The sequence below is a fragment of the Diadema antillarum genome, unplaced genomic scaffold (assembly GCF_040938485.1).
Source record: "Diadema antillarum isolate AM-2024a unplaced genomic scaffold, OU_Dant_1.0 scf00000232, whole genome shotgun sequence".
Taxonomy (NCBI): domain Eukaryota; kingdom Metazoa; phylum Echinodermata; class Echinoidea; order Diadematoida; family Diadematidae; genus Diadema; species Diadema antillarum.
In genome coordinates this window covers 304,497-376,585 of record NW_027271121.1, presented here as the reverse complement: position 1 = coordinate 376,585, position 72,089 = coordinate 304,497, and the positions used below count along the sequence as shown (strand labels likewise).

General features: G+C 38.4%; 2 protein-coding genes across 2 annotated transcripts; both read left to right on the top strand.

Annotated features, from left to right (window-relative positions):
* The first annotated feature begins 23,562 nt into the window (after positions 1 to 23,562).
* On the top strand, positions 23,563 to 45,361 carry LOC139724839 (uncharacterized). Its single transcript, XM_071635963.1, has 7 exons — positions 23,563 to 23,852; positions 24,656 to 24,703; positions 38,889 to 38,997; positions 40,288 to 40,352; positions 40,844 to 40,952; positions 41,516 to 41,586; positions 42,546 to 45,361. Exons 1-7 carry the CDS (start codon positions 23,579 to 23,581, stop codon positions 42,650 to 42,652), a joined length of 783 nt encoding a protein of 260 aa, XP_071492064.1. The 5' UTR covers positions 23,563 to 23,578; the 3' UTR covers positions 42,653 to 45,361.
* A 3,767-nt stretch (positions 45,362 to 49,128) lies between these two features.
* LOC139724844 (uncharacterized) lies at positions 49,129 to 71,793 on the top strand. Its single transcript, XM_071635969.1, has 17 exons — positions 49,129 to 49,588; positions 50,520 to 50,628; positions 51,356 to 51,499; positions 52,357 to 52,377; positions 54,209 to 54,321; positions 55,064 to 55,168; positions 57,239 to 57,337; positions 57,591 to 57,609; positions 59,608 to 59,826; positions 60,250 to 60,439; positions 60,709 to 60,962; positions 62,377 to 62,820; positions 65,619 to 66,062; positions 66,445 to 66,870; positions 67,135 to 67,554; positions 68,028 to 68,140; positions 71,602 to 71,793. Exons 1-17 carry the CDS (start codon positions 49,499 to 49,501, stop codon positions 71,791 to 71,793), a joined length of 3,402 nt encoding a protein of 1,133 aa, XP_071492070.1. The 5' UTR covers positions 49,129 to 49,498.
* Positions 71,794 to 72,089: the final 296 nt, after the last annotated feature.

Below are 72,089 nucleotides of genomic sequence, written 5' to 3'. Positions count from 1 at the left end.
TTCCATTTTCAGTTGAAAATAGGATATTGAGATTTTATTCATTTTGCCGTTAGAATAGCGGACGGGCGACGGGATTTCCACGCAATATTCGATTTTCCGTCACCAGTTGTCGACCGGTCACTAAATGGTACTTTAATACCCTGATTCTCGCCGACCACGTCTCGACGGTCGGCCCAGACATGCTAATCCATGTAGTAGTCTTGTCCCGGGAATAAATTGTTTTAACTTTCCCCATTTTCAATGTACGTTAAAACCTGATATATATATATATATATATATATATATATATATATATATATATATATATACATGTGTTTTTCGTAAATTATTAAAAGATTATATCTAATAACTGAATTACAAACGTATTGCCAGGTCGGTTTAATGTCCCTCTCTGTAACCTAGCTTATTTGTTATGAGGATATCATTCGTCTGAAGAAAATGAAGAAGTTTATAAATATTTTCCCCAAATTTTATATAGGGAGTATATTGGTAGGTAATTACTGAATACAAGAGGGTCTTTTTTTCAAATATTGGAAAAAAAAACTTTCGCTATTCAATAAGTGATTAGGACTCCTATATTGTGGTATACTTCGTTGTCATAACATTTGATACTGGTACAATACTTAAAATACTTATTTCATCCTGAACTGCACACTATATATAATTGAAAACCAACTTTGTTTCTTGGTTTTTGATGCAATATGCAATGTCATAATGTGTAACCTGAAATGCTTATCAAAACCGTTTCCGTACACTATTGTTAATGATAAACAGGTAAGTAGAAAGCAAGGGTAATATGAATGAAATTGAAATTACCTTTAAGCAATGTAAGCTGTGTATGAAGAGAAAGGGAAACCCCATTTCTCTATCTTTGTTTCTCTGTGTCAATTCATATTATTTACATGTGAATGGATCATTTTTCTTTTTGTTAATTATCTCTGTTATCAATCTTGCTGTTCTAATTTTTGTTGAGACTACATTTTATTGAAAATGTTTTTAATTTTTGTTCACTCCTTCCAATAGGTCGTAAACAGAAAACGCGGAAAAGCTGTAGAACAACGTAGAGAGATTTTCACTAAAGTGCCTTGATTGCCTTTACAGCTTACTGTACATAATTATTTCTGTTTGAACTCACAGGGTATTACGTTTGTACGAACTAAGATACTATAAATATTACGTAGATTAATACAATACTTTTTATGTTTGAAAGTATACTGTAGTCATGTAAATAGGCATTCAGGTGGAAGGTGTTTCATTTTCTTTATGTATGCACGGTAGATATATGTCTAAGGTTATTCAAATCGAACAGAAATCTGCATTTTTCAAATCTTCGGATGAAAGAGGTATCAGGTATATCAACGATTTGGTTGATAACAAGGGAAATTTATTGACCCGTGAAGAATGTGAACCGGAAATTTTGTTTTAAACTTAATTATCTGTCATATCATTCGGTAAGTCAAGTTATTAAATGTCGGTATGATGGTTATTTCTAAAGATGTGAACACAATATTGTAGATCCCTTATTGCCGTCACATAAGAATAAAAAGGATGTAGGTGTATTCATAAAGCTCTTTCTTGGAAAAACAACATGTTTGCCTTTGATATTTTCTAAATGGGAACGACATTTGGATAGTCCCCCTGAAACTGTAAATAAGTATAGCATTATGATATTTCCTTTCGCTTTGGACATTTGGTTGAGATAGTTTTAGTATAAAATAATGGATTTCGTTTTTGAATAAGCAACTGTAAAAGATGAAAAAGTCACTAGTTCAAGTTCAAGTTCAAGTTTCTTTATTTCACCAAAGCAAAGAACATGTTAAAAACGATGACATATATCAATATTCGGATATGATTACAAACATTTCAGTAAGACAGTGAAAAGGAACAAAAATACATAAATAGATTGACAATTACACGTACATAGGTTAACAAATATGCTATGGTAGGTAGCAGCCAGAAAGGAGATGTCCCTTATTTATAGCTGACCTAGAATAATTCATTCAATTTCAATTATATATAATGTGTTCCAATGAAAGTAAAAACGTTAGAACAGGACAAGACAAGACAAAGCAAAACATAAAATGACAGTAATACAGGATGTCTCGAAACATAGGGGATAAAAAACATACCCCTTACCTTAATAAATTTGGCTGTAATTATTGAGAAGAGCTTTTTTGTAACCAGATTTAAACGTATTCAAAGAGTTAGCATTACGAATTGCACAGGGGAGAGAATTCCACAGGGTAGGACCAATGTAAATGATAGATCTTTGATAAAAAGAAGTACGAGATAGAGGTAGGTGAAAATCATTGGCGGATCGCGTGCTATAATTATGAATTTGATTATTAAAAGTGAACAAATCTAAGAGAGTCTTTGGTAACAAACGATTTTTACACAAATACATAAAAATTCCAGCTTGATATTTGTACATATCATTCAACCGCAATATCTTCAGGGATAGGAACAGTGGTTGGGTGTGGGCAAGAAAAGAGGCATGGGAAATGATTCGTATTGCACGTTTTTGAAGCACTGAAAGTCTTTGAATATAACATTCGTGAGCATTGCCCCAGACAGTTATTCCATAGTACAAATGAGGTAGAATTATGGCATTATAAATTGATTTTAAAACAGACTTTGGAAGAAAACTTAGTTTATTCATTACACCAATATTTTTTGATAATTTATTACAAACAAAATTAATATGATTCGACCAATTCAATTTATTATCTACATGCACTCCAAGGAATTTCAGTGAAGGTGTCTGCAAAATTTGAGAACCACACATGTTAATGAATACAGTGTCGGTGTTACATTTTTTCTTTGTAAATATCATAAAATTAGTTTTTGATATGTTTATTGATAATTTGTTAGCTCGCAGCCAATTAGTAACATTTTGCAATTCCTTATTAAAAACCTGTTGCAGAGAATCAATATTATCATGAGACAAGAATATACTTGTATCGTCTGCAAATAAAATACATTGTAAAATACTAGAAACATTGGGTAAATCATTTATATACAAAAGAAATAAAATAGGCCCGAGGATCGATCCCTGGGGCACTCCACATCTTATGTTTTTGTAATCTGATATATTCTTATCAATGGATACGAACTGCTTACGATTGCTCAAATAACTTTTTAAAAGTTTGAAAGTGACACCACGAAATCCATATAGACTTAATTTAGCTAAAAGAATATTATGATCAAGTGTGTCAAATGCTTTGCTGAGGTCTAAAAATAAGCCAAGTAAAATTTTTCCGCTATCTATTGCACAGATCACCTTATGAATAAAATCAATCAAAGCAGAAGATGTGGAGTGCCCCGGTCTAAATCCATACTGATTTTTCTTAATGATATTGCCCTTCGTAAGAAATTCAACAAGCCTAGTAGAAATACATTTTTCAAAAACTTTGGAAAAAACAGATAAAACTGATATTGGACGATAATTAGTCATTACATCAGAGGAACCATTCTTCAAAACTGGTACAACTCTGGCTATCTTCAATTTATCTGGAAATATACCAGATTCCATACACTGATTAAATATTGCACATAGGGGATTACATAACAAATGAATAGCTCTTCTAACAATTCGAACATCAATATTATCATATCCAGCACTTACATCATTCTTAAAATTGTTTACAATATCAATTATTTCTTTACAAGTAATTGGTTTGAAAAATGCTGTTGACTCAACTTTTGTAACATATTGAAGATAATCATACTCATGTGAATCATCAAAAGAAGAATTGATATCATTACCGATATTGACAAAAATGTATTCAACAAATTGCAAATTTCTTTACTATTTACTACTGTTTCATTATTACACTTAATAGATTTGATAATTGTTTTCGTATTGCACTTTTTCCCCAAGGCAGTATTTATCACATCCCATGTCTTTTTAGCTCACCTGAGCCAAAGGCTCAAGTGAGCTATTGCGATCGCCCTTCGTCCGGCGTCCGTCGTGCGTCGTCCGTCGTCCGTCGTCCGTCGTCCGTTGTGCGTCGTGCATAAACTTTTTACATTTTCATCTTCTTCTTGAAAACCCCAAGACCGATTTTCATCAAACTTGGCAGGTAGCATCCCTAGGGGGTTAGGAACTCAATTTGTTAAAATGGGCACCATGACCCACCCAGGGGGCCCCCAGGGGGGCCCAAACCCCCCAAACTTAAGGAATCTTTAAAAATCTTCTTCTCTAGAACCAGAAGTGATAGAGCTAAGTTAATACTATGAGTTAGTTCATTGATGACTGTAGTTTCAAGTTTGTTCATGGCAGAATCAGGGATGCCCCCCTTGGGACCCAGGGGAGGGGGTGGGGAGGGGTTCTAATGGGGCCTAAATTGTACATTTTCATCTTCTTCTTGAGAACCCCATGACCCATTTTCACCAAACTTGGCAGGTAGCATCCCTAGGGGGTTAGGAACTCAATTTGTTAAAATGGGCACCATGCCCCACCCAGGGGGCCCCCAGGGGACCCCCAGGGGGCCCAAATCCCCCAAAATTAAGGAATCTTTAAAAATCTTCTTCTCTAGAACCAGAAGTGATGGAGCTAAGTTAATACTATGAGTTAGTACATTGATGACTGCAGTTTCAAGTTTGTTCATGGCAGAATCAGGGGTGCCCCCCTTGGGACCCAGGGGAGGGAGGTGAGGAGGGGTCCTAATGGGGCCTAAATTGTACATTTTTATCTTCTTTTTTAGAACCCCATGACCCATTTTCACCAAACTTGGCAGGTAGCATCCCTAAGGGGTTAGGATCTCAATTTGTTAAAATGGGCACCATGTCCCACCCAGGGGGCCCCCAGGGGGGCCCAAACCCCCCCCCCAATGAAGGAATCGTTAAAAATTTTCTCTAGAATCAGAAGTTATACAGCTAAGATAATACTATGAGTGAGTACATTAATGACTGTAGTTTCGAGTTTGTTCATAGGAGATCCAGGGGTGCCCCTCTTGGGGGCAGGGGTGGGGGAGGGGGGGGGGGTTGGTTAGGAAGGTCCAAATGGGGGCCTGAATCGTACATTGTCATCTTCTTCCTGAAAACCTCATGATAGATTTTCGTCAAACTTGGCAGGTAGCATCCTTAGGGGGTCAGGATCTCAATTTATCAAAATGGGCACCATGCCCCACCCAGAGGGCCCCAGGGGGCCCCCAATTCCCCAAATTAAGGAATCTTTAAAAAATTGGGCCCTTATTGTACATTTTCATCTTCTACTTCAGAATGCCTGGTCAAATTTTGGTAGAGCTGTGAATAATTTAGATTAGTGACTGCGTGAAAGGTGAACTTGCGATACTCAGGTGAGCGCTAGACCCGCGGGTCTCTTGTTACTATTTCCACTACTGTCAGCTAGCTTTTTCCCATAATATTTCTTTTTAGCTAATTTTACCATATTAGTCACTTTATTTCGATATGTCTTATAAACAGCTTTACGATAATCATTCGGATTCTTTTTATACAATTTATACATTTTACATTTCTTCCTTATCAGTTTACGAATATCTTTTGTACACCATACATTATCATTTTTCCTGTGTTTAATACAAGTTGAAATTAATGGAAAGGATTCATTGTATTTGTCAGTGACTAAATCAAAAAATTTGTTATAACTAATGTTACCATCATCTCTATCACATACCCATGGTATACATATAGATTCCAGTGATCTTAAAAAAACATATAATATTATTTTCATTTAAGTCCCTCTTTACTTGTCTTTGCTCACTTTTTGAAAATGAAATTACACTTTTACAAATGCAATAAACAGGAAAATGATCTGATATATCAGTAAGAATAACTCCAGACTGGATTTGGCAAGAATCATTGGTAAAAATATTATCAAGTAATGAAGCGGATGAGTCAGATACACGTGTAGGATGACGAATCAAAGGTAACATAGAATTCAGTAACAACAAATCCACAAATTCATTTACATATTGCACATGTCCTACTTTAAGCAAATCGATATTAAAATCTCCCATTAGATAAAATATTTTCTTTTCTTTTTTTACAATATCCAAAATATCAATCATAAACTCACAAAATTCATTAACTGACTTATTGGGTGGTCTATATACAACACATATCAAAATAGAGAAATTGCAATTTGTTACTTCTATAAAAATACTCTCTAAAAAATCAGTATTGGTATCAAGATCACAACGGCGATTAAAAGATATGTCTTTGTGTACATATAATCCAACACCTCCTCCGCGTTTTGTTTTGCGATTGTTACCAACAAACTCATAATCATTCATATTGCACAGTGATAAAGGGGAATTATCATTTATCCATGTCTCGCTGATGCCAACAATTTTTGTTTGCATACACAAGGAAGATAGAAAAAGTGACAAATCATCAAAATTATGACACAAGCTTCTCACATTAATATGAATACATGACAAATATTTACTGAGATCATCATTAGAATATCTATTTTCAATAAAGTCATTAAACTCCTCCGGTGTACAATTTGTTTGAAGTGAATCATTATTTATTTCAGATTCAGGTGGTGATAGAAATTCATTAAGAGTATCAAAGTCAATATCATCGAGACATCCTAGAAATCTACGCTTACACGACGTTACACACGATTGCACACAAAATACAAACATACATATACATATAAAGTGAATAGATCAACCTGAAGCACACAAGAAAAAGGAGTAATATACCAATCGAAGATAAAATGATGCTTGGAGGGTTGTCATATTTCAAAAATGATTAGTTAAAAGTTAGGATGAGAACTAGTGTTATTATTTTCATTGCACAAAACCAATATTGAAATGAAAATGCTATGTTTATGAATACAAAGATTACACGTAGCTTACAACCTGGTCAGATCGGCTTTGTTGTGAATTTGTCTGCGCATTGTTTTTCCGTCTGATGTCCTCACTGCTACAATGATTCTGCCATCTTGTGACCAAACGGAGACAACTTTGCTGTTCTGTGTTCTACTGGCAAGAAAGGCATCATGGAGGAGAGATCGATTGGGGTCGGTCAAGTCTTCACAGATGCTCAGGCCGGTGCCTTTGAGTTTCTTTCTGTTCGTGAGCAGGCGTTGGCGAAGTCGGTATGATGTCATCTTCACAATAATCGCTCTCGGCTTGGATGATCCGACTGGCGGTGGAGATCGTCGTTGAACGCGGTGACTGCGATCAATGTCGTCTCGTCGTAGCTCCACTCCGAGCTTCTGATTGGCGATCCGACAGACAACGTCATCTGTGTTTTCCTTGTCAGCTTCCGGGACACCAAAAATGCGCAAACAGTTTCTGCGGGAGTACTGCTCCTGATTGTTCAGGTCAGATTGCAGTTTTGCAATCAGGTGGCGATCCTTTTCAGCATTGACCTTGAGTGCAGCAAGATCTCGCTCTCAAGAGTCTACTTTATGCTGAAGATCAAGAATCTGCCCAGCCTGTTCCTCGAGTCTAGTGAAGAGCTCCTGGAATTTGGAGTCAAGTGCTTGCATCACAGCTTCTTTCATGACCTTCAGTACCTCATCATCCTGGAGGATCTCCTTAGTGAGGTTCTTTGTTGTCCGGGTACCAGCCATTGTGTCGTGAAGAAGTAAACCCAGGTGGCAAGAACAATATATAATACTACACAGTCCAGTGAGGCAACTTCAATAGATTCAGCGGAGCAAGTAGAGGCAATTTCAATGGGATAAGAGGGGCAAGATAAGGCAACACTGGTCTTATAGTTGAACGATCCAGTTAGACCACATGAAGATGAGTGTATGGGACTGCAGCTTGTCCACAATCCAAAATGGGCTGTCAGACTACCAAGAAAAAGTTGGCAAGAGTGTGCAAAAATCTCAATAAAAATATAAAGTTCTCACCACATAAGATTCTCCAAGCATCCAAAAGGCAAGAGTGTCACATCATTGCATATCTGTGATTCCAGAAGTGTGAATTTTAAGCAAATATGAGGAGCTAGTTAAGGAGCTTGCCTTCAGCTTGTCTTCAATAACGAATGAAAAGTGATTAATGTTCGTTTCGTAAATAAGAGTTGGAAGATATTGTACATTTCTTTCATGAATGTGAAAGTACTAAGTCACTCTGGAAACTAAAAAAATGATAAATGAAGGTTCTAGAGCACAAATAAAGTTTAGTCTGGGAACTATTAATTTTTTGTCTTAATGGAAAAGAGGAATTACGCTCTAAATTGTGTTGTGATTTTGATTAAGCAACAACTGTTTGTACAAATGTTAAAAAACAAAGTCCCTAGGTTTAACTCTATGAAGAAAAAATGTATTTTATATTCTTTATCGGGTACTCTCAACGAGTTCAGTTTAAGGTGGCTGTCACTCCAACATTTGTTTGTGTAAATGTTTACGAGAGAATATTAATGTTAAGGAAATAAGAATATTATGGTTGAATATGTTGAGTTGTACTATATTGACATGGAGATGATTAAAAAAAAATCCACGAAGGCCTAAAAGTTTGGAAAATGTTTAGCCCTATAACGTTAAATGCTCTAGTGATTCTGAAATGCAAGACGCCACGAACTGCAAGCAAATTACCTCATTGACAGGAAAAACACACACACATAAAATCCACATTTTAAACAAAAACCAACCACTGTGCCCAGCTATAGCTAACCTATAGAAGAGGCACAAGGTGGCGGGAACTGAAATATTCTGATACTGCCGAGTGCTTTCATCTTTTTAATTAATTTTTTACTCGTTGAAAGATTGCATAGTCATTGAACGTGTAATAAAAAAAAATTACCTTTGTCCCACACACTTCACATTTATCGGATTATTAGCATTGACCGTTTTTTCTTTCTTTTTTTAACAGGAACAATATTTTCAAAATCTATATTTTCCTTTCCAGTCCCTAAATTTTCGATTCCTTTTGATAGCAGCGGAAAAGAAATTTTAACTTTCATACGTTTGCATTTGATTATGGATTTTTTTTTCTGGTAGATGCCAATATTACAGGACATTTCTGTTTCGTGTACATTTGCGGTTATGCGTTAGTGTTTGGTTCGTTTTCTCTGTTTTCTCAGTTTTCTCTGTTGTTTTTTTCCAGGCGATCTGATCCAGGTCGTTATACATTGTGTATAAAAAAAGTATCGTATTTCATAATTGTCAGCTATGGGAAGCTCAATTAAGGAAAGTCGAATTCATTCTCTTTCCATCCATACCTATAACAAAATCCTAATATCACGCATAACTGAGCACATGAACTTTAATGACAACGATGACAAATTGCACTTTTTCCAAGTTTGAGTGTCACATGAAGTAACAATGAAGAATGACTGGGTGAGGTCTATCAATGAAAGTGACCAATGAACTAAGCTAGCTCACACGACTGCACGTTTGTGTTTTTAGGGTTTGCATAGACGGTTTTGTCTAACATTTTATGATCCATAAACCTTTAAAGGGGATGGCTAGTAACTGATCACTAGGAATCAGTGGGAATGGTGGGGGATGATTGTTCCAATCCTTGTGGGATTCATTTAAGAGTACATTATACATCTATTGTTGTGTGAAAATTATTTACTTCAGAATGGTCTCATTATTCAAGTAATGTGTAGTTCAAAGTTTCCAGGTTATTATGCCTGTACATTGTCGGGGCGATAGATCGCCCCGACACTGCGACACTTGTGAGAGTGAACAAGCTATCGACAACGTCTCCATGTTGAAGGTTATGGACTTTAAGAGGTTCCCTTACGAAAAAGTCGTGTGGTACTCCTGTGGTAATTACCACAGGACGGTACCACAGGACAGTACCACAGGAAAGTACCACAGGACAGTACCACAGGACAGTACCACAGGAATTGTCCTGTGGTATTTTGGGACATACCACAGGACAGTACCACAGGAATTCCTGTGGTATTTTGGGACGTACCACAGGGCAGTACCACAGGAAAGTACCACAGAACAGTACCACAGGACAGTACCACAGGAATTCCTGTGGTATTTTGTGACGTACCACAGGGCAGTACCACAGGACTAGTACCACAAAACAGTACCACAGGAACTGTCCTGTGGTATTTTGGGACAGTACCACAGGACAGTACCACAGGTCGATCATTACCACACAGCATTACCACAGGGCAGTACCACACAGCATTTCCATGGTACCACAGGAGAGTACCACACAGGATAGATCGAAAAAAAAATCTGGGAGACATTTAGCCACATTTCAAGGTATATTCCTGATAGGTGAGTGATGGATTTTAGGACAAACATGGCCCTACTTAATAACCTGTCCTACTCCTAACATATAACATCAAACGAGAGTCTAATGGCCAAGTGCCAATCTAGTCCTATAGTAGATCTATATAGTCATATTCTATTCCTAGGTAGCCATCGACCCTATCAGTACATATATATATATATGGCCGTCTATCCGTAAAGCATTAAGGCATGGTTACTAACTCGATTATACTTTATTATCAAGATATGAAATTACACTTTCATAACAATATCTATGATATTGGGAATAACATAACATAATTAGACAATCTTTCATAAAGTTCAAAGTAAGTTCCATCATTAATACTTTGACTTTTTAAGTCATATATGTATTTTCTAAAATCTAGAGTGCTTTTTATGAATATTCATGAGCTATGTAAAAATTTGTACCACAGGAGTACCACAGGAGTACCACAGGAGTACCACAGAAGTCCTTATGAAATTTCTCATGCTTTACATCAGCACTTTCACTAAATAGGTAATACTGTAGGAGTATAGGACAGGATAAGTAATGGCAAATCAATCGTTATAATTCACAGCATAACTCATCTATCAATTAATTGAGGAATATTAATATGTGCTTTTTTGTTTGTATTTTTGTTATAAATTTCAGTTGATTCTGCCTTACAATTTTCCTGTGTGGTACTCCTGTGTGGTACTGCTGTTTGATATTCTCCTGATGTGATAGTCCTCTGGTATAAAATGTAAAGAAAAAAAAAGAATATCCTGTAGCATTTTTCTGTGGTACTTACGAATTTAATTTGCTGTGTGGTACTTCTGTGTGGAATAGCACCATATTATGATTTTCATGTGGGATTTTGGACAGTTCCTGTGGTACTCTCCTGTGGTATACATCGAAAATTACCACAGGAATTCCTGTCGTACTGTCCTGTGGTACGTCCCAAAATTCCACAGGACAATTCGTGTGGTACTGTCCTGTGGTACGTCCCAAAATACCACAGGACAAGTCATGTGGTACTGTCCTGTGGTACTATCCTGTGGTACTTTCCTGTGGTATTGTCCTGTGGTACTGCCCTGTGGTACTGCCCTATGGTACTGTCCTGTGGTACGTCCCAAAATACCACAGGACAAGTCGTGTGGTACTGTCCTGTGGTACTATCCTGTGGTACCGTCCTGTGGTACGTCCCAAAATACCACAGGAGAAGTCGTGTGGTACTGTCCTGTGGTACTGTCCTGTGGTACTGTCCTGTGGTACTGCCCTGTGGTACGTCCCAAAATACCACAGGACAAGTCGTGTGGTACTGTCCTGTGGTACTATCCTGTGGTACTTTCCTGTGGTACTGTCCTGTGGTACTGCCCTGTGGTATTGTCCTGTGGTACTGCCCTGTGGTACTGTCCTGTGGTACGTCCCAAAATACCACAGGACAAGTCGTGAGGTACTGTCCTGTGGTAATATCCTGTGGTACTATCCTGTGGTACTGTCCTGTGGTATGTCCCAAAATACCACAGGACAAGTCGTGTGGTACTGTCCTGTGGTACTTTCCTGTGGTACTGCCCTGTGGTACTTTCCTGTGGTACTGCCCTGTGGTACTGTCCTGTGGTACGTCCCAAAATACCACAGGACGAGTCGTGTGGTACTGTCCTGTGGTACTATCCTGCGGTACTTTCCTGTGGTACTGTCCTGTGGTACTACCCTGTGGTACGTCCCAAAATACCACAGGACAAGTCGTGTGGTACTGTCCTGTGGTACTATCCTGTGGTACTTTCCTGTGGTACTGTCCTGTGGTACTGTCCTGTGGTACTGCCCTCGTGGTACTGCCCTGTGGTACGTCCCAAAATACCACAGGAGAAGTCGTGAGGTACTGTCCTGTGGTACTATCCTGTGGTACTGTCCTGTGGTACGTCCCAAAATACCACAGGACAATTCCTGTGGTACTGTCCTGTGGTACTATCCTGTGGTACTTTCCTGTGGTACTGTCCTGTGGAACTGCCCTGTGGTACTGTCCTGTGGTACGTCCTAAAATACCACAGAACAATTCGTGGGGTACTGTCCTGTGGTACTATCCTGTGGTACTTTCCTGTTGTACTCTCCTGTGGTACGTCCCAAAATACCACAGGACAATTCATGTGGTACTGTCCTGTGGTACTGCTGTGTGGTATACGTCTTAATAGAAGAAACCCTAAATCACGAATTTGCAGTAAGCAGGCTGGCCTGTTAATTTCACTATTTTCATTGACAGCTCACATCCGTCCATTCATTGAACCATTAATTGTTCCTTCACGATAACAGGCAAACTTAAAGAAACCGCCGGTGCGATTTGTATTTGTTATTACAGTAAATGTGGTCAGTCATGCATGACATTTGTTTACATAATAAGGTATCACTGAAAAGAAGAAGAGTTCCTCTTTCCTCATAACCAACATTGCACTCTCCATTGATTGACAATTGGGAAATAGTAGCTCTCCAAATTTGGATTACCTTTTCTTTTGATACGCACTAGTGTCGTGACTGTATAGTGCATACGGTAAAAAGTTGTCGTTCATAAGGAGACTGTAATTTACAAGCCTAGCTTTTCAGCAGTCCCCTTTGATGCCAACAAATTTTCTTTCATAAAGTAAAGTCAAATTATATTTTTGTATCTAATTACGCTATTTTCCCTTACAAGAAATAAACCTAACTGATTTTGTAAAATTCTATGTTGTTACTTTTTCGAATTAGATCAATTATTAATTGTTCAAAACAAAAATATTCTTGAAATATAAACGAACATAGTAATCTTCGACTATTTCACAGGGAACTAAAATGACAAATTACATCAAAGTGGATACTATAACGTTGACTGTAGTCGGTTTCTAGGAAAAGCCGTATACTGCGTGACCGTTACACTCAATACTATAATATGCGCTAGAACAGTGTCCATCTGGTGATATCACATTGTTACAACATCCTTTGAGTTTCAGGGGTAAATTAGATCATTCCAACAGCCAGAGTCATAAACTTTAAAGTGTTAATGTATTGCCTACACTTTCATCGTATGGTTCCTTGTTCAGACGCTGTATTACTGCGTATAGTGGTATCGTGTTACCGAAAGTGATAAAGTGGAAAAAAAAAAGAGACAATTCTATTTTTAAAAAGTGTAGGCCTATAGAATGGTTTGACTTTGCTTCCTGTACACGACAAGGTAGTTAAAAACCATTGGGAACATTTTCCCAATTTTATCAAATGATTTTTTTTTCATGAATATCGATTATGAAACTGACCACAAAAAAATACATGAAATGTATGGAGAAAATTCAGCCTTAAATTCAGTTCAAATTCAGTTCAAATTTATTTCATATTTCCATTTTCTCAATGATGACATTACAGAATTATTGACAACAAAACAAGAGTACAAAATACATACAATCATGTCTTTTGATTGTAGAAGAAAAAAAAAGAAAATATACTTGACACAAATGTACATGGTCTTATCGTATGAAAATGTCACTAGTAAGTATAAGAAATATGATGGGGCCTACATAAAAGCTTTAAAGCTTGTAAAACTGTAGGTTCCAGAGTTCATAGGCATATAATTTTACACGGAGAACGGATATGTTTGTCTTGACCAACTAAAATTACACCAGTACAAAAAATCGATGAGTAATAAACTAATGAACCACATAGATATCGCACAAACCAGACTGCATACAAATCTCGCAGTGTTTGAGTAACAAAAATGCATATTATTAAAAGATGTATCGGTACCATGAAATAACTTGAATAACCTGGTGCTGCGGACAAGGACAAAAGACTGGGAGCATAAAAAGGTTGCTAAAAGCTTGGTAGTGTGTATCCACTAAGTAATAACTGTTTTAATTTGCGTTTGAAGGTTAATAAAGATAAGGAAGAAGTGATATCTAGAGGGAGATCATTCCAATATCTGGGTCCAGTAAATATAATTGTCTTCTTTGCAAAAATAGTGCGAGTACGGGGAAGGTGATAGGCGTCACTCTGGCGAGTGGGATAACAGTGGATAGAACAATTCCTTTTGAACACGTGGATAAAAACAGATGGTAATTCATTAGTTGTTAATTTATACATAAAAATTCCGAGATTATAATAAAATAAGTCTGAAATTTTCAGAATTCTGTTTCGATGGAAAAAACAATTGGTATGGGCAAAATATCCGGCGAGGTATTATTATATTATGTGGCATGCCATGTAACTTTTTTTTTTTATACTGAGGTGATTTTTATTTACATCTTTTGTATTACGGTACTGCTTGACAAACTATGAATATTTCTGCCAAAGTGAATGGCATTTTATGTGAGTGTGTATCGTTTGTTTGTGTGTGTGTGTGTTTGTGTGTGTACGTGTACGTGTATGCATGTGTGTGGGGGTAGCGTGTGGCTACTAGGCGAAGAATCTATACAGTTCTCTTGCAATTTGTTGGATTGCAAAACAGCAACAACAAACAAACAACAACAACAACAAACAAACGCAAACATTAGTGAATATGGCTTTCACGGACGAATACCGTATACAGTAGTAGGGCTTTCCAGAGCAACATATTATAGAAATTCGCTGAAATCAGGTGTATTCTAATACTTGTATTTCTGGTCAGTTTGACTCTGTTTACATTTGTTGCATTTTAAAAAATCCATCATCACTTCGATGGCCCCTCGCATAATATCCCTAAAAGGGATTTCTATATCCTTAGGGATCATGTCAGGTTTAGCGTCAGCCCACACAAACAATTGGAAAGGGAGGGAAGAACATGCCACTAGTCCTTTCCATTGGAAAGAATACCTGTCTAGCAACTTGTAAGCCTCGGTTCGAATCTTTTCTAATTTTCCATGCATTTTGTTAGAATATATGATAATGATATATTACATCGTTTAACATCTTCATATTATAATTATACACCGAGAAGAAAGAGAAAGTAAGAACACTGATCGACTGTAAGAGGGGTAAATAAAGAGCAGCGGCTTCATAATATTTATCTCGCATTTGATATTCAGATTTTTTAAAGCAGTCATATAGACGAGATTTAATTCATTCCTCCTCTATTAATGTGTAGAACCTCGAGACCGAAATGGAAACCATCAATTTCAATCAATTCAATTCAAACTTTATTTCATTTTTGAAAAGAACATAAACATTTTACTTTCTTTGGTAACAGAGAATAATATATAATATTTCGGAGCTTGGGTATTTGTTCCATTTTCGTCGTGTCACTGCAGGGAACCAGGGACAGCCTGGCGGTAGTGTCGCTGCCCTGAAAGCAGTAGATGACAGGTTCAAGTCCCACTGGTTCCTTTTTCCGACATGTTTGTTGATTTACAGATCAGCAGTTGCGAGTTTAACAAATTTAATTAGTAAAGGGAGACAAAGTGAAGAAACTAGCACCTGAACCTTCACCCCTCTGAATAATATCTTTCTTTCTTTCTTTCAACAGAGAATAAGTTTGTATAATCAAAACAAAGTAAATTCAGAAAAACATAATTGTGGAACCTTGGAGTTGTCATGAAAATTGACTGAAGTGATATAGACGATATAACAATACGCAAAACCTCGAAAAATTGAGGGACCCTCTAAAGGGCTTTTTGCACTTGTAAAATTTTGCTTATATAGCCCCGGACCAACGGTGGGGCTAAGGGGGGGGGGGGGGGGCCTTAGCCCCACCGATGGTACGGGACTATCCTTAGCCCACTTTCTGTTTACACTCGTTTTTGCCAAAGTGGGCTAGCCCCACCGATAGTACGGTACTATCTGGCCCTGCAAAATAGCAGGGGTTAGCACCGCAATTGCGGTGCCAAGCAAGTGAGTGTAAACAGAACGAAAAAATAATCCTGGGCTAAGCGACGGAGACGAAGTCCGACCCTCACTGACCAATCAGAAACGAGGTAATCAAGTGCTGCCGGTGCGTGCGTGTACGTGTACAGTACACAGCGTAATTATGAATATTCATGTGGTTTGGAAAGTCCGGGGCTAAGAAATACGAGTGTAAAAAGGTCAGTTTTCTCCTTAGCCCCGGACAAGAGATAGTACGGGACTAATTGGCGAGTGTAAAAAGCTGAAAAAATTGGTACGGGACTAACGATAGTCCTGGGTCAGAAAAAGTCCGGGGTTAAGAAACACAAGTGTAAAAAGCCCTTTAAAAAGACAAGACTTGAAGAATGTGGGCCCCTCAGGTAAAGAATGTCAAAAAGAAAAAATAATCTGATGCAAAAAGAGGGAAAAAGGCTTGGAAAAAAATCAGAAAAAAGTCTGGAAGCCCACTGAGTTGCAAACATATACACATACACGCGAATAAACATTACACGAGACTGGGACGACGAAACTAATAAAGGGAGACTAAAAGACAAGACAGAATGAGACAAGACTAAACATAACAGGAAGAAAATACAACGGACGGAAAGGCATAACAGATCCAGCGATCCTCGACAGAAATCATATAAAAAAATGGGATGCGTATAAAAGATACAAAATCATAGAGAAATAGATGCAGGAGTAATGAAATCAAATCTACTCTGTAAGTGTCTCAGGACAACAAGGAAAAAATACATGACAGGATCTTATTTGTAATCCAAGTTCTTTGACAAGGAATTACAATAAGCCAACTGGCTAATTCAATTCTGTGGGATTAAAATATTGCAATCGAAAAGACTTTAATCTCCTTTTATATGAATATATAGATTGGGCATTTTTTATATCATTATTCAGAAAATTCCAGTAAGTTTGGGCGGTATAAATAAGTGTGTTCTTAGAAAAAAATCGTTCGTAAAAGAGGTAAATGAAATTCATTGGAAAGTCGTGTGGGACGTCAGCCCAGGTCAATAAGTGACCAGGTCAAAACGTCTCTATTTGGTGCCCTACAATGTAGATCTAGCTGTATCAATACACGTTTCTCCTGCCATAGTTTGAAGAAAAAAAAAACAACAACAAACAAACGTGCAGGTTCGTTTGTTTTTCTTCAAAAGCTGAGAAGAACCGTTTGTATATATATATATATATATATATATATGAAGAGTTTGTTTGCGAAAACCGATAAGTCCATTTTTGAAGATTTTGAAGTATGGTCTCTGTCATAAAGTACAAAATAATACCTTTTAAATGATATATTGGTCACTACATATACACGTACATTTTTGAAGTTATGGTCAAAAGAAGCAAAAAATTTCTTATTATTCTTTTTATTTTTCTTGACCTTTAATCGCAAATATCTCCATTTGGCAAATATGGACTTATCGGTTTTTGCAAACAAACTCTTCATATATATATATATATATATATATAATATGTAATATATAGAATTATGTACATGTACATACATACATACAGACCTTCTAAAATAATTACAAGAATTCAAATTTCATACAATAAAGATAGGAAATAAACATGGAATTATAGCAATATCGAATATGCCTAAAGGAAAGAAATCCTAAATTTCAATTACACAACAGTATTAATATGTCACACTACTTATAAACAAGCGAAAGTAAGATAAACATGACAGAATCTACATTAAATTCACATAATGTTTGCACTTTATTACACTATATTTTCCCTTCTTAGAAATGAGCCTCTTTGATATCGAATAACTATGTACATTTGTATTTGCGAATGTTGTCCTGAATTTATACCTTGTTGGAAATGAAATCATTTATCGAATGATATGAAAACAAACTTATACCCCTGAAGGATCTCGGGTTTATGAATAAAAGATATACAGAACATAATTAAAGACGCATATGAATAAATGACTGTAATTGCATAGGTTCACAGGTTTATTTATTTTGTCTTCGCGAAGGTGACTATAATCTATTAAAGGGAAGCAGTCCTGAGATTTTCACTGTACTGATAATTAAGAAGAGTAAAAAATATAAACTTTCACCAATTTATACGCTTGGACATCAAAAATTGTCTCCGTACGCGATTTTTGAAAGATAATTCCTGCAAGCGATCGTGTAAGAGCCGGCAAAAAGATGCTACGTAGTGCATGCCCTACTCACCAAGTTGACAGCCGTGCCTCTAAAAACCAATTTAAGTGTTCAAATGATTAGTTGCAATTTTATCATATAATGTGAAAGTTTGTGGTTTTACAATTTCAAACAAAATATTTCAAGCTTAGATATATATAATTCACGAAAAATTAATATTGTTAACATAAATTTATATGTATTTTTAAACCAAATATACCATGAACTTGACATCAAATAGGCACGGTCCTTTTCTAGCTTCCGTCCGTGTTGCATACTTCTTAGCGTAGAAACCACTCTCGCGCGCAAATCCTTACCATCGAGCATCCATACCAATGTGTACACAGTACACTCGACTCCGTCCAGTCGATTTTAGCATTCAAACCGAAGATAACCTGTGCATGAGAGAGTCGAATTCTTCAAAGAAAATATTGTTTGTATCTCAACATTTCTGTAAGTAGTCAGATAATCGCCTTTCCTCGAAAAAAAAATATGACGTGAGCCGGGAAGGGTAAACACAGGGGGTCGTAGGGATATGATTTCGCTCTACTTTGCCGTGCATGTCCAGTCGGCACTGGCAGCAGCAAGCTCAGTGGCACTGTACTGCAGTCCAACCCCGGCTGCAGGCCCACGGTAAATTAAACATAGCTAGCCACTTTCCTTACCTCTCTACGCTTTTTTCCCTCGGTTCTCTTAGAAGTCGATGCTCGAGGTGTTTCTGTTTTATAACTCATGTGAGCAAATGGTCGGGATTGCATCTGGTTTCAGGAGTTTTCTCGGTTTATAACCGAGGGCCACAGCCTGCCGGTCCACGTAAAAACATCGCTTTACAAATTGTCCACGCACAGGTAGGTCACAACACGATTTCGAGATTTTGTAGGCCCTAAGTTTCTTATGTTCGGCATCGTTGTACCGATATTTCCCAGCCACACAGCTCACCTTTCACGATACTTTTGTTGGTCTGGGACGGAAAAAAGGATTTTCCTGGGAAATTTTCTGCACGATTCGAGCAAAACTACTGATGTAAGATAGCCTGACCAGACGACGCTGAATGCGGTCGCCCCTGTAGTGTACTAGCAGGCCTGTGTAGAATCGTTTCTACCTACAAATATGTACACTCTGTACGTACTATATATAGAACATGCATGAGCGGCGACAGGTAGGGCTGCAGCTGCGCTTGAGACTGGAAAAGTGCGAAGGGCAAACCGCGTACGGGGTGCGTACGCGTATCTACCGTAGATCTATCATCTAGTTGTACCGTCCACACGTGCGAATATAATACACAATACATACACACACACACAAACACACACACACACACACACACACACACACACACACACATACAACGTAGAAACAATGTCAAATACGAGTCGGAGTAGCCACCGACGTCTTCATGCATCCGGGTAAACTAGGGAGCGTACGGATAACGAGCAGAACACGGCTGGGAAGAGTTGTGCATCGATGACGTCTGACTCTCCGCCAAGACTTGCTCATTAGCATATTCACCATGCACAGTCACACTTTTTCAACCAAAATGTACGAGCTTATTTGGTGACTTGAAAGTTTGTTTTTGGTGAAAGTAGTTCATTGGAGGTACCAACAACAACATATTTTTTTTAAATTTCGTGAGGACTGTGTCCCTTTAAGAATTTACGGATATATGATTTAAAGAACAAATCTGTCCAAAAATATTTAAGACAAGACATATTTCAAGCCGGCTGTTCATCTATTATTATTAAAGTGTCTCCCTCCCTCCCCCCCCCCCAAAAAAAAAGAATGTATAGGAAATTACATTGTTATTATAATTTTTGCAGCAATGATAAAAGTGATATCAATGAAAATAGTAATGATGACATTAATGATAACATCATAAATATTGCTTTCCTTATCAATTCATCATCATCATCATAGTCATTATCATCATTATCACCAGCGACGTCACTAGTACCATCAAGAGATAATCTTAAGGGTCCTATATCCCTTTTGCAAACTTTACAAAATTTGATTGAAGAATGATGTCTTCTTACATCATGTATGATGTTATACGTCAGAGTTAAAAGAAAAGAAACTAAAAAGTAACCCATATATGTCACTCAAAAGTATACGCTCCCCTCTTGTACCCAGAAAAACGTTTGGATATTTTTGCACCCCCACCTCCCAGAAAAAAAAAAGTCAGTCGAAAAATATATTGTATTGCCAGTATATTTATCCCCCCTCCCCCATCATAAAATAGCTTCCACTTCTGTTATTCTCTGGAAAGGTCTGAATTATCTACCTCAGCAATATACAGTTTATATGAAAGGAATCTAATTTCCAGGATTGCAAAAGGGCACACGAACTGTAAAATATTTGCACGGTCGACATAACACGAGAGTTGAGCGTGCTGAGATACAGCTTTCACTATTTTGTTATTCACACTACATGACAGAAAAAGTCTGGTCTGTACCAAAACATTTCGTGCGGTGTAGGTCGCCCCCCCCCCCCGTCCCCTTCAACCTATACGCACCAACTGACATTTATTGAAAAAAAAAACCCAAATATTTATGGAGTCTTTGTATTTCTTACTGGAGGTGCATATTCCACAGCCTATGGAAATACTTATATTTAGAACTGGTTTCACAACCAGATAGCGCTGTATTGATACGACACCATACAATGTGTTTTTGTCATAGTGAAAAAAAAAAGAAAAAAAGAATGAATGCACTTTCGGCATGCTAGGGTTGTTCCATTCTTATTATTAGAATCGAGCCCTCTATCGTCCGTACTTTGACAGTTTATGGTGACCCCAGAAAAGCTCATACAAGTTGACTGGAAACTGGCTGTTGCTTATCTATTCTTCGAGGAAAAGGTCTGCTGTTGACTGGGATCACAATTCTTCAAGACTCTTCCTTTTACGAAGGTAAGAGATCTTTGATTTTCAACCATGTAAGTATATATTTAACCTATTTCTGTACTATCATTTTTATAGTATAGCGCTTTTGGGCAAATCTTCACAAATTTGTGAGCTTCTCTTGCCCTGGAAGATGGTAATCAAATAGTCGGGGCATACCCACGTGTATACCCGCGTAGCGTGTATGCCATAAAGCTTGAAGGTAGATTATGTTGTTGCTCACTGATATTATATTTTAGGACGATGGACTCTCAATGATACTTGAAGTTGAGGTACATAGACATGGTATCGGTCCGCTGCAGCGCGCTGGCAACACTCGCAGCAGCGCCAGCTGTACTGTCTTGATAAGTAGGACTATAATTATTTTGAGATAACCTTCAAGGGGGAGGAGCGAAGTACCATTTACCCTTGACCATCACAGCCCCCCCCCCCCCTTCAAAAAAGAAAAGAAATGTTCCCCCCTGTCTGCTTTATTGTCTAGTCCTTCGAAGGGACCATTAAACATTTCATGACGTTGTTGCTTACTTGCTTATAAGTTGTATTTGCTCGCTGCTGTGATAGAGACCACGCAACAGAATTCCAAACTTTTACATAAGACTCAATAAAAGATCAATTTGCACACCATAAACTACTCCGCACTCATCAGTGATTGAAGACGTTATAGTGTTTGAACGGTACAGCCGCGTTGACATTGCTTGCACTCAAGGGAAACGCGGGATAAATACCAGTCGCCATTTTTAGACAGTGGTGGGAATTCCCATTTTTGTCAAAGGCAATATTCACAGCAGACAGTGTCTGTCTATCTAAAAGGCACGCGCTATGATAATGAATATGATGATGATAATGTCAGCTAATTGGCACTAATTGCGACGAAACAGACAGCTGTTTGATACTCGCACTTGAACAAAATCTTGCACGGTACAAAGTCCATGTATCGGTGGCACAGTTGCAGAAGAATAATGAGCATCGACGAACATTATGAACCCCCAAGCGGTATATATTGACAGTGATCTATTTCTGCTCCTGTTCTCTGACACGCACGCGGTAAAGCTACAGCTGAAATGCTGCCAATAACTCATACTTATGAGAAAGCATCTTCAAAAGGCGTTCAGTCAAATGACCTGATATATTATGAAAATTACAAAAATGCAGAATTCTTCAGCAAAAGGGGCGTTGTCATGAAAGTTCTTGATATATATACACTCTATGTACGCAAATGGCAGACTATCCCGAAAACTGATATTTTTTTTCTCCTCGCAAATGGCAGTACAAATATTTTTGACATTATCTGTTGCCCTCGAACTTTGAATAGATAGATGGTTTTGATTGTACAGGAGATCAAAGGTCAGTGTTTATTGTCTGTGACAATCTGCTGACAATATTAAATTCCTTCAAACTGAACTAGCGTGGTCCATGCTTAAACTATATACGGTGCCAGGGATCTCTAAACAGCGTTTTGCAATCACGATCGGGGAAATTAAATACTAGTAGTAGTTTCGAGAATAACTAGATACGTGTAACTTTTTTCCCCAATTCGATGCAGGCTTATTTCCTCAACATAATCAAGATGATAAACCGAAGTATCATGGCTAACGTGGCCTCATATTCATGGCATTGCTTGGAAATATTACTTTAACATGCAAGTAGAAATTAGTATTTTGATCCTAGAATATTTAATAATTTAAAGATACATTTGATGTGAGTGAATATGCCTGTACTTAATAATAGAGACTCAGTATGCTCGTGTTTATATTACGTATGGATGTATATGAACACAATGTTCAAGCGATATTATTGTTCAGATTAGAGAAAACAAAGTACGATAGTTTTATTAAATTATAATATGATTTGTTGCCAGTAAAAAGAAATCTTTTTTTAAACTGGGGAAATCTATTGATGATGGTTGTTTAAAAAAAAATTGTATTAGGGAGGATCTAAATCACGTATTTATTGAATGAAAACTGAATGAATCTCTGTGAAATATTAGAGAGAAATATTACCAGAAATATAACTCTACATTCCAATTAAAGCTCTCTTTCAGTATTCAAAACTTTGCTCAAGATAGATTGTGGAAACAAAATGCCTTTTGTTGCAAAGGTTTCTCGACAATTTATAAATTCATTGTAATTTGTACCAAAACAAATTTTCAAAGAAAAGTGTCGAAAAAGTGAAATCCGTTCAAATATTCATCAGACGAGAGAGAGAGAGAGAGAGAATCCTTTTACCAAGACAGTTGGTCCATGTCGTTTGGAAAAAGGAGACAAAAAAAAAAATTATTTGTATGAATTTTCTTGTTAAATAATTTTAAAGTCTTTGTATTACACTATTTATTTCAAATTATTTGCTTGTGTATTATAATGGTTTCGTCATGATGTAATTTGAGTCGCGTCGTAATGTTATTTGGTACCTACTGGTACCTTTGAATGCAAATCATCAGATAAGAAAAAAATATAAATGCTTGCTTCTTGCAGTCCTGAATGGAGATGATTTGCTTTATCTACAAAAATAATTATATATATATAATTTTTCAAACACAGAAATAATTCCTCGCTGTCAGGATGGGGGAAATCAGTGATGCAACTCTGATAGAATTATCAGAGAGGATTCCTTTAGATATCACTCGACTCGGTGTCCAACTCGGTTTTTCCTTGACTGACATGAAACGCTACAAAGCGTCAAATTACTCTGGTGGAGATGTGACGTCACAGGGAACGCTACAGATGTTTCTTGACTGGAGAAATGACGTAAAATCTGCCTCCCAAAGACGGAAATTGAAAACAGCGATGGAAAAAGCTGAACTAGGCGGAATTGCAGAGGAATTCTTTGGGTCAAGTACAGTAGTAGAAGATTTTGCGCAGAGTTTAAGGATTTCGATTTAACTTATTTATGACCGCCAAAGAGATACAATGAAGTGCTTATAAATATCAGATAAGGGATAAGGGTAATCATCGGTGGCTTCAGTCAATAAGGACTTGTCCATGAGAGTCTTACATTTACGTTCTTGATATCATGATTAGATTTCATTTGTTTTAAAGTATTTATGTAAAGGATTAAGTTCAGGATTGGGATTAGGATTAGGGTCCGGATAAGGGTCTGGGGTAATTGTCATAGGATCCGTGGGGACTCATTTTATGTGCAAGTCCTAACCCTTAACCGAACCCTAACCCTAACCCTAATATTTACTCCAACCCTATATCAGTAACCGATCTTTAGCTGGGGGGGGGGGGGGGGGGAGGGGGGAGGGGGAGGGGGTAATTGTCCTGATACGGTCTCTATGTACAGATATTTTCACTCATTCAGAATGTGTAGAACATACTCATTATAATATATGTAAATGAAAATAGAAGTGAAGTATCATTCTACCTAAAAATGGTACCCGTGGCGCTGTGGATGTGGTGAAAGTCAGAAGATGAGCAGAATAATTTTTAATAATACATTTCAGTAGTATTATACATTTTTTAACACAATTATTGTTAAGTACATGGAGAGATGTTCAGGTTATTTTTGATAATCTGCAGCAAAATTATGAAGGCTTTTCCAGCTATCACATGGGCTTGTTTTGTTTTTCAATCCTGATATTTTTCCCCCTCACGACAAATGTTTGTTTCTTTCTGGTTTCTTTGCCTCATTTACAGGTAGCAGACCTACCGCTGGCAACGAAATGGCATCCAGTGGAAGTGACGGTAAAAGGGCAATACCACTTTATCCTGTAACCACTTTATTTAAAAAAAAAAAACCCACGAAACTGAAATACATGAGTTAAACCTGTAAGGCCAAGTAAAAAAAGAAAGCAGTTTCTCGTCCGGGTTTTTTGAGCAAGGCGATGAGGGAGGTCCTTACTATTTGATATCTTACTATTTTTTCGAGGATTGTCAAAATGTAAGACAGTAATTATGTGTTTCTCGTCCGGTAATTCTGAGAAAGGTAACGAGAGAGGGGTTTACTATTTTCTATATCCAATTTATGAAATGAAATATCACTCTGGTAGCTGTGTTATGAGAGACCAGGTCCCAAGTGTATGTCTTGCCTGCACTCTGTGCATTTTCAAACAAATAGATATATTATGTACCATACTTGAAACGAAACTTCATGCATGCAGAAATACATTTGCTTTTTTTTTTCCACTACAGATGTCAAGGGAAAATGACCATCTTAATACTGGCATTTCTGATACCAGTGTACTTGCAATTCTGATGTATTGTGCTATTAATTGAAACAGGTATAAAACATGTCTTTCAACAAACACGACTGAAATTAATTCCATGATATTCAAAACACTGCTTTATTTATCATTTGTGTTTGTGACTTTTTGAGTCCACACAGCTGGTATGTATAGTTCTTCACAGTACAATTGTAGCACATTCAACTTGAAACTGGCTTGTACAATTGCAGATGGATGTCAAAATGATACTGATATGGCATTATAGCATTAAACATTTAAAGATGTTTCTTCATGTTCTAAAAAGACATTTGATAATCACTCATCATTTGGATGATGAATGATTGTATACCAAAACTACATAAATGTAGTAAAACATGTACCTGCACTGTAAAAAATGCGACATGCGACATGTTTATGAACTAAACACAGTGTTAAAAATCTAAACACTTTGTTTAACATCTAAACACCCGGTGTGTATAGCACGTGTAAAGTATTGAGAGTTAAAGTGTTTAGCTTGGAGTGTTTAGTTGGAGTGTTTATTCTGGTCACGTTATGTTAATCTCAATATGTCCATATATATATGGAGAAGTGTTGGAAATGGTGTGTAAATTGCAATTTCTAGTTTCCTTTTATCACGAGGAAGTGGAAACTGTTACGACATCAAGATGCACTATGAAATAATTCATGTTTTAGGCCTTTCATGGAAATGCCTAATCAATAAGGAAAAAGGATAACCTAAAAATATGTAATACAACTGTAATAAATTTATATTTTGGTTTCGCATGTACAGTCCTATATTTTAACTGCTAGAAAAAAATGGGAGTTGCCTTTGTTAATGATTTCGTTCATAGTTTAGGGCATTACCCAAATGTTTGTTGGTTAGGCCTAAACACTTCTACTGTCAGGATAAACAGGCGCGTTTACATTTAGAACGCCTCGTAAACACGTTCTAAACACCGCACATGTTTAACATAAACACTGTGATACTCGTACTCTACAGGTCAGCAGCGCATGTGACATGACGGCCGCGGCCACAACGCACGCAGTGGTGACCTGTGCGTGCGCTTCTAGCGCACACTCGTGCTGTGCATGATTATGACCATAATCAATGCACAATTGGCGGGAAAGGAGATGTGCGCGCGCGCACGTACCTGTACGGATAGATCTGTCTGATTGGCTGGCTGCTGGTGCATGCTGCGATTGCATGCCCCAGCAGCGTGATGTGCGTAGGCCTACAGTACGTGCGCATTCGTTCTAGGCTTGTCGTCCACTAGCACTACACTGCACTTACGACTCGATCGACTGCACTGTACTGCTGATAGCTGACTGCTACATGCACTTCATAAAGGAGCGGATCTAGCTAAGATGGCGTCGAAGGGATAAAGTTCTAGCCTGGCCGGCGCCTGCATGAAAGCGGTGAGTCTGCTAAGTCTGCTAAGTCGGTGAATAACAAGATTTATTGCAAAATCGCCCTCGTTTAATGTAAAACTGTAGTAGGCGTGGAAATAAGCTACGCCCTTGAAGATTTTGCTCGTTTGTTTTAGTTTTCTATTTCTAAATCTAACGACTAAGTTGTACATTAGAACGGGGAACGCTCTAGCGTTAAGTCTAACTGTAACGTGTTAGTGTTGTTAACGTTACAATATCTAACTTGCTAGGCCTACACTCTGCAAATTACCGGTACCGTAGTTATGGGTAAACTCGGCCTAGCGGGTCAACTCACTGTATCTTTAATTTGACGAAGTTATGAAGTATCTTTCATGTGAATGACGATGGGTTAGTGACTATATTTTGAGTGAAATTCAGTTTTATTCCCTGTAAATTCTTCACTCAACAGGTGGTGAAAATTGAATGTACCTAAAGCCCATTAGGATGTCTTGGAAGGGGATGGCAATGGCACCAAAGTGGGTGACGATGATGTCCTGACGTGTACTGTATAGATCCTGCAATTAAAGACATTACCTCTGCTGGCAGAGAACGAGGCATGGTGCAGTCAACAGAGTAAATCGACTGGGGATAGTATATCACTGTATACTACCCATGTGGAAAGTGGAAATCAAGTAAGTACATGTGTACTCAAAATTGCAGAGCCAAATCAATGAATATTATGTACTTAAAGGGCATGTAAATGAGTTTCTACAAAATGCAGATTTTAGATGCTTTAAGTTCTTCTGTTTTTTTTTTGTTTTTGTGTGTGTGTGTGTGTTTTTTTTTTGTTTTTTTTTTGTTTGTTTGTTTGTTTGTTTGTTTTTTTTTTTTTTGGGGGGGGGGATTACCTACTCCGGACTCCCGAATTCAATCCATTAGCTAAAATAAATACATGTATGGAAAATTGATTTATTGCAAATATTGTTGAAAGTGTAAATTACAGATGTGAAAATCTTCACCCAAGAGACAAAGGATACAGTATGGTCGTAACTCTGCTTGATAATGATGATGAATAAGAAAGAAGAAACAACAAAAAAGACTTGAATTATTTCCAGAAAATTCAGCAAAGTAAGTAAAAACCGAGGCAAGACACTATGTGCTAATGTGATGAAGGGATTCTGTCATTCCTTTTAATTTGAACTTTGCTTATGGATTCAGTCAACTTCTTTGCTATCCATTCATTTTCAGAATCTATGGGAGCAGTTAAGTCCATTGTATTGCAAAGCCAACTGATTTGTTTTCCTTGTGTAATCATTTCTTTTTACCAGCACCAGTACGTCATGGAAGAATTGATCAGGGATCACGCCAAACCTGTCTGGATTAGAATGAAAGATGCATGCGCTTACTTCTATACAACCCGTCTAAAAGTGCAAACATCTGAGGATTACAAGGACATCGCAAGATATACTGATATACAGTATATCTATAGGCCTGCATGCCATATGAAGGAAATGAACCATGGATAATGATTTTGAATGTTAATAATCTTTTTCCCGCTAGCCATGTGATGTCTCACATCGTCATGATGCACTACAGACCTATTAGGAGGCATCCCACCTGTTAGAGCAACCTTTCTATTGTTTTTTTTTCTTCACTGACAGTGTGCATCTAAACCTGTATACATGTACTAGAATAAAGCAAATCATATAGGGGTTGATAGGGTTTTGTATGCGTTGGGGCTTCAGTTCTCCGTGTACGTGTATGCGTGTATTACATAATGACGAACCTCTAAAGAAATATGAAGGTAGGGGGCCTATATAATTCGAAGAGGAATTCAATGCTTATTTGATGAAAATTGGTTTTGAAATGGCAGGGATATCCAAAACAAAGCGATTCTATTGTCCTCTGTGCTTACGATAATGGTCACCTGTATTCTTATTGCTCATAGATATGGGTAATTGTCTTTTTTTAACAGCTGGTATGTAAAATTGTAATGTTATCTATTATGTAAAGACACTTGCTCGAAATCGTTTTGCACTAAGAAAAACAGTTTCATTCACTTCATTTTATTCATCAACCAATATCCTTGTAATTCACTATTAAGATATTACTCAAGAATTTTGTTCGATTTGCTTTCTATTATATTCTTGTGCAAAAAGGAATATAGAAATCAAAACAAATCAAATCAAAATATCAGCCATTTCATTTTTTTTCCCTCGGGTGCTTCAAATACAATCAGCAGATATTGGACGCAAATAAGAGGTCAGTAGTTGCATTTGTTTGGAATTCTTTGCAATTTTCTTGTAGACCTGATAGGAAATGCAGCATTCGGTAGTTAATATTTTCTTTCTGAGATATTCTTGAAATCGGTCACATGGAGAGAGGTATCAGAAATGTAGTACAACATGCATGGAGAATAGGGAGGAGTCTTGCGACTGACTGACAAATTGACAAGGGAGGAGTCTTGCTGATCACATCGCGTGTTCATGACAGCCTTGCATACCCTCCCGCCTCCAGTTGCAATGCATTATTTTTTCTTTGTTCATATCTTCTTGTCTTTACCAAAAATTCTGCTGTGTCGAGATTGAAAGTAGCCCTCCATACCATGATTATGTGGAGTGTGATGAGACTGATTAGACTCTAATAGACTACACTTGTATTCATGTATACCCATTGAGTTTGACTTCTTTCTCCAAGGTTCTAGCAAGGTAGAAGTTTTTTTCTCACTCACCTTATGAAATCCGCTAACATTCTAAGATTTCTCTCGAAATAGCAAAAGTGAAAAATCAATACAGTACTGTTAGCCTACATGTACTTTCAGTGAATGTCGCAGTGAAAAGAACAATATCATGTATGTATTTAAGTTCCATTATTGGTACTGATCAGGGAGTGCAGATGTTCACCACAGGCTAAATACAGTGAAAACACTTTTTTTTTTTTGGGGGGGGGGGGGGTCTCTTTATGATGAGTGCATCATCTACACTCCCTGATCAGTACCAATACGACCATAGTGTTGTGCATGGTATAATTTGCCGTGAGCCTAATTTGGTTCGGGTACACCCAAAGCACTTTGCCAATAATTGATGCAATCTTCAAGGTCGGCATTGATTTGTTCACAGACTGCAGTTATGTTCCTGGAGGTGTTACATACATGTCAAGCTTCCGAAGCGTTGAGTTGCAATTCACAATCGACAAGTTTATTCGTTTGTTTTACAATACTAAGAATTAGTTCTGAATACAGTAGAAAGACGGCAATTCTTGAAAGTAGGCTAAGAATTACATGTGACTGAAAAGTAATTGTTAAATGCAATATTTTTTTTTCTCCAAAATGAGTTATGTGTCATTTCCTGCAAATACAAACTTTACTGTGTGTATAGGAGAGAATTCCATTTACGTCTTCGTGTACAGGCCAGTGACTCCCAGGTATCTTGCATTTAACTCAGTATGGTGTCGTATAGCAATAACATGGCAATATTTAAAGGGGAAATCCAGTCCAAATACAAGTTAGTCTGATAAGAAAGAATAAAATATTAAGAGTTCATTGGTAAAATTTTGATCGAAATCGGATGTAAAATAAGGAAGTTATGACATTTTGAAGTTTCGCTAATTTTTGAGGAAACAGTTCTTGAATGGTTGATATGAATATGCAAATGGCAACGTGGGCATGTCATTCCCTCACAACTTACTTAATTTCAAGTTTTTCATTCAAACGCAATTATTCCCGAGACTCAAGTCCTGATATATCTAACTGATCACTTTTCAGAAGTTATTCAACCAGCAATACCATAATGTTTCACATTTCATTAACATAAACATTGAATTTCATCATTTTTTTTTTTTTTGGGTACACGATCAATGGAAAATTGTGAGCTTATCGCATGGTCAATTCACTCATTTGCATATTCATATCCACTTTTAACTGCTTTGCAGAAATTAGCAAATCTTCACAATTTGATAACTTCCTTATTTTTCATCCGATTTCATTCAAATTTTTACTGTTAAACTGGTAAGGTTTTACTCTTTTTATCAGACTTATTTATTGGACTCGATTTCCCCTTTAAAGGATTTTAACTTATTATTCATCAGATATTGCCCAAGCTTTGACTGATGTTTTGATAACTTGCATTCAGAGAATTGCCTTTAACTCTTGTAGCCAAAGTATTTGTGAAAGCTAACGCAGGTCTTCCCTGGTATTATGCGATGTAAGTGTGCTGATGATTTGGTACATACTGGGTAAATTCTATATGATATTATGCGTTTATCTTTTTTTCATGCAAAAAAGTGGAAACAATCCACTTTACATTAATAAATACATGGGAATTAACATGCATGATGATATGTCTCATTTAAACACGTAGAAATTAGCATGTATGAATGTATGATGTGTAAACATGTCTCATTTTAAACACGTGGAAATTACCATGTATGATGTGTAAACATGTCTCATATAAACACTCAGCATGTATAAGGTGTAAACATGTATCATATAAACACTGAGAAATTGCGATGTTTAGTATGTAAACATGTCACATGTTTAGTGTATGCAATTTTGTGATCGATCTAAAAATCAGACATGTGTTCTGAGAATAAACACTAAAATGGCAAATAAACATGTCGCAGTGTTTTTAATCTGTCACAGCGAATAAACATGTCGCAGTGTTTACAACGTAAACAGTGCGTCATGTTTATTTTTTGTTTCAGTGTTTAGATCTTAAACATTGTGGGTGATTATGTGAATGTGCGGTGTTTAGTATTTAAACACTGTGAGTGATTACGGTGTAAACGTTTGGTGTTTAGGCTATAAACACAGCAGGTGTTTAGTTTTTAAACATCAGAACCGTTTAAAACATAAACATGTGTGTGTGATAAACACCTAGGGTGTGCTGAAAATAAACACAGCATGTGTTTAGTTCATAAACATGTTTAATATATAAACACGTCGCAGTGTTTTTAAACTGTCACAGAAAAGTGTTTAGTTAGGTGTTTAGAAACTAAACAAATTTTTTACAGTGTGTGCAGGTAAGTCACATTCTCCCTTCATTTCTTCCATGGCCATCATTACAGTGCTACCAAGAAGCAGCAGTAATATAAACAGCAAAATACAACGTGTAATGACAATTTCAGTTCACGCTCATCAAAACTGCTTATTACTTTTCAAAGTTTTGGCTATCAACATTCGTTTGTGGGTGTATCTTGTTTGTTTGTTTGTTTTGTGTGTTTTTCCCTCGTGAAAGACGTAATGATTTCTTCGTATCGAACGTAAACTGCATGTTTACCGTAAATAAGCCATTCAGCTCAGCTCAGCTACGGCGCATTCGATTCATCGAACTTGCAGTAACCTCTTGTAGGCAGGAGCACATGGCGCATTCCTTTTAACTTGAAAGTGAAGCCACGTGTTTGCACATCGGCGCTTCCACACACAGCGCGGCATTTTGCGATCGTCGTTATAAATAGCAGACTTTCCGATTCCAGAGGAATTGGAATACTTCGGAAAAGACTGATGTTTAAAATCCAATAAAATGAAAAAAGCCTGAAAACAACGCGTGATTATGTTTCCATAGTAAACGATAATTGGAAACACGGAACAGACTACCGGTATAGCATCCGCTCACAAAGAAGCTCTCTTGAGAAGATGAAAGCATATTCCACGTCCCCTGCTAGATAGTGGAAGCTTCCATAATCATCCCAGCAAGTTTTTGGAGGTACATACTTGCACTTGTACACATTCATTGCGAGAAAGCAATCAATAAACGCTGAACATTGCGTAATTTGGCATCTTTATCGTGCTGGTGACCAGCTCGATGCTTCGGCATGTGCCATAACGTTATGTTTAGAGCCTGTAGGCCTCATAAGTCGACGAGTTTAATTCAAAATAGCAAAAAGAGGGAGATTGAAAAGATACGAATTCTGGTGGAAAAATACGAATTTTGGAGCTGCTGAGTACTAATTTGTGCTTCCAAAGGTTGGCAGCTCTGGGCCCCGTTTTATGAAGAGTTAGAATTGATTATGAAGTCGATTTCAACTGTAAGTCTATGGCAGACTGTGTAGTAAGGAAAATTAAAATTGATTTTATCTTTTGATAAAACGGGGCCCTGGTATTAAAGGTACTAGCGCACATTTGCAAACCCACGAAAATCAAAACTGCATAAAACAGGTTCAATATGACTTCAAGTACAAGTTATTACAGTAACATCTATATACCTCACCTGTTCCATACCATTCGATAAAAGAGAGAAAATCATCGTTTTAAAATCAATTTTCAAACCGCGTCAACCCGACCCAAAATCGAATTACGAGCGCGGGCTAGCTACGTACATGTAACTTACACATGTATCGCGTGCATGTAGTACGTACGTGGACCGGAGCTAGCGAACGTTATACGCATGCATACGGTGCATTTTCATTCATTTTTATGAAAGTAATGGACTAATTGGAACGACATTTTGCACAGGTGTTACTGCAATCATACCCAAACTCCATGCTAACTATGAGACCAATTGCCGCAGGTTTACAAATGTGGGCTAATACCTTTAAAGCCGTTCGCTGTGCACACGTGCGCTTGAGATCGGTTCTCTCCATCACTGCACTCCACGATTTTTTTTTCCAGCTCCAGAACGCGCGCATGCTATGTTGGCTGGCTGGTCTCCTCTATGACTAGTATGTGGTTACATTGCGCAATCAATCTAGCAGCACATGAAGCGGGCAACAGCCACAGTTCTGTGGCAACAGCACGAGAAAAATGTACAGAAGGTGCTCAACTCTTCTAGTAAGTAGGTGGCTCGCCTTACAGGCAGACCCCTTTCAGGCTCTCCATATTTCTGCTTATAACTGTTGACTGTGATATCTGAGTGTACTCAGTTTGCCACCAGTTGTTTCATCTTAGTATCAGGATCACACAGGACAGGTTTTGAGCTTTATGATAGCTTGGCAAGAGAGTTCTGAGGAGACAAAGTTTTTTGAAGTTTGTGTACAGTGAACTGGGAGAGGTACATGCATGGCCTCCATGGATCCTTGATGTGCTGTACAAGTGCACTCAACCATCATCGCCTTTTGTGACCTTGATTAGCCTGTCCAGCCAACAATGGATGCAGTCAAGTTCTTGTCCTTTCTTCTCATTGTGTTCATCCTGGGGGTGAATGGACATGAAGCTTTCATCAATCCCTGTGCTTACAAGCAAGATTTAGTGTGCCATGCACACCATAGGCCCATGCAAACCAAGTTTCTTGATTTTCGCCCTGCCTACTACACTAACTCCACATCGACCTTCCAAATCAAACTGCTTCTTGTATCGGGAGACATAAACCCAAATCCAGGACCAGGATACAACGATGACTCCTGCAGTGTGCATAATTGCAGCTACACAACTAACTACACTGCAATTGACAGGGTGAACAGTCCAAGTGTTTACGGCAAGCATGAGCTACTGCAATTAAACTCACTGGCGTTACACAAACAGAGACTTGACGTTAACCTCTGGGAGACTCTCACTTCACTGGGCATCGCCATGAAACGGAGATGTCATCGGGGTAAGAGAGCTGGTGCACGGAAACAGAGACACAAAATTCCTGTCACATCCCAATTGTTTTCTACCACCACACCCAGAGTTATGATTCGTGAACGCAGGCACATTCGTCTCACAAACCCTATTCAGAGGCCTCCATCTTCCGCTCATGTCATCTCCTTAGATGATGCTGCATTGAATGAACCGACCAGAATAGCAGTATGGAATGCCCAGTCAATGATGAACAAACCTGATTCAATCTATGACCTTGTGGTGTCAGAGAGCTTGGATATTCTGGCCATCACAGAGGCATGGCTCAGGGGTGATGATCGTGACAGCCCTACCCTAGCGCAAATCCAGAATACCTTACGTGGCTACCACATTCTAACAGCTCCAAGGAAAGGTAAAGTAGGAGGTGGTATATGTGTAGTCCTGCGTCAGAACTTTGGCACAAACATGGTGATCCATTCATACACCAGTTTTGAGTGCATGGAGCTTACCCTTCGCTCAACCAGGAGCCATGTACTCTCACTCATAATCATCTACAGACCTCCTGGCTCTAAGGGCAAAGCTGTAACACAATTTCTATATCTGATTTCTCACATCTTCTGGAGTCAGCCAGCTTGCGAGACAACCAGCTCGTGATCTGTGGTGACTTTAATTTCCACATGGATAACGTGCACAGCAGTGAAACCAAATCACTCACAGATCTGCTCTTTTCTGCTAATCTGAAGCAGCTGGTCTCTCAGCCTACGCACGCAAGGGGGCATACCTTGGATCTAGTCATTACAAGAGAAGCCAATGAATGCATTAAGGAGCTATATCTTCGAGATGCGATGCCTTCAGATCACAGTGCCATTGTCTTTACAGTAGCATTGTCACGGCCAATGCCAGTTAGAAAAACATTTTGTTTTCGGAAGCTTCGTGACATTGATTATGACATCTTCAGAAGAGACCTGGAGAACTTGTTTGCAGCTTCTGAGGATCTTGATTACCTCGACATAGACCAAAAGGTCAACCTCTATAACTCCTCACTCATGAAGACACTTAATCATCATGCGCCTGTGAAGTCTGCCAGTGTCCAGTTAAGACCTCATGCGCCTTGGTTTGACCACCACCTTATTACTCTTAGGCGCAAAGTCCGTTCAGCTGAAAGAAAATGGAGGAAGTCTCATCTGACTGTTGATAAAATGTCAATGAGGTCTGCTTTGTGTGTGTATCATTCTGCTCTCAAAATAGCTAGGAGAAATTATCATCGAGAGAAGATGGAAACATGCTGCCAGAAGGAACTGTTCCAGTTCGTTAACGGCATCTCAAGTGGCAACAATACCTCTCCACTTCCATCTCATAGTTCGAAACAAGAGCTAGCTGAACTGTTTCTCAACAGTTTTCAAGCAAAAGTCTCAGACTTATGCCATTCTCTTGTACCTACAGCAAGTGAAGTTCACAGTGCATCATTTAACGACTCAGCAGAGGCTCCACAGGAGTTCATGTTACAGATATTCGATGCTGTCAGTCAATCTGATGTTCAGGAGATTATTACTACATCCAAGATAAAGACATGTCAGCTTGACCCGCTCCCTGCATCTGTCATAGGAAAATGTGTCGACATTCTCCTTCCAGCTATCACTGATATAACAAATCAGTCATTAGCATCAGGGATCTTTCCACGTGACCTCAAGACTGCTTTAATCACACCTATTCTAAAGAAGCCCAATCTTGACTCTGAAATATTGAAGAATTACCGACCAATCTCCAACCTTCCTTTTTTAGCCAAAGTTATCGAGCGAGCAGCCTGTAGCCAGTTCACTGCTCATCTTCACTCACATTCTCTCTTAGCTAAATCACAATCTGCTTATCGACAAGATCACAGTGTTGAGACGGCTCTTGTGAGAGTGATGAACGATCTTCTCCTTGGCCTTGATGCAAGAAAGGAAGCTGTGGTCATCCTGCTTGATCTGACTGCGGCTTTTGATACCGTTGACCATACAATTTTATCCCATAGAATGAGGCAACGTTTTTGGATATCTGGTACTCCAGCAGAATGGATTGAGTCTTACCTGAAGGAAAGACGACAGCAAGTGGTATTAGGACAACATGTATCTTCCTGTGCACCATTAGAATTTGGAGTACCGCAGGGATCAGTGATTGGTCCACTCCTCTTTGTGTGTTACACAACACCAGTTCAAGACATCATTGAATCGCATGGTTTCAGCTGCGCCATGTATGCTGATGACACACAGTTGTATATCACCGTAGACCCCGTTGACATGGAACACACTCTGGAAGATCTGGCCCGATGTCTGCATGAAGTCCGTCGCTGGATGTCCAACAATTCTCTGGTACTAAATGACAGTAAAATGGAATTGCTTCACATTCGTTCCAACATGAAGCCATGTAAGGAACTCACCCCTTTGACTGTTGGCAATCTTGAAGTTAATTTTTCTTCATCTGTCCGTGACCTTGGTGTGCTTTTGGACAGTCACCTCAATATGAACAGTCACATAAACAATATTTGCCGTCGCGGATCCTTCGCTTTGAGCAAAATAGGGAAAATTCGCAGTTATCTCAGTAAATCCACTACTGAAATAGTGGTCCACGCTCTTGTCTCATCAATCTTGGACTGTTGCAACAGTCTCCTCATTGGTCTGCCGGACAAACAGATCTCCAAACTTCAAAGAATTCAAAATTCCGCTGCCCGCCTTGTTACACTTGCCAAGAAACGTGAACACATAACCCCAATCCTTCAAAATCTGCACTGGCTTCCTATAAGGTATCGCATCCAATACAAGATTCTCCTCATCACTTTCAAAGCACTACATGGAACAGCCCCGCACTACATTACAGAACTCATAACCCCATACAAGCCTTCTAGATGTCTCCGATCCTCTGCTCGAAACTTACTTGTCGTACCCACCATGCGAACAAGTCTTATGGGGAAAGGGTTTTTTCTTTTGTCGCACCCACTTTATGGAATTCTCTGCCAGACCCACTGAGAAGTCAGATGCCAACAGACAGTTTCAAGCAAAAACTCAAAACTTATCTATACAAAGTAGCCTACGATTGTTAAATTTGAAGTCATTAATGCAGTTGTCTCAGTAGTACTGGCAACACTAATATATTGTGCTTAGTAATGTGTAATTTCTGTTATATTTTGTATTATGGTATAATTTGTTTGTTTGTTTGTAAAGCGCATTGAAATTCTTTTCAAGTTTGAAATGCGCTATATAAGAATTTGTTATTATTATTATCATTAACGTCCTGTCTACACCACACGACGTACGACTCGTGCACTGTACATCACAGCCCAGGCCGCGCCCGCCCGCGCCCATCCAATTACAGTTCAACTGCTTTGTGGGTCATTCCTTCTTGCCGAGCTCGCAGTGTGAAATGCATGCGTTATTACATACGCACTATACAGAAGCTACAGCTGTACTACAGCTATAAAGTAGAGGACGCAAGGCGTAATTAGAAATGAGACATCACGATTGGTAGGTGAATTGTCGATTTTTTTTTTTCGGCGGCCGAAAAAAATAGTAAAATATCAAAAAAGTCGATGTGGCAACTGAAAATCGATGCGGGCGGGGAGCGGGCTGGGACGAGAATTATGAATTTCTTGGTATTTTCAGCGCCATTTTGAAAATAGTACATAGTAAAAAAATCGACGCGGCGGCCAAAATCGATGCGCGCGAGGACGAGAAACTGGTTTCTTTTTTTACCTGGCCTAAGTTTTAAGCCTAAGGGTTTGATATACTTTTTTATTTTGGATTGGTTGAGACTGCGAAGTTTTCACACTGTATAAGGTGGAACTCTTAGCGAAATCATTACATCTAAAGCTGAATACAAGCTAATACATTTAGATAAACTATTTCATTTCTGATACCCCCCCCCAAAAAAAAAATGTATATATGTGACTGTGCACCTCAAAACGAACATAAAGTCGCACACATTGATTTTGCGTGAGGACTGAAAATAAGTGAAATTGGTCAACCTAGCCGAACTTGACTTTTTCATATTTTCTGAAAGAGCAGGTTTTCTTTTACATTATGCTAAAATTTGGTATCATAAAACGGGCAGTAAAGCGTGTTTTTTTAGCAGTTTATCTCGAACATTTTTGGTAGAATAGTGTGATTAGGTGTGTCTTTAGAATCCCTTTTTCATTTCTGAAAAACCTTGTCCACACTCTCCACTTTCAACTCTAATAACTTTTGAAAGGATAGTGTTACTGCTTTGAAAGTTGGCATTAATTATGGACAGAATGTGTTAATGAGGCGTGCTTAATTTCAGTCTAATTTGATAATCCCTTCATTGTTGTTACTCTGGTGGTTTACTTCCTGTTTTTTTGTCCCATTCATCGCACAGCCAGCACGGTTTGGTAAAGATTAAGCGCTTGAATAGACACTGTACTTCAGAGCCTCTTTTCTCAGTTCACACTTTTCCTGAGTTTGTGCTTTCTTTCCAATATTTAGATAGGTTAGGAGAGTCCATTTGATTTGAGTTATACATCATTTTAAAGCTTAAAGTCTGCTCTTTCAGAATATGGTCTTAACTAAAAATTCATGTCTGGCGACTTTTTGTTTGTTTTGAGGTGCAGGGTCACATATATATATATATATATATATATATAACGATTTTCTCTGATAAAAGAAATGTAATTTGTTATGAAATAAACTGGGGCTTATAAAAGTTCAGAGGATTGTCTCGTGTTGTCTGGGTGTTTCGTATGAGCAAACAATCATTGATTAGCAATATGGTGAGCTTCTGCGGAATGATCAGGTTTTGTAAATTGTAAAAACATCTTCCCTTCATCGAACCGGTTCTGTTTTTGTATCCTCAGAGGACAACTATTCTCCAGAGATCGTACAAACAGACTCAAAGATATCTTTTTCGGGAACTGGAAGTATGGAGAATGTTAATGTCAAAGGTCAAGAAGCTAACGTCGGCAGGTAAGCAGATTGTGTCCCTGTAATACCTCAAACAAACACAAACACACACGCACATACATGAAATTAATGATAGATATATGTACTCATACGATGTACGCATGTAAATCTTTGCATGGCTATGTGTTTTTTTTTTCTCTCTCTCTTCTCATTATTCGTGGAATCATGTGAGTTCAGTTGATTTCTTTTTTTTCGGGGGGGGGGTGTGAATATGAAACCTACTTTTTGTGACTGGAAACTTGCAATGCTATGGTTATTACTAATGCAATAATATATATAGCAAAAAAATAGAAGAAAGTAAACAATTTTTCCAGTTCATATTATTTTTATAGAAGATGGAAATCAATGTATTATATACTATATTATAGAGTAATGTAATTGGCTATCAACTCAGTAGATCAACATAAAGGAAAATTTTACCCATTAGTGCACACATTCGTTTTTGTCCTCAAAGCACAAAGTACAAATTGCAAAAATTGACACATTATCTTTCATTTGGAAATGCCCTTCAAGCCAACAATGATAACAAAAGACCAGGTTAACACAATGAGAGACCTGAATGAAGTAACAAAAACAATTTTTTTCTTTTTTTTTCTCATAACCTCAAACAAAATCAAAGAGGGAAACTACAGGGGGAAAATAAGAATCTTCTGTCAACTCAAGGTTCAAATGGCATAGGGAGTATAAGGGCACAAAGATGATTAAATGAACCGAATATCTGTATTTCATTCTTTTGATTTAGTAATGCAAGAATTCATGACACAAACTAAAAAACCAAATACTATCTAAAATTTTCCTAATTTGGGAACTCGATTGGAATTCTTACCATTTTTGTTTATAATGCTTCTCCTCTTATTCCACTTGAATTTGGATTTGACAGATTTTTCATCTTCCTCCAGTATTTTAGCCTTTATTGATCTTTTGACTTTCAAAGATATAATATAAATCATAGTTTTACTGTTGCAGCTTAAGTCATGTTTTATTATTGCGTTAAATTTGTCTTTTGTTCTTGTTGTTACATGGAAGAGCACTTACTCATGAATGACATCTTATTAATTTTTGCAATTTTTACTTTCGTGCCTTTGAAAAGAAAAATAAAATTGTTCATTCATGCGTAAAGTTCATTGACCTACCAGGTTGATAGCCAATTAAAACATCTTCATATGATACTACAATAACTTTTAGCCAAATATTCTAGGTCTTAAAATCACGTAAAATGTAGCAATTCTCTAATACGACACGTGCCATGCATGACCTATAGTAACTGTGTTCTATTCTTTCGTCCTGCAAAAGCTCGACCGAGACAACTCAAGGTGCCTCCCAGCCCGCAACGACCAGCAGAAAGAGAGCTGGAAAAGGTAATTTCAGTTTTGTTGTTTTTCCTATTTCTCAATTAGACGAAAAAATAATAAGACAAAAACACATGATAACATGCAGAAAAAGATACAAATTGTAAAATGCTCATTTGCATTTCAAATAACCGGTTTCGAATAATTTTATCTCACAGAAAAATGAAAAACTGAATCCCACCTCAAGCAAAACTATAGCATCCCTTTAGTCTTTAATGAGTGATGATATTGTAAATGATTATGCTTACAGTGATAAGTATTTTTTCATTGAATCCTTGATTAAAAAACAACAACAATCAGACAAACAAACTTGCGAACAGTGTTTCAGAGATCTGAATGTTAGACATAGACATATTAGTTTAATTCATGAAAATGTCTAAAATTACGGTACAGCGTGGATTAAGTCTATTATATACCCTGGGTAACTTACTGGGCTTCTAACTATCACGACATTCTGTCACGTGCAACTCTTATTTGCATATCTCGCGGTGTCCACACAGGAGCCGGCTCAGCGCCAAAGGTAAAGCAGCAAGGGTCAACCATTACATTCACTAATACGGGACCGATTACTAACCTGAATGTCGTGGGACAGGAAGCCAACGTGGATAGGTAAGTTCAATGGTACCGATTGAATTCTTCTTGTTTAACAAGAAATATAATATAGCAGTATGACTGATGATCCCACGACAGAAGAAAAAAGGGATTCCGACAGAAATTGCATTGAAAGTATAATCCTTCCAAGTGAAAGCTATATTGTACATCGTTTAATGCGGACTCATATCTATTCCATGCAAAGTCATATTCTGACAGTTGAGATCTAGCGCTAGTAGGTTGACGTGATGCACGGAGGTTGAAGCTATCATAATGGCAAAATCGGTGCTTTTAACAGCTAAAGGACATTACCTTCATGTAGCACAAAGACATTTAGACAGTCAACATATTTAAGTAGTTTCGAGTATAATTCTTTTTTCCCCATTTTATTTTTTTTCCACACATGACGTTTTTAATATTTTTTTTATTTTTTGCGGTAATTAGATTTCCAGTGAATATGCAAGTTTCCTTTACCACTGAAGGGTCACATATGTAATGTTATCCACTTATTTCAAGGATATAGACGAAAGATAATTATGTTCCCATAAACTCGGTCATTCTTTGCATTTTACCGCTAACAGCTCAAAGACAGTTTCACAAACGGCTACGTCAAAGACGGCGTCTAAAAGAAAAGGAGGGGCAGCGGAAGGAGGTACGTCGTCCCGACCTCGGAAGAAATTCAAAAAATCTTCTAAGTAACTCGTCGAATGTTCCCCAGATGTCAAATAAAGGTTACATCTCTCTATAGTGTCTTTCTGCACTTAAAATTGAAAGCGATGTTGGTGCCGCAACGTGCTTGCACAAACTATATCCTAAATGCACTTACATTTGTCTCTTTGAAGTAATCGGTTATAATTATACATCGTATAATACTAACGCCATTCAAAACATATTGTGAAGTAAGTCTACCATCAGAAGAAAAATAAAATCCTTTTCAGGATACCTGCTCTCTAAAAAAGATCGAGTGAAAATTTTCACTCTGAAAAGAGTGAATACAAAAAAGAGTGAATTTCGAGTGAAATTGGAGTGAATTTTGAGTGAAAATCTTCATTTTCACTCATTTTGGAGTGACGTCAGGGATCACGCGAAGATTTTGGAGTGATCCCTGACGTCACTCCAAAATGAGTGAAAATGAACATTTTCACTCAAAATTCACTCCAATTTCACTCGAAATTCACTCTTTTTTGTATTCACTCTTTTAAGAGTGAATATTTTCACTCGATTTTTTTTAAAGAGTGCACATGTTACATGACAAGGAATATTCTTGAAGTTATGATTACAAGTATCCTGTATTATCTCTGTTTTAGTGGCTTTAATTGCAAATATCTCAACTTTAAACAAGAATAGGTTTAATTTGTTTGGTGATTAAGTGATAAAACCAAGCTTTCATTTGTATCTATTCCGTCTTGCAGACTGTTGAAGAACGTGCATGTTATAGGACATATCAAGATACAAGCCTCGACTCGTCGCATACTTTATACTTCACTGAAATTATGTGAAGTGAACATGTTTTATGATTCCTTGTGGTCAGTTCATGCCGTGTAAATAAGTTTTCTTTTTAGATTTCGTTCAAATGAAAATTGCTTCTCCCTTTTCAACTTCTTCCCGCAGATGAGGAAACAGAAGAGACGGAACAGCTTTCGAACAGTGTCATGATCTTCGCTATGGTGCCATTCTGTGCCCTTGTAGCTTACGTTATATATTTCTGGCTGTTGTGACAATATTACATTTGTGCCAACCCAGCTAGAGTACTAACTACTAAGTATTCCGTAGTTTCTCCAAAGTATTGTAGTCGTGTATGTGGTTCCATGACATTTGCTCCCGTGACAATATATCGCTGCTATGCAATACATAATACTTGTGTATCTGCACAAAGCCAAACATTATTTCTATATCCACGAATATAACCCTAACCCTCAAATCAAACTAAACCTAAAACCCTATCACAACCCTATCCCTAACCCTCAGTACTTGGAGAAAAATATAGACCGGAGCAGAAATTATTGTCAGTGATTGTTGCAGGAGCAAATAAATATGTACTGTCACCCATGTAAATAGGGATAAGTATATCAAAGAAATTCAACCATTTTTTTCTTCATCACTTACAGACTTATGTGGCCAGAAGAATATCTAAATACACTACGTGTCAAATATTTTCTAGTAAGTCTGTACTGTTTTTTTTTTCCTCCAGACTGCTTGAATGCGATCACAAGAACCTTCCAAACCAAGATTCTGTCAATGAGAATAATTACTGTTAAATTACTAATAAAGTGCACTCCCGTTATCATGAACATGGTTTTAACAAAATTCTCGTTACAACGATGTAAAACTTCGGGTCACAAAATTATCATCAATATGTCTATTATACACGTTACTCTTAGGTTAGAACAAAATTTCGATATCTTTAATGACGAAAGAAAACTGACGGTCCCGTGGACTTCGTTATAATGAATGTCACCTGTCTGATTAACAAAAAAAAAAAACAACAACACTTGAATGCACTTTCTCTTATAGGCTCAGCATGATTTGCATGCTTCTATATTATTAATAACTATGATTAACAAGACATTGCAGGAATTAAACAAAAACGACAAAATTTTCAACAAAATACAGCCACGATGACCAGCAACAGCCATCTACGGAAAATGAAAATCAATGAAATGAAATAGAAATAAAAAGAATGACATTCCGAAAGCCAGAGTGCCTAAATTTGTTGTACATGTACATATTTATAATTATCATTTTATGTATTTGTTGCTTAGTGTTCGGACTGTAAACCTCTAATAGGAGGTGTCCTTTTTACCGGAAATGCATTAAATTTGTATGAATATAGGCCTATAAGATGGTTCGACTTTGACTCGGCGTCCTGTGCTCTATACGCATAATGTATATATAACTATGTATATAAACTGATAGTTATTATGTTTCCTAGGTACTATTTACTTTCAATGTTCATTATTCGACCTCGAATAACCACATTGATTTTGTTACTATATAAAAGGGATCAACACACCTTGAATTATAATATCGTAGGAAACATCATTGTCTTTTTGCATCACATGCAATATTCTTCAAAAAATGAGGATCATTTAGCTTTCATTTTGCGTTATCTCTTTTCGTGTAGATTATCTGGAGACATTCTAGCTTAACAGTATTGAATATCTTTACTATGATCTACTTACAGAAAAAAAAAACCCGACTATAAACCATTATGTATACATTCAACACTTTCGATGAAATACACACATTCTTTTTATTACACGTTTCCATACTGTGACTCTTGTAACAGTTTCTTTGAATGTTACGATTTTAAGCCATGAAGAAAACAAATTCAGTTTAATTGATCTTACTCCAATGTGCACCACATTTTATTTGCGCGATTGTACGAGTGTATAATGTGGGAATGATTCTTATGTCATTTTGTGTTATGTGTACGCGAATAATGACTATTATGTCATAATGATTTCTTTCTTCAGTAGCTGATTAATATGCACCGTTCTAGAAATTGAGAGTTTGATTGCAAAACGAGTTATCTCCATTTTTGTCAATCTTAAATATTTGCGATTAAAGCTGCAAAAAAAAATAGAACAAATAATAAAGAAAATATGGGATATGTTTTAATCATAACTTTAAAACATATTCCTTGTGATGCAACAAGTTACGTATCTGTGGAAACGTTATCATGATTATCCTAAATCAGATAGTGGACTTAAAATGGAGCTTATCACGTTTTTCGATCTAATTTAAATAAAACGAGATCTGACTGAGAACGAATGACAACGATGACAAAGTTTATTACTGCTTTTTAGGACATTGTTAAGTGTCGAAATGTATCTTAATCTTTCATGTTGATTATTTTATTGATTTTGTGTTTCTTATCTAACGTGGAGGGGAGGGGTACACAAACAAAATCACAATAAACAAACTTAAAAAAATTAACAGAAGTAATAAAATTACTATCCGCTATAAAAGTTCTAGCCGATAGAAAGTCCAAAGTCTTGCACACAAAACACCACTCACGAGAATAAACTGATACTTTAGTTGTCAAAAGCCATAATTGAGAGTTAACGGAGGAAAAATGTATCAATAAATAGTGGATGAGTATGTTGAAACCCCCCCCCCCCAAAAAAAAAAAAAAATGAAAAAGGTAAGAATGTATAGTGAGTTGTATTTCTTTTTTCACTAATGCCCGAAATGACCAGAAGGAGCGGCCAGAATTTTTGTTCCCTAACATGCCTAAAATAGAAGAAAGAAACAACAAGAAGAAAAGGGCCTGTAATAAAAAAAGAAAAAAGAGAGAAACGAACAAACAGAGTGCTAGTAAATCACTGAGAACAACTCTGTGACGCTGGATTGATTGACTTCAACTGTTCAAGCTCAATCTTCCAGCTTGTTGGTCCACAGAGCTTGCGGTGATGAGAAAAATTGACCAGATGTAAAATTATTCATAATCAAATTCAGTTATGTCATTGTTCACAAACTTAGTTATTACTTGTTTAGTTCGGTTACTCAATGGTTTGTATAATTACTTTTTTATATAAATGTGCAAAAATTTTCTTTATTTATTTTGTAAAGTATCAATGATTTTGATTCAGTCATGCATAGAGGTTTAGTGAAAAAAAAAAACATTTTTATGTATGCACTGTTTGTCAATGATTTTCTTGGGAATTTTTGGGTCTGGGATCAAAGGTCAAGAATTTATGACCGGGTTGAAATATTCCTGTGTTTGTACTGTGTTTTCGTCATATGAAAATATATACATATTGATAGCTAATTTTAACAAAATAAATATAAAATATTTTTACAATCTCGTATATTATGTGTTTTAATTGTAAATTAAACAATTTCAGCTTTTGAGCTGCATGTTCTTTTTTATTGTCAATAAACCTATATTAGGCAAAATCGTGAAATAGGCCCCACCGCAGTGCGCGTGTACCCGTGCGTTAGCAAGCAAGCAAGGGTAGGTCCTAACCCCGTCGCGGGGCGCTATTTGTCCGTATGGGGTCGCTGCTGCGGTTAGGGTAGGTCCTAGGGTTAGGGTTAGGGTTAGGGTTAGGATATAGGGTTAGGTAGGGTTGTATTTATGGTTAAATTGGCCGTTAAATTAGTCGAGAGACATTAGGGAGTCCTTCCGAGAAGAAAGAGAGGACGAAAGGTGCTATGCTGTGGAAATCGGCCCCACCGCTGTATCAATTTCGCGTAAACGCCGTTTGGTGGGGCCGCATTCACGAGTATTATACTGTGGAAGGAAGCCCCACCGCCGTGCTTACCTACCAATGAATGCCACACGGTGGGGCTGAATTCACGAGTATAAATAGGCGAGCTGCCGTAGTATTAGTACGGACACGCAGTGGTGGGGCCTATTTCACGAGTATGCCATATTGAATTTTCTTTGAATTAAATTGAATTGAAATCTGGAACTCTAAAACGTTATAGTTCTGTGGTACGTTCACGGAGGGTGGTGGGGGGGGGGGGGGGGGGACCATTTTGAATGGTGGAGTAGGTCTGTGATTTTGGTCCGTACAGTTGCGTTGCCCAGTTAGTTGTACTGCTGCCCTCTTTCTATCTGTTGATGAGCAGGCGAACCACCACTACCACTGAGCGTCAATGGTTGCCAAGCAAGGACTCCGAGGAGATGCAGGCAAGAATTTCGAATGTAGGCCTAGACCCCCTATATCAATAGGTAAAACTTATTTTTCTATCACATGCAAATCAATTGACTTTTTCCAGCACTGTGTATTACAATGAAAGAGGTGAAGTGGTGATGTAATGTACTCTTACGATGAAAGTGAAGTGCAGAAGTCATCCATCCATCCACGCAGCGACACTTCCACGGCGGCAGCTCTCCTTCCTTAGTCCCATATGCGTTATTTGTAGTTAGATCTACCAATGTACTTACGAGGCCAGGGAGGCCGGAGGCGAGCGCGAGGTGGTATTGGTAGGGTAGGGCCTACAGCTGTAGGGTGTTCTGTAAACGATACGTTTTTTTCTAGAAACTTCTTTTTGGTTTCTGTGTGACTAGAATATTGCTTTAGCTGAGGTGAAATTAAGTAAAATAAGTTAATAGGTAAAACTACATACGTCCTACGTCTAACGCCGCGCCTGTAACGGCTAATGCCACGGTTAGCACTGCACAGGTTAGTTTAGACTAACCATTAGAACTCTTAAGTCTTAGATATAGTACAGAGATGGTATAGTCTACTCGCTAGACTACAGAAGGTAGTCTAGTCTATATTCCAACAGAAAATTGGCCGATTCGGCGATACAGCTCGTGAAAAAGCTGAAGCCTCGAGTGATCAATATCATTCAGTGCAGTTTTCACTAAAGTCATCGGTAAAGAAGAATTGACTAATGGTAATGATGTTCCTCATAATTCTTCTGGGACAGAGACAAATTCCAATAATGTCAGACTTGAATATTTCTACAGAAGGTATCACTATCATGAAACTTCTCATGAACTTTAATATGTAAACAAAGCCTCAGGCCCAGACGACATTTCTCCTAAATTCCTTAAGTTGTGTGCTGCACAAGTAGCACCTATATTGCTTGACCGAAAGATCGGTCTGTATCTGTCCGTCGGGGAATGTTCCGCGGCGACTGCATCTGGCTTCATAGCTTCACGGATCCCCTCACATGGAGGACAGCGTTAATGGCAAAATATAAAAGAGTCCTCCGGACAGACGGATCTTTCTGTCTACTATATTGCAAGTTACGCAAAGTCTTCGGACTGGCACGCTACCCCGAGATTGGAGACAAGCTAACATAGTGCTTTGTACGAGAAGGGTAGCAGATCCGACCCAACCAACTACGGGCCGGTATCCCTCACATCCGTCTGCTGCAAAGTCTTGGAACATATTATTTATCGCCACATTATGAGCCATCTGGAGGATAACATCCTCAGTAACACACAACATGGATTCAGATCCAGACGGGCATGTTAGTCCCAACTGATCACAACAATTCATCATATTTTCTCCTCTGTCGAAACCATTAAGCAAGTTGACGCTGTTGTGTTAAACTTTGCAAAAGCATTTGATACTGTACCACATCAGAGGCTCCTTCATCGCCTCAAGTATCTTGGAATCCAGGGCCCACTACTTTCATGGATTTCACACTTTCTCAGAGAAAGGGAACAAACAGTCGTAGTCCAAGGATCATCCTCCAGACCTGTTCATGTTTCTTCAGGAGTGCCCCATCAAGGCACGGTTCTGGGCCCATTGCTTTTCTTTTAAACATATCAATAATCTCCCTGATCAATTTTCATCCAATGTCTGCTTATTCGCAGACGACTGTGTAATTTACCGTCCCATTAAGACACACATAGATTGTGTCATACTTCAACAAGATCTACGTACCTTAGAGACTTCGGAAAAAAGATGTAAATGAAATACAAGCCGGACAAATGCAACGTTATGCGCTTCACAAAAGTGCCTCGTCCCATTCATCACACATACACCTTATCCGGTCACTAGTTAGAGACAGTGTCCAGTCACAAATACCTAGGAGTTGTCTTATCAGACAACTTAAAATGGAATAGACACATTGATACAACCACAGCCAGAGCAAGCAGTATGATTGGCTTCCTCCGTCGTATTCTACATAATGCACTGAGAAATGTCAAACTCCAAGCATATAAGAACGTAGTGCGTCCCCACTTGGAGTATTGCTGTACAGCTTAGTGTGGGACCCTTTCACTCAACGTAACATCTCAAAGATTGAAGCAGTACAAAATACATGTAGAGCAGCCAGATTCATCTGTAATGATTATAAATGGCAGTCTTCTGTTTCCGGAATGATAAAGGATCTTAAACTTCATCCACTCCCAGAACGACGCAAGCTTCTAAGGCTATCGACATTTCATAAAATAAAGCACGGTAACATTTATTTAAAGCTCGAGGATTTTATCAGCCCTGCTCGAGCTCCGAGAGGTATGACAACCTGAAGTTATCATCCTGATAATTATTCTACTTCACACGGTTCTTCAACTGCTCTTGCCAACTCCTTCTTCCATAGAACAGTGAAGGATTGGAATAATCTGCCGAGTAGTTTAAAACAGATTCATAAATTTGATACATTTAAAGAAGCGCTCCAGCGTCACCTCTGTTGTGATTACTGCACATCACACCACTGTGCTGAGTGATACTCTATCCAGTGTTTTTCAGCTTATTCATCCAGATCCAGATCCAGACTCTAACATTAGACTAGAGTTCTTGCTATTGGATTGCCTATCTGCGACCAGCCCAAACCCTGAGCACGAAGCTCCCAGTCCCAGCTCCCACAGTTAACTGTTGAGGACGAGTCCCGAGTATACTTGGGCAAGGGTCTATAGGAAGTGGGCGTTATAGCAAAATCAAACCATCCTCAACAGGTTAATTATCCAACTCAGAATACTTTCTGTGATTTAGGTATAATTCACCAGATTTGCTTTTACATTGCCTCACTTTGTTTGTTCTGATTGTTCCATTGCAGGGTATTTCCAGGGCCCAGGGGGAAACAAAACTTTCAGGTTACAGTGAAGGATATGTCATTTCCATCCGCATGAGTTAGTTCAGCCTCACTCCATTATGGCAACTTCCAGACAAGAGACTTCCGGAGGCCCCTACCAGTATCCTGTGCAGTCTTTTGATGAATGGATTGAGAGGGAGAGAAAAGGGGTGAGTGTGTCAATTTTATCTCTAAGGGGTCTAGTGAAAAGGTATACAGATTGTAATCTTATAAATACAACTGTACTTACTTCAGCATTTAAATGACTACCAAACACTTTAATGTCAGCACTCACAGGGTTCTCCCTCATGGGATACATTTTGAAAAAGTTATATTCTGCAATAATCATTCAAGAGCGGAGGAGGCAGATTATCGTAAAGGAGAAGAAACAAAAACAAAATTATTCTGTGCAATATCACCAGAGTATGTATCTGGGATAGGACATAAAGTATACTGCAGAATTTAAAAAAGATATTCACATGGTAGTGGTGGAATAGGGATGAATTTTCTAATGATAAAGCCAACTCTGCAGATCTTAAATTCAAGTTTGTTTGAACTCAAATTTACTCTTACCTTTAAACGTACTGTCTCAGGAAGTCACTGAGGCCAATTTCAAAGACAATTTCATTTCAGAGACCTCTGTCTGTTAAGTATTCTCCCTTCAAACAACACAAATCCTCCTTCAAACTACACAAATCCCCCTTCTATTTATATAATTTATCAATTTTTTGAGTTCAGATACGTGATTTGTTTTTTGCAAGTGTATCATTTTTCCATCATGGCTTGTCACTATGAGTCAACAGAGTGGTACATGTAATGAGCAAAATGTACACCTCCCTGCACAAGCAGCATAATGGTATCCAAATTGATTGTTTTCACTGACCTGGAAGAGGTGGAATTGCAGGCTCTCTTTTGCATATCAGTAATATCATCATTATGTTCACACTTGTACCCATTTAGAATGAGTTGATTTTGATTATTATGACACCTGCCACAGTATACAACTGTACATGCGACTAGTCTTCAATAGGTTAAGAAATCAAAACCATCAAGAGAAGCAGCTAGAAACACTCTCTTTATAAACCCACCCTTGACTCCAAGATGGATTGGCCCATCCTGGAGGCAGACAAGACGATGTGGGATCTATCCAAAGAGAAAGGACTCCTTGGAACTCATGAGGACATCACGGAGGCTCTTGCTCAATATGCCTGTATCCTTTATGCCATTATTTACATAAATGATGATGATGAATTTGATCATGAACAAATCTCTGTTTGATTGATTCACAAATGTGATTAACAGATGTTCTAAGGTGTGTGTATCTTTTTTTTTTTTAATGCTTTAGGTTATAGTAGATATGTAATCCCACCTGGGTATTATTGTTTATTTGATTTTTTTTTTTAATGTTTTAGGTTATAGTAGATATGTAATCCCACCTGGGTATTATTGTTTATTTGATTTTTTTTTTTTTTTTTTTTTGGTCAGTGTATAGTTTTTGTGTGATTGTATGTATGGGGTCTAGTGGAAGAACTGTACCTGTGTATGCTGTACTTTGTGTAAATACCATTGTTGTGTTATCTGTATCTGTTATGATTGTATGTACAGGGCCCCCAGGAAGAACAGTACCTGCCTACTGATGGGGCCACCCTGTTGAAAGAAGACTGAATAAATAAATGAAAATAAATAAATGCAGTCAACCCTGCGTAAGTCGACCTTGTACAAGTAAAAAAAAAAAGATGGCTAGATACATACATGCATTAATTCTGTTGTGTAGTAGAAATTCATAAAACTGATAAGTCAAAAGGGTTTCTCTGATCCCTTTGGATTTGACTTTAATAGGCAAGGTTGACTGTAACTGCAGTCTGAGATTTTCAGTGATAGAAATAGCATTCTCAGCTGATCACAAGAAGCTTCAATTCCCTTGACATTGAAGACAGCATTCCCTATTCACATTCTGGATGATCTCGAGACAAAGATTGACCGCCTTCAGGAAAGGCTGGACGAGTATGCAGTCCAGGTGGTGACCGAGGACGGGAGGTCATCTAGGCTGCAGAATGAACTTTTCCATTCTCCGGCGACAGGTATGCAGACTGAGAAATACACACTTTTTTGTTCACTTTTTTTTTTCCCCCATTTTGCAAGCAAAATTTATTATAGTAAAGCAGATTTGCTCAGAGCAGATGTCTAGCATTTTTTTTTCCATTGTGGTTATGAATGTTTATGTATAGCTCAAACCACAGACATCTGAATATTTGATATATTAAAGAAGACTGATTGTTTCTTGTATATAGATATCTGACTTATGTGTAATATTTATATTTCTGATTCAACTGACAAGAACTCAGTTGTAGTAACCAAGTTTCATTGCCAGTGATACAGCAATAACATCTTTTGTAAAAATCATAGCTTTTAGTTTGTTTTATAGTTGACATTCTATTTCAAACTCAGACTTGAGGTAAAGGAAGTTAGATTTTGATACGGATCATGTATACAAATTGAATGATAATGAATCAATAGCATTAGATATTAAGCTGGATTCCTTCTCTTTACTTGAAAAAGAATATTCAAGGATTCTGCTCTTGTACATTGTACTCACAAAACTTGTATTTATACTTTTTTCTATACAGTTTTAAAGAACAAAATGCATAAAATTTGCAAACTAACAAATGACTGTCATGTTACTCCAACATTCACCCACATATAAAGGGATTAACTCATAATTGCAACTAATTTCTTCCTACCTATGAATCTAGAATTGGTGTTTTGTAAGTCCTACTTCCAATACACATGTTGGATGTGGGAAGCCTGAGTACTGTACATTCTTTAGTGGCATCAAAGTTATATTGCATGTTGCATGCATAATATCATGCTGTTTCGCATCAATTCTAATCCAATAATGTTTGCTCTTCAATTGCTACACATCCTTTCATGTAATCAGGACCAGTTGTGTTCAAACCAGGTATGTGATCATGAGTGAGTAGATGTAGATTTGCACAATGAAGGCTATCACTTTGTTTCTCTCACTGCCTTTTGCACTCTACGGAATATTGTGACAAAATGCACCACAGCACTTCTATTCTTCTTCCACTGGCTTGCATTGTAACCCCCCCCCCCCCCCCACACACACACACACCACCACCCTCTGTATGTTTGTGCTTCAGTCTATGTTATATTCTTTAGTGACAAACTTGCATTTCTTATGGATACAAGGCAAGAGATTTATCAGAAAAAACATTTCATGCATGAATGTCCTCTCTTTTTCTTATTTCTGAAATTCCCATTTCCATGATCACCGTAAAAAAATTGATCTGATACAAGGTTTATTATGTACGAAAAATGCAAGCTACATTATGCATCATATAGACTGAATATGTAGCCTCACAAACCATGTAATGATAATGATAAGAGAGATATCATAAAGCTTGGCTGTAGCATTTTTCATAGTTGCATACAAGGCAACAAATACTCTTTGAGTGACATATTTGCAACAGAAATGTGCAAGTCTGAAGACTACTGTAAGACTCTGGTAAAAGTTCTCAGTGTCATACACCATACACATAGCTTCAACTCAAGTCACTGTTAAAGTCCCCTCCTTCTGTGTCTATGGACCCTTCCAATCTCACCAAAGCTGCCACCATTACATCATAGTATTTTGAAGTCCAAATCACTCACTTTTCTTTCTTTCTGTTCTTTTTTTTTAATGTAAGAAAAAGAAATGCTAGAGATGCTCTTTGACATCAAGTCAAATCACATAGTTGTGTATTTTGTTTGCACGTATGACCTTAGGACATCTTTATCAGAGTAATGTGCCAAGTGACCTATTGATTAACATTTGATTGATGGATGGATGGATGGATGAATGAATTGTTGGTTGGTTGATTGAATGATTGATTGATTGGTTGGTTGATTGATTGACTTATCATCAGTCATCTCACACAATCTTATAGGTACAAGAATGATGTTGAATCTTCTTTGTCACTTTCATGTGATGCTAACTGAGAAACTGATCTCATTTACCATGCTCCCCCACTACTTGATTGGAATATGCAGAAACAAACAGTAGATAAATGACCTGTAAAGTCAACAAAGAGAAAATATGATGGATTTTTTGTTTCTTGGAGAACTGTTCCATTTGCAAGCGCATGTATTTTTTTTTTAAATTCAGCCAATTCTTTGGTCTCCACAGTGCTGCCTTTTACTCTGATGCCAATTTGTTGTTTGATTTCTGAGTGAAAGGTAGTCAATATTATTATTTTCTTCAACAAAAAGGGAATAAAGAATTAAGAGAGTATTGTTTAATGCATGCAAGACATGATTGCATGCATGTGTGGAATTTCTATCTCTGTATTAGACATCAACATTTCATGCATGATTACATAATTAATTGCTTTTTGATATAATGCCATACAAATTTGTGTGTTGTCAGTCAATGATGGAAAAAAATAACATTTTTTTATTGCTTTATACTTAAATAGCATTTTCAACAAATGTGTGAAAGGAAGAGTAAGGAGAAAGAGAGAGCAATTTCTCTTGTTTTTTATTGTTTTTTTTATTTTAAGTGCAGATCTACTGAGCAGTGACCTAACTTATCAAAGCATGGAGATGATACAAAGTTACCATCCACATCACTCTTCACATGAGCAACAATAACATTGGTAGACCTCATACATGGAGGAGGTACACAATTTTGGTGTGAATCATATCTTATTTTAATGATTTTTCTTTTTCATGTGAAAGTTTTCATTCATCATCCCTTCATCATTTTTTTTCCCTTTGGTCACAAACAACAGTCATGCAGCGAGCTGCCAACAGCGACATGGTGAAAGCGCACCGAGTGCAGGAGAAAGACAACAACACCGAACTCCGGGCACTGATCCTTGGTAGCAAGGCCAGAAGTATGGAGGTACGTCACCAGGGATATTCTCTTTACTACCAATTTTGATTGATGTCATGGGGTAAAAACTGACCATCAATATACATGTAATTATTTCAGATATAAACATATTTCCATTGAAGAGATCATTTGGGGTACCCTTTAGACGTGATGGTATCAGCTTTTGCATGACTCAGTAGCAACTAATTCCTGCAGTGTGGATACCAATAGGTGAGACAAAACTTCAGGATCTTAAATCATTGCTTTATGGAAACTTGGCATGCCATGTAGTAAATCAATGGTAAGATGCAATAGGTCAAGAAGTGAATAGGTAGCCAGTTGTAGGAGTACTTGAATGTACACACGGATGAAACTTCTTTTGTCTCTTTGAAAGAAGCGCACTTGAAATTATGACAAAGCTATGTGAAAAAAACAAACTCATTTTCTGGAGAACAGATGCAGTAGGCAGTTCAATGTTGTAGTCAAATTTATACATTTTTTCTCTCACAGTGGATTGCTACCATACAGTACAATCCTGTGATGCTGACACAGCAGTGATAGCATCTCCAGTCTGAAGTAAAATATACAAAATACATAAATTAGTTGATGCTTTTCCCCTCCAGTATGTGAACGGTAACAGATGTTAATGAATTGATTTTGTTCTTGAAAGCCTTACAATGATATTATTGCCTTGTTTTATAAACCAGAAGATACTTTTGAGACTGAAGATGAGTGAAATCTTGGTATCATTGTTTCCTTGTCATTGAAACAGATGATGAGCTATCCAGGATTCAACCGGAATGAACTGAATGAACTCCCCCACGGCTTGGAGGCGCCCCAGATCCTGGACAGGGTCACCCGAGCTCAGGATTACAATGTAATTCATTTTCATCTCACATTCAACCCCTCAGAGTCAGTCATGATTATTTGTGAGCCTGAAAATATTGTGCTAGACCCAACAAAATGTCCAAAAAAATTGTTGAAATAGATGAGTCTATGTGCACTGGATTTCTGTATGAAGCTGTGACTCCAAAGGGCCAAGAATGCATTCATATGATACTGAGTTTCATACAGTGCAAATTTGCTACCACACCACAGCTATTCCTTTGCATAAAATTGTCCTTGTTTGTAGGGCCCTATGTGTTTTTAGAAAAGAAAACGTAATTGGTGTTTCTGATTAATAATATGATCAATATACATTTATTGTACATTGTACATTAAGAAATAATTCAAGGGGGCAGAGATGAGGGTAAGTGATAGAAAGCAGGATCACAAAATATTGAAAGATTGTAAAGACATGTGTTTGTATGTTTCATTATCCCTTTCATAACCACCATCACTAAATGCCCTTGACATTACACACAAGTGGGTTGAAAATGGTAATGATGGACAGTTCAAGATCTTCATGATTTCAGTGTTCATGCATCTTCAGCAATTGATCGTTTCAGCAATTTATTACAATTTATGAATTTTATATTTCCAGCAGCTTTGCAAAGAAGCATTTAATTCCTGCTCCCTTCCATTAAGTTCCACAGGCAGAATTTGTCTAGTTGTTGCTAGGTTGGGCAAGCCTCCAGGAAAGCTTTGTGGTTGTAAGGGCAACTTTTTTTTTAGCAAAGCATGCATAAAATCTAAATAAATTTCAGAACCGCTTTATTCTTTGGGATCCATCTACATGAGACTTAATGTGGATAACCATGTAATACATTAACATTAGTGTCACTGGAATCTTCAACTTGAAATGGTACTTTCATTGCTAATCATTGTCAAGTAGTAGTGCTTTAGTAAAAAAAAAAAAAAAAAAAAAGAATATATGTGACCCTGCACCTCAAAACGAACATAAAGTCGCACACACTGATTTTGCGTGAGGACTGAAAAATAAGTGAAATGGGTCAACGTAGCCGAACTTGACTTTACATATTTTTTGAAAGAGCGGGTCTTCTTTTTACATTATGCTAAAATTTGGTATCATGAAACGGGCAAGAAAGTGTGTTTTTCAGCAGTTTATCTCGAACATTTTTGGTAGAATAGTGTGATTAGGTGTGTCTTTAGAATCCCTTTTTCATTTCTGAAAAACCTTGTCCACACTCGTCACTTTCAACTCTAATAACTCTTGAAAGGATAGTCCTGCTGCTTTGAAAGTTGGCATTAATTATGGACAGAATGTGTTAATGAGGCATGCTTAATTTAAATGTAATCTGGTAATCCCTTCATTGTTGTTACTCTGGTGGATTACTTCCTGTTTTTTGTCCCATTCATCGCAGAGCCAGCACGGTTTGGTAAAGATTAAGCGCTTGAATAGACACTGTACATACGTACTTCAGAGCCTCTTTTCTCAGTTCACAGTTTTCCTGAGTTTGTGCTTTCTTTCCAGTATTTAGATAGGTTAAGAGAGTCCATTTGATTTGAGTTATACATCATTTTAAAGCTTAAAGTCTGCTTTTTCAGAATATGGTCTTAACTAAAAATTCATGTCTGGCGACTTTTTGTTTGTTTTGAGGTGCAGTGTCACATTATATAATATATCGTTGGTGGGGTGACAAAACCTCGTATCTCAATATTTGGTGAAAATGAGTTTTCTTCATTATATTGAAGCTAGGAACCATTACTATGTAATTCCCAATCCTTATATGCCCATCTGCAAAAATAAGGTCACAAATGATAAATAAAAGTTGGCTGTTTCCATTGACTTACATGTTATGGCAGCCATGTTTTTTAGCTCTCCTGAACATTTGACATTTTTGAGATACGAGGTTTTGTCACCCCACCAACGAAATATGAAACAAGGAAGGAAAAACTGACCAGAAACAATTGTAATAATAAATAGCGAAAACTTTGAGCAAAGAAAATGGGTTTTATATATATATATATATATATATATATATGATTATATTTGAAATGGTTGAAATCATCTAATTGTTGCAGTGTCTTGTTTTCTCTCCCTTAGGCTGGATTTAACAAGTTTTGGAAGAAACTCTTCCTCTCAGAAGCATCAGTGGCTGTCATGCAGGACATGTTCTGGTGGCTCTTCTTGGATAAGTATGAGGTAAAGTTTGCAGAATACCTCGCACCACACCTTCCACAGGATGTATAACCGAGATCATTCACTTCCATATTCATGGCAACTAGAATGTAAACAGGAGGACTTTATTTTGGGATTTCTAAGGGATGCTTATGTACTTTTCACTACCGATTCTAAATATTAGATAACAGGTTATCTCTTCTAGAAAGAGTTTAGAGGAAATTTTGTCTGATAATATTAATTGTTAATTTTTTTATGTGATGTTCACTTCTGAAAGGAAGTCTTCCTTATCAGAGGTGAGTATCACAAATAAAAAATGAAATTAATTATCTAAAGACTTCAAGACTTTAATAGGAGGCTCTTTCACTTTTAAAGTGACATTAACAATCAGAGGTACTTCCGTCAGTGACTTTGGCTGTTGCATTTTTCCTTCTCATACCAATATTGCAGTTTGGAATTAGAATTTAAGGTAGAGCAAGGAGTTGATAACTCCTTGCTCTACCCAAGGAGTTATAACTCCTTGCTTCGAGTGAATTAGAAACAGGCCTTGTCAATATGCCATGCCCACTTTACATTGTAATTCTCCAGCTATGCATTAAAGGGATGGTACATGCCATATCTTTGAAAGTATTGACTGTTTTGAATTGAGGTCTACACAACATATATCAAGAAATAATTGGTCTTTCGTGCCATGCAGTCAGTTTGGTGTAATGTCTATCAAAACCTGAAATATTGCAGAAATAATTGATATCATCAAAAAATTGTTAAAAATTTTTGTGCAGTATGGAAAGAAAGAGTCATTCATGGTTTTTCTTCAATAGAACGCTCCCTTGACTCTGTGAGAAAGTTTTAGAGCTACATCTTTTCTTTCGAATGATAACAAAATTGTCTTCTAGAGTTGTATAATTACAAAGATATTGGCAGTTCAATTTGTCTTTTCAATTTCTTTTTTTTGCCTCGGTAATTCATTCCCCAATCTGAGTCCTTTAGTCCCAGATCTTGTATTTGAAACTAAAGTAAATCCCGGGTCCTGGAATAGTGTCTTTTGTCCACTTGAGAAGGAAGCACCGACTAATCCTTCTTTTGTCTATGCGGACTGAGGGCGGGTGCACTCTATTGAAATCGGTAGGCATTTGTTTACAGGTCTACTTTCCGTCCACTATAGACAAGAACAAAAGCGTGTTCTTCCTTCGTATATCCTAGCATGGGGACGATTAGTGAAGTTCACCAAGACAAAAGGATGAAAGACTTGACCGAGGAACGAAAGCTTGACCCACTTTGAGGGACAAAATGAAAGCCGCTCCCGCAGGAGAGCACCCAAGCAGAACAATGCGAGTGGAAATGCATAGACAACACACACAGATTTAGTAGCATACACACGCGTGGTTTATCAATGAGAATTTAGATCTATACACAGCTCGCAGAGGATGCGCTCACTGCGGATTTTCCCGACGCGAAAAAAATACATCTAGCTGAAAAAACATGTATTTACTCAAAATTTTCCTATGTAAGTATACTCATATTTTTAGCCGAAACAATGGCTATGCTAATCAGCTACCAGTACATATCAGTGGCAGTTTCTCGGTGTAACAAATTATGGTACCACAAGAACTTTAATGACCAATGTTTTTCGCGCTCTTCTTAGTGGCCGATCGGCGACCATGGCACATCAGGACTAAGGTCGCCGTTCGGCGACCATGGCACGTTAAGAGTTAAGGCAGTACTTTTATTCAACGTGGTAAAATACAATGTATATGACTTTGTAAACGAATAATCACGTCATCTTTGATACACTCGAAAGAATTATCATCGCTTATTCGATAGCAAAAACCACATCAATAAACAAAGAAATAATCAACCTACTGAACTTCTTTTTTTCTTTTTTGTTTTTTATTATAATATTTTTTGTTCGCTGTTAAAAACAAACCATGCGCTTTACCTTACAGTTTGGAGATGGGACTAATTATGATTTCCAAAAATACTCCTGACGTTATAGCCCATAACCTGGAAAGTAATCCACTTTAGCTTCGCCATTGGTCATTACGTGAGGATGACAGGTATAATCTTGATCAAGGTTCAAAGATATTATACAGCAAAAACAAAAGCTGTAATGTTTCGCTTCCGAGGGAGAAAATAAACACTATACATCTGGTAGTTTTACCACAAATGATAAAAATGATAATAAAAGAGAATTGTTTATACATGTCATTCATCGTATGTAAAATTCTCTTTCTTCCCTCCTCCCCCCCCCCCCTCCGCCCCACCCACCCACACCCTCTCCCCTGTCCTGCCAGAGGAATCGTTGTCCTTGAGCATCAGCTCCGGAGAGAATCTCCTCCCGTGCGTCTACCGGGGTTCCCCTTACATGCACGGTGACGAGTGGAAAGTAGACGACTGCACCACGTGTGCCTGCGACAATGCCACCCTGACGTGTGTGATTGAAAGCTGTCAAGCAGCCTTTTGTCCGGATCCAATCAAGCCGCTCGGAGAGTGCTGCTTCCTTTGCCCTTACAGTAAGTTTGCAAACACCTTTTTTTTTTCTTTCAAATCAAAGTGAACTCGCCCCCCTAAATATATATATACACACACACATGCGCGCGCGCACACACAGTGTAATTGCCCGTTCGACTGTGTGTACAAGACAATGTGCGCATCCACTTTGTTAATACTAATAACAGTAAGCTTATCAATACAGCTTAGCTTCAGTAAGAAAAATAACACTCACATTTCCCAAATATTCCTGGGATGCTACCTGTGTCAACTTATGAATATCTTGTAAAGTTATTATGATCGATTCATATCTTGATCTCGATACCAGGTCCTCGTGGACATATTGAAAGGGTCCGTGAATGCTAGATTATCATATTCATCCTCATTCTGTCCGACCGCTGCTAAATGGTACTTGTTATCACAATGGTTTTCTCCTATCACTAAAGACGTGAGAGTGAAAGAAGTCAAACCCGCGGTGACTAGCTCTGGAACACTCTTCGAAGGGGGATCAAACAGCCTGCAGCTCAACGTTCCCATCAAGTTCCAGGAAGGCAGAGACACGACTAGTGCTCAGGGCGAGGATCTCTGGCGGCTCGACGCCTGGGCATCCGATAATCCCGATGGAACTGGAAAGAGGTATACGCTAACTTATCGTTACTTTTTTGAGGGCGCAGTTACACTCTTACAAGAGGATTTGAAAAATGTATAAATTAACATAAAGTATATTGCTCACAAGACAGTGATATTAGTTACAGTAATAAGTGCAAGGTATTCATGTTGGTGCTGTTGCCGTGTTCTGTAGTCTCCGAATCCGATTCACTTACATTAGCCGAACCCCTTTGGTAATAACTAACACTTGGCGGAGTCTGGTCTAACTTTCAAATATCCTCTTCACATCCCAACAGAACAGCCTTCCAGACTCAAGTCTTAACTCAGGATCAGAGGGATCAAGACTACAAGAAGAAGGATAAATTCGCGTTCAGTGATGTAGACTTTGTCATCGACGATCCCATGGCCGAGTGTTCGGACCTTCAGTACATCTGCACCCGAATTGAAAGGGGCGAAAGACCAAGGACCAAAGGCGACTTGCCCTTTACATTATCAGGTGTTCCTGACCAAACTGCCCAGACGGGATGTACCCGAGCCCCTGAGTGCAAAGGTGAATTAAGTATTCTTACGAATGTACAAAACTTAAATAAAGCAAGAGCACTACGGAAAATAATTGGCTTAGATCTAAGGACTTTTTTTCTAGCTTCTAGCAGCCCTCCAGTGTACAATATCATCCATGCTATAATATCAATAATGATGAGTATTTGTGGAGCGCTGTGTCCACCTTGGGGTCTGGCCATTCATGCACAAAGGTAGCAGCCACTTTGCAGTGGCTACAATCGACAACCAATCGATCGGTAAGTATCTAACACCGGTTGCCGAGTAATTGCAAATCCCTTGTCTACCGATTAAGGATCGCCTTGCAAACGTTTTGCTGTAGATACAATGTACCTGAAGACAAACAGATGACTGCTCGTCATAAGGTTGGCAAATCATGTTAAATATTAAGGGATATTATGTACTCCATACTATTTCAAATGTCTATGCAGCTTTTGCCTAGTTTGTCTTTTACATTTCTGGTGGGTGATGTTCGTTGTTCCGACGTCATTCCGACGCCAACCGCCAACAAACCCGCCAACCAGTCGATTTTCAATCTGTAACAAGCAAGTGCAGAGTGGTGATTTCAGAGGTTGTAAAATGATTGGCGACAGGGGTGACAGGCCTTCGCTTATATTGGAGAGGGGGGCTTTTTAGAGATTCATGTGGTGCGATATAGCCCCCACTCTATCTTCTAAAATGTTCAGGTTTAAAGGTCAACATGTATTATGTATAAGGGATGTAAGGTAATCAAGCTACGCTTAAGCTATAGCCCTTCTGTATTATTCATTGTATTGCTGATATATTTTGTTACACATTGTAAATCTCGGGGAGACCAAATTACCGTTCAGCAACTCTATGTGCTACAATAGCAGCAATGTGTATTCACTTGTACCATGTTCTGTCTGAGCATGTACAATGATAACAGAAAAACCGATAGAATCAAATCAAATCAAATAAAAAATAAATGAATACATTGTCAAGTTGTATGCTTGCCTTGTACATAATTGCATGATTGATATTTTGTGCAATATTTCTGACAGTATCACTTTCCTACGTATTATTGCAATCAAACTCGTAAATAAACCGACATAAATGCTTTTCTATAAACTATTGTGGCACCGGAATCAATTTAACTTTTCTTACATCCCGTAGAAACACATAGGCGTATTAGCAATTGTGAACCACTATTCCGATTAAAAACAGAAAGATAAGGATGGCTTTCTGTCGCATTTACCAATGTAAAGGGGCGACCTCACGGAACATCTTGAATAGGAGACTGAATGGACCACAGGTACCCCCGAAATTGAAGTGTTTTCTGATGGCAACTCATACAATTTCTTTAAAGAGAAGTTATTCTAACATTATCTTTTCAAGAAGTATATCAATCTCTAGAATGTATAATTGACCCACTCCTCACTCTGCAGGAATTATTGCCACTGACTTCGAGTGGACCATGGAACCCACTGAGACAGTCATCCCCGGCCAGGCCACGGGCGTGAGTCTGGATGGTACGGTCACCTTTCGCGAGAACAACCCGGAATTGTCTGGCAGTGGCCTGTGGCGCATGGGCATGTACGGGAGCAGGAACGCCGATGGCACTGGGGAGCGCTTCGGATACGTTCCCCAGACTCTTACCACAGGGGAGGCAGGCACCACCTTACAGGACAGCAGTCCTCTTGGGCTCATGGATGTCGAGACGGACTTCGAGATAGGATCCGTGGGTTGCAACGACTTCGGATATCTCTGCTTGGAATTTACGGGAGGTGACAATCCAACGCCTAACTACGCTTTCCGTGTCGACGGTGCAGTCGATCGGTCGAAGGAAGCTAACACGCTGACCCGTTGCCGTGAGCAAGAATGTTTGTCAAGTAAGTGAAAATCAACCTTCTTCAAATTGGAAATCATTCCAACACTTGCAGGATGAATATATCGGTAGATTAGCATAATATTACAGAGCTTTCCTTTTATACCAGCAAAATCAAATTGAGAAGTCAGATTTAGAAACATAAGGGAGAAGGAGTTGGTACGTGTATTTTTATTGCTATTGGGAATTCACGTGAAATATTGTTCGGCGGGACATTCAAACCAAAAAAAAAAAATATTATTTGTACAACACTGAAGCTACTGAAGAGAATTTGAACGGACAGAGGAAGAACTCTTCCGGCATTGCCGATGGGTGTAGGATTGTAGCTTTCTTCCGTAAGCGGTCAGTTCCATTGGACGCATCTGCTAGCTGTGGGTAATGATTTGGTGTCTCGGTGTGAGACGCAGCTTCGAGAGACAGTATAGCTTACAAGGGAACGCGTTGAGAGTTGGGAGGAATCAGTGTCTTTAGTGTCTCCGTGAATCGTTCTGATATAATGTACAAATAATCACATGATTCGAATGTATCAGAATGAGGAGACGAGGTGTTGTGGTCAGTTTTACCGGGAAGTCTCACTGAGCAATGTTGTGTGTAATCATGCCGTCCCCTGTACTAAGAGGCAAAACTCTGTGTCCCTCGGATAAGACATAAAATGGAGGTCTCGTGTGTGAGAAAGTCACAACTCGTGCGCGTAAAAGATCGGGCGTCATTTTACTCATAGCAAAGAGCAGGGTGTTTAACCAGGTGAAGTGGTCCCGTTCACATCCAACTGGACCCCATGGCAACCTAGATAATTATAGTGTAGCTGAATATGGACTATCCAGCCATCTTCTCAGATGGAAAATGAAACAAGAAGGCGAGGTGGTGGCTAGAAAGTGGAATGTGTGCAGGCGTGGTAATGATGAACAGTAAGAGGGAAAACTGGGCAATGGTGGGGTAGATGATGATAAAATCATCCGTTCAGCGGTTTCTGAATACTTATACTGTGGGTACTTATAGGCTTGATGCCGGCCAACAAAGAGGGAAAACCTCCTTTCCTAATGTTTCTTAGATCATTTCAATGTGTTGCCATTCTGTCCATGTAGAAGGAGAACTGGAGTGCAGAGTACGCCTTTTTTACTTGGATAGCTGCCCTAGGTTCCACTCACCTAAAGTGACTTCACGATATATTGCCATAAATCCATCTTTTTGAACTCTAACTCTGCTAGTAATTCCTGAAAAGTTAAATTTGTCATTCTTTTTCATAGTAATGGTGGACCAAAAGGACCCAAACGTAGAATTGCACAAAAACACTTTAATGTTCATAATTGTAGACACAGGCTTTTGGAAGATAAGAGACTTTGAAGAACCGTTCAGTTCAAGTGATTAATAGGATGTGGAATCTTAAAGGGGAAGGCTAGTAACTGATCAGTGGGAATCAGTGGAAATGCTGGGAGATGATTGTTCCAATCCTTATGGGATTCATTCAAGAGTTCATTGTATATCTATTGTTGTGTGAAAATGATTTGCTTCAGAACGGTCTCATATTCAAATAATGTGCAGATTAATGCTCCGTCACTGACCAGGGACGCTAACCTGGAAGCATTAAACTGCACATTACTTGAATATGAGACCATTCTGAAGCAAATCATTTTCACACAACAATAGATATACAATAAACTCTTGAATGAATCCCATAAGGATTGGAACAATCATCTCCCAGCATTTCCACTGATTCCCACTGATCAGTTACTAGCCTTCCCCGTTAAGGTCGTGTCACACCTTTCCGGACAAGCTACGCGGGCTTGTCGCGAGGAGGAATTTTCCAGCACGCAGGAGAATTTTCCCGGGCGGACAAGAATATTTGCGAGTTTCGCACTGTTTCTTGCCTGCTAGACGCGTGCTACTTACCTTCTACTTACGTGTGTTCCGTGTGACCTGCGTGAGAGCTTTGAAACCGATCCGTTTTTTGTTACGAGCGACTTACAGGTACTGAGAAGTACCTGTGTTGGAGTTTCCTGCGAGGTGCTGCCGGTAAGGGTCTCCTACTGGTGTTCTGCGTGTACCTCTGCGAGCGAACCCCCACGACTCACTCGGAACAAGTTTTGAGCATGCTCAAGGCCTTGTCATACCGTATCTGGGGAAGTTTTGCGGCTTGACTTGCGGGGAAACAAATTTGCTACCCGTAGCTCTCCGCAGTTGGTCCACACCTGACAGTACTAAGCGCGTATCTCGCCTGTAGTTGCCCGGAGGTGCGCACGCAAGTCTGATTTAACCGCAGCCAAGTTTTGAGGATGACCACAACTTTTTCCGGGTGAGTCGCGCGGATGCCCGGAGAGGTCCTCGCAGGCAACTCCGACGCAGGTACTTCGCAGTCCCCGTATGCAGCCAAGATAATGACATTCTGCGGGACTTCTGCCATTCCTTCTGAGGAATTCCTTCACTGAGTTGTCAGCCCCACGCGCCTGGCACACAGGTCACACAGTATACCCGCAAATAGAATTTAAGTAGAACGCGTCCAGCAAGTAAAACACATGCACTGACTCGGCCAAATCCTTGTCCGCCCTCAAAAATTGTCAGGTATGCTGAAAAATCCCTACACGCAACAAGCCCGCTTAGCTTGCCCGGAAAGGTGTGACGGGGCCTAAACATGGTTGCGCACCTCCGGGCAACTACGGGTGAGATACGTACTAGGTAGGCCTACTGTCATGTGCGGGTCATCTGCGGGGACTTCCGGGTTGCACGCAAGACTTGCCCGGAAAGGTGTGACACGGCCTCAAGGGATCAAGTCTAAACGCATATTCTCAATTTTCTTCCAAACAGATGTCTACGCCAGAAGTCTCGACTGGGACCTCCAGCCAACTAACACACCCATGTCTGGTCAGGTAACCGGTGTGAGCCTGGACAGCACCGTGACATTTAAAGAGGGTAACCGAGAAGTTGCAGGAAACGGACTCTGGCGAATGGGGCTGTTTGGCAGTAGGAGTCCCAACGGAGAGGGAGAGCGGTTCGGCTACGTGCAACAAACCCTTGATAACATGGAAGCTTCAACCACACTAGATAAGGACAGTGACCTGCCGATTAATGGGGTCGGAACCCAGTTTGAACTCGGCACTATAGGATGCAATGATTTTGGATATGTATGCGTGGAGTTCACAGGCGGCGATGATCCAGACCCGCTCTACTACTTCAAGGTCGAGGGTGCAGTAGATGACTCCAGGGAAGCGAACACAATCGTTGAGTGTAAAGAACAAGAGTGTTCCTCGCGTAAGTATGGGAAATATCACCACCAAGCTCACAAGCAAGATTTACTAAGGTCGTTGAGACGCATGAAATAAGCTCTTATCCTTCTACTCCGTAATCATCAGCACATTTCTTGCTAACATTGTTTAAGTTGCAATCCTGTTTCTATTGTTGAAGTTTGTGATATCTTTGAATTACGATTTAAGAAAAGTCATGAATAAGGGACATTTTTTATATTATTAGTGCAGTACTCACAATCATTTTCATTTATGGATAAGACCTGATATGATCCGTACTTAGTTTTGAGAATACACATCTTTCTAAATAAATCAGCAGAATCGTATTCTTCCATTGTAGACTAGGTCTTGATATGTTCGGTCTCGGCACCTGTTGCTTCATTTTATAGGGGCTGTTTTCAATGACCTTGAGGTTGACTTGGGCAATCAGAACCTTTTCGAGAATATGATGACTCCGTTAACGGTAGACCTGACCGGCATCACCGGCGAAGATTCGACAAATGTGATGGGGGATAACCTCTGGAAGATTGCTGCCTACGCAAGCCCTAATCCTGATGGATCTGGACCTAAAACGGGTCTGGTGGAACAGATTCTCGACCCGGCCGACGCTTCGACCGAACTCACGGAGGGCTCAGACCTACCGTTTGAACAGGTCGGTTTCGACTTCGACATGAGAGGGATCCGTTGCGAGGAAGCTCCCTACCTCTGCTTCGATCTCGACAAGAATCCCGAGGCGAGTGTAGCCTTTGACTTTGAAGCCCAGCCCGATGACTCGGTGACAACTAAGTGTGTAGACATGAGAGAGCGCTGCAAAGGTTTGTAGTACAAGTATATTTCTCTCTCAAATCATTATTAGCTTAATACTGTCAAAATGCACTTGACATACGAAAAATAAGAAAATATGTGTATATATACATTATACATATATATAGTATATATATTTAAATATTTTACTCTTCGAAAGATATACTCCGAATTATACTAGGTTTCACTCAAGCAATCAAGATGCAAACATGATAACAATGAATGCAGGTGAAGCATGCACAAATCATTCTGAATCCAATCCTTGTGTTTTAAAGGTGCCACTGCCATCGACATGGACTGGGAACCAGAAGTAGGTGACGCTCCTTTTGATCAGCCATCGCCTCTTACCATCGATGCTGAGATCAACTTCGAACCGGATGGCGCGGACATCGAGGGCGAAAATCTGTGGCAGATGGGACTATTCGCTTCGAAGAACCCCGATGGAAGCGGGCCCCGCAAGGACGAACAAACGCAGGTCCTAGACGAATTCAACCAGGCAACGCCGCTGGAGGGTCCAGGACCTCTGCAGCTTGACGGTATCAAGACAAATTTCCCCATCAATCAGCTCGGATGCGAAGACTACGGTTACCTTTGCATGGAATTCAAGAGAGGTCAGCGGCCGCAACCCGAATTCAAGTTTGAAACGACATCCGGGGAGGACTCCATCATCTCCTGTAAAAAGCAGGAGTGTAGAGGTATCGATCTTCTGCATTCATCACTTATTTCTCATTCTCTTTTCACCTTCTCTTTGTTCTTTTTGTATTTTATTCATCATCCTTAACCATGACGATTCATTGGCCACCAGCGTTTTACATACCCGTAATGGCAATGAGGTTTCTTGGTGAATGAGGTTGACAACATTCTCAGACCAAAGCTAAATGGTTTGGAGAATCATAATAGTTTCCGTCTACAGGGCATTGTATAATCTAGCTGTAGGTCACAGCCGCGGAGGATCGCATCCCTACAACAGGAGTAAATCTGGAAGCATCACTGGTCTGGCAGACGTGATGCTTGGACTTCGAGAAGCATCCGAGGTATCAGAACCGCATCACCGCATCGTAGCATGCTCCACACGTCTTCCAAGGTAGGATGGTCTTTTACTTACAGAAATAACACTTTATCAAATCTCCTAACGTGTCCTTGATGAAATGCCTACTCACAACTTTAGGTAAACTAGACAAAACTTGGGCGGTCGTGAATACGTTCTTGAGGAACCATGCAGTGAGGAAACTCTTCTGGAAGATCATACGCAAGCAACATGGTTTGATGCCTTCTTCCAAGGTAAGTCATCTTTCACAGAGGTATCTTCTTTCCCCTTCCCCTTCCGTTTCCCCTCGTCATCGCCATATTTTTTTTCACACGTAGAGCGACCTTCTCTTTGCAGCTTTAGGTATTTTAGGAATTGGTGAAAAACACGATTCCCTGTACATCATGGACTAAATGAGGGTTGTGAATTGGCGAGTCGGCTTGACATCCTCTCGGGCGACATGGAAGGATGATCGGAAGCAGCCTGTCATCTCGTCCCCCAGTGCCTTCCTCTTTACGTCAGTTCTTTCAGCAAGGTATTTAAAAGTGTGCATCGAGTTCGTTTCCCATACATCCTCTTTTTCATTGCACTGCCCCCTTCCGTGCTGTACTCCCTCAATTCGAAATGACTGAATATATATATATATGTATATATATATATATGTATATATATATATATATGTATATAATATATACACATTTATTTATCAATATAGAAAATATAGAATGTATATATTATATTTATACATGATATTATATTTGTGTGTCTATGTATGTATTTCTATGATAGATAGAGATCTTTAATAACGCGTCATGAACGCAACTATTTCTTAAGTTACTAATTTATCTGCCAAACAGTATAGTCGTTGTTACTATTAATGGAAATATCAAAGAGTTTCCTTTTATCATTAATTCGAACGCGACGCGAAAAAACGTTAAGAAGTTGTTCATGTTTCATGTCGCTCCATACACTTTTTCCCCGTTCATTAAAGGAAACCAAAGCCTGAATGTTAATGTAAATCGCATGAAAGCAGCAAAATCAGTAGAACATATAAGTGAAAGTTTCAGAAAAATCGGACAATCGGTTCAAAATTATGAATTCCTACACTTTTGGTGCCATTATCGCTCGATAAGAAGACTTTAACACTACATGACGTCACTTTGGACAACAATTTGAAAAAAATAATATAAAGAATATTCAACATGAATTCAATTTTGTAATAATGAAAGAGCACTTAACCTACCTCTTTCAGAAAATAAGGGGAATAATATTACCCTCAGCCTGTCAACTCATGTTCGTAACAAGTCAACAGAGAAATGTTGTTTTCATGAAAAATTGATTCTTCTCATATTTTCTTTATACTAAAATAGTCCAAAATAAAGTCATGGAGTGTAGTAGTCTACATGACGGTATAGAAACTTCAATATCATAACTTTTGAATCGATTGCCCGATTTCCCTCAAACTTTCATTGATGTGTTCAACAAATATTGCTGCTTTCATTCAATCTTCATGCATTTGTATTTTAGTTTGGTTTTCTTTAATGTCTACTAGTTGCACCTGTTCAGACGAGGAAAATGGCACATGTTTGTGCATATTTTGAAAAATTTAATCTCAGCAAGTTTCATTTGTGTGTGTGTGTGTGCGCGCGTGAGTATGTGTGTGTATATTCATGTGTCTGTGTGTGTATGTGTTTCATATCAGGTGCTGATGAAATTGCAAATTTGACAGTCAGTCATTAGTCAAAATTGTTCTCAATTCAACTCACTCTATTACAGGGCAAAGACAAATAATTAATTAGCACCTCACCGTTGGCGGGAAACGCGGAGATGTTGCAGATCAAAGAAGAACAGGTGGTGGTAAGTAATTGCTGATATATTTATAATGCCAAACAGCACTTTATTTGATGCGGATTAATCGTCGGCAAGTATTAATACCTTCTGCAGAAACTATGACATGGTGGTTATAAATGCTATTTGACAGTATAATAATTAGAAAATGGTCACACTAAAAAAATCAAAATCAACCAAAAGGATGAATATTAATTGTGGTCGAGCGCCCTCACTGGTACAAATCGAACAAACAGACATTTTTTTTTTCAAGACTTGTGTTGGAAAATCTTATCTCGGGAGATATCAAAGATGATTCCGGCAGAGCATTTTTTTATAAGCCATCCTGTCAGAGTTGATCACGAAAAATTAGGGCAAATAGTCTACCAGGGCAATCCCTATCCCTTTATCTCTCTCTCTCTCTCTCTTTCTCATGCAAATTACCAAAACGTGTCAATGATGATTAAATCGTGTCCAATATAACAGTAGATGAACAATATGAGAAAAGAAAGGCTACAAACTATATTCCTTGTTGGCACTTTCAGATTCTACATGATATCAGCAGTGAAGAATGGTGGAGTTAACTTGGACACAGCGGAGAGACAACGGCCGTCCCTATTGCTTCGCCATCTTGACCTCCCGAGTTTTCCGCTCGAATTTTCATTTATACCAACATGAAAAAGGCGTTTTGCAATTCACGACTTCTTTTTTCTCTCGTCATTGTACAATCCCGCAGAGTTTTATGTAATATTTATCGAACTATCGTCAACTTTTTATAGCTCTGAAAAGTCTGTCGCTAAGAGTTCAAGATTAAAGTGTTGTTGATAAACCTATCCCAACTGTGATCATCGTATTCAAGTTATGAAATGCATTGTCACAGAGCATTATTCAATCGCGTTTAATTTACATTAAGCATGTAAATCAAGCCCTCTTCAATTTACTGGACCTCGCACTGATTAAAAAGTGGCAGCATACTTTAGATAAATATTAAAAGAGGAGAAAAGTACACACTCCCTTATCTAATCTACTCATAGCTACATGAAGATGCATATAGATATAGATATTTATATTACATTGTTCCCTTTGATGCTCTATGGAGGCAATATTGATACTGCTAGGATGTGTTAAGATATATGATAGGCCAGAGTAAATTAAGCAGAAAACCGTTAGTGATTATGTCCCTGTCTGCATATTGTCTACTTGACTCTCCGTCAAATGTATGAGGACAAAAAAAAAAAAGAAATCTAATAGATGTCAAACCGTCAATTAAAAATGTTACTGTGAGTGTAACATACAGTAGCTGTTATCAAAGTCGACCAGTTACCATACTATTCTATCGTTCTACCAATACACTCTACCTGTCCATGTGCACATTATTTTATATACTGCGGTCTTGAGAGAAATAATCACAATCAAACACATAAGAAAAATGGAAAATGTGAAATTCTATGTTTATACGAATCTGGTTGTTTTGAGCATGTTTAAATGTGAATGCAGCAGACTATATATATATATATATATATATATATATATATACATATATGTATATACACTTGGTGATTCTATCATACTATGAAGAGTTCTCGATAAACTGCGTCGTCAGTGGACGCGCTACCACTGACGACGCATCTTTTGTTTTGATTTAAATCCGCTTCAAAATAAAATCTGTCATGGACTTGACAAAGCCCTATGGGCGAAAATTCGTCAAAACTACGTCTCTCACGGAGTTTTCATAATTATGAACTACTGTTGTGAATCAATACTTTCTTGGACTCTGAGCAGAAACCTATTGCTGTTATATATATATATATATATATACAAATTCATATATGTATGGTTATCTTTGTGTATGTGTATGTTTACTTGCGGTTGTTGGACCTTTGAACAGTTCGCTACAGCACGTTCTGAGGGCGTTTCATTGGTGAATGGGCGACGAGCGCGTGAGCCATACCTTCGTACACAGTTTGATAAAGTCACTGTCTGTAGTACGGGGTATCTTGACGCCAAGAGCAATGCGGTAATCAATAATCATGGTCCACACCACGCCTGGTCATCTCCAGGTAACCTAGAGATTCAATGAGGCTCCTCCCCCATCGTCTTAGATATTCACTGATGAATAACTGAGTCTATGAATGTAAAGGTGAATGAATAAATATTAGAAAAACAAACATAGAAACTGTTGAAGCACAATCTACCACTTACCACTAACACTATCTTAAAGCATATTGAATACCCATATAACTGAAACGCCATCAACAACAACAAAATAACTTAAACATTAACCAATTTAAGAAATGTATATTGCCGTGGTTGTAATCATTTATCCACTTGCTTAGTCTACCGAACAGTGAGAGCCTATATCTGGCTGGTGATGAC

Coding starts and splice junctions, on each gene's coding strand:
- LOC139724844 (XM_071635969.1), top strand. CDS start 49,499: ATGGCAACTTCCAGACAAGAGACTTCCGGAGGCCCCTACCAGTATCCT. Junction 49,589..50,519: donor TTGAGAGGGAGAGAAAAGGG/GTGAGTGTGTCA, acceptor CTTGACTCCAAG/ATGGATTGGCCCATCCTGGA. Junction 66,871..67,134: donor CATGAGAGAGCGCTGCAAAG/GTTTGTAGTACA, acceptor TGTGTTTTAAAG/GTGCCACTGCCATCGACATG.
- LOC139724839 (XM_071635963.1), top strand. CDS start 23,579: ATGGGGGAAATCAGTGATGCAACTCTGATAGAATTATCAGAGAGGATT. Junction 23,853..24,655: donor AGAGGAATTCTTTGGGTCAA/GTACAGTAGTAG, acceptor CCTCATTTACAG/GTAGCAGACCTACCGCTGGC. Junction 40,953..41,515: donor CAGGAAGCCAACGTGGATAG/GTAAGTTCAATG, acceptor TACCGCTAACAG/CTCAAAGACAGTTTCACAAA.